General features: G+C 42.3%; 1 protein-coding gene across 1 annotated transcript; it reads left to right on the top strand.

Annotated features, from left to right (window-relative positions):
* Positions 1-28,418: 28,418 nt before the first annotated feature.
* aldh1a3 (aldehyde dehydrogenase 1 family, member A3) lies at positions 28,419-61,474 on the top strand. Its single transcript, XM_083918853.1, has 13 exons — positions 28,419-28,545; positions 28,688-28,792; positions 29,299-29,439; positions 32,228-32,357; positions 38,311-38,372; positions 43,139-43,267; positions 44,552-44,665; positions 47,958-48,060; positions 53,318-53,502; positions 54,458-54,622; positions 57,455-57,612; positions 60,310-60,384; positions 60,484-61,474. Exons 1-13 carry the CDS (start codon positions 28,447-28,449, stop codon positions 60,551-60,553), a joined length of 1,536 nt encoding a protein of 511 aa, XP_083774979.1. The 5' UTR covers positions 28,419-28,446; the 3' UTR covers positions 60,554-61,474.
* The last annotated feature ends 10,615 nt before the right edge of the window (positions 61,475-72,089 follow it).

Genomic DNA, 72,089 nt, shown 5'->3' with positions numbered 1-72,089 from the left:
TGAGCTGAGGAAGATGAAGGTGAAGAAGGCTACGGGTCCAGATGGGATCAGCTCCAGGCTCCTCAAGTCCTGTGCAGACCAGCTGTGCAGGATTGTAGAGTACATCTTTAACATGAGCCTGAAGCTGGGAAAAGTGCCACGACTTTTTATGGAGTAGTCTGCTGGAGCAGCAGCATATCAGCCGCAGACAGGAGGAGACTTGATAAACTTATCAAGAAGGCTGGCTCCATCCTGGGATGCCCTGTGGACTCAGTGCAGGTGGTGGGACAGAGCAGGATACTGGACAAGCTGTCATCGCTGCTGGTGCAGGAGTCCCACCCCCTGCAGGTCACTCTCACAGCAATTCAGTCTTGACCGGTTTGGGAGGAAGAAAAGGAGAGAGAAAGAGAGAAACACAAAGATAGACAAAAGACAGAGAGACTGACACACTTCCAGAGATGCAAGCAGCCAGCGAGTAACAGTAACTATAACAATATCTATAGTAATGTGAACATGACCCACATGTTATGGCAGTCTGCATAGCAGAACAGCAGGAACACGCACATCCAAGGTGACAGAACATGAAAATGAAAATAATTATGACAAAATGATGAGTAGGGGCAATAGCAGCTACGATACAGCAAGACATACCACTGATGGTGTTTTTATGGCTACAAATTTTATAATTTATAATTTATAAAACTAGTGACAGAATAAATGACTAATAGTTATTGAAGTAGCAGGAAGCGTCATGCAGGACCATGGCAGCAGGCACCACCACGATCAGCAGAGACCTGCACACAGGACCAGGGCAGCAGGCACCACCAGCATCAGCAGGGACCAGCACACAGGACCACAGCAGCAGGCACTAACACCATCGGCAGAGACCTGCATACAGGACCACAGGACCACAGCAACAGGCATCACCACCATCAGACGAGACGTGCGCGCAGGACCAGGGCAGCAGGCACCACCACCATCAGCAGGGACCTGATACACAGGACCAAGGCAGCAGGCACTACCACCGTCAGCAGAGACCTACACACAGGACCAGGGCAGCAGGCACCAGCAGAGACTAGCACACAGGACCACGGCAGCAGGCACCACCACCATCAGCAGGGACCTGATAGACAGGACCAAGGCAGCAGGCACTACCACCATCAGCAGTGATCCACAGGACTACGGCAGTAGGCACCAACACGATCAGCAGAGACCTGCGAGATGACAAAGCACGAACAACTCCGGGGAAGAAGTTGAATTAATAACATGCATTGATGAGACATGAATGACATAGAGAGGAGAGAATCTCAGAGTATTAGGAAAGGTAATATTTCCCCTTGCAGACTAGGCTTATAGCAGCATTGTTAAACTGAACAGACGCAGCTTTAAGAATAACAACAGCAACATAGCTGAGAGCTCGTAAGCCCTAGCTGTAAGCTTTATCAAAAAGGAAAGTTTTAAGTTTACTCTTAAATATGGGGACAGTGTCTGCCTCCCGAATAACACTTGGGAGTTGGTTCCACAAGAGAGGAGCTTGGTAGCTGAAGGCTCTGCCTCCCCTTCTATTTTTGGAGACTCTAGGAACGACAAGTAGCCCTGCATTTTCTGAGCGCAGTGATCTAGTTGGGTGATACGGTACTATGAGCTCTTTAAGATATGACGGGGCCAGACCAATAAGAGCTTTATAGGTAAGGAGAAGTATTTTAAATTCTATTCTAGATTTTACAGGTAGCCAGTGCAAAGAAGCTAATACAGGAGAAATATGTTCTCTTCTATTTGTTTTAGTTAGTACACGAGCTGCAGCATTTTGGACCAACTGGAGACTCTTAACAGACTTATTGGAGCAGCCTGATAATAAGGAGTTGCAGTAGTCCAGCCTAGAAGAAACAAATGCATAGACTAGTTTTTCTGCATCTTTCTGAGACATAATGTTCCTAATTTTCACAATATTACGCAGGTGAAAATATGCAGTCCTTGTTGTTAATTTTATGTGAGAATCGAAGGACATATCCTGATCAAAAATAACTCCCAGATTCCTTACTGTGGTGCTGGAGGACAACACAACATCATCCAGAGTAACAATATCTTTAGTTATTGAGTTTCGGAGGCCTTCGGGGCCAAGCACAATGACTTCAGTTTTATCTGAGTTTAACATCAGAAAGTTGCAGGTCATCCAGCTTTTTATTTCCTTAATGCACATTTGAAGTTTATCAACCTGATGGGTTTCATCTGGTTTGATCCATATATAATTGTGTATCATCAGCATAACAATGAAAATTTATGGAGTGCTTCCTTATAATATTTCCTAAGGGAAGCATATATAAGGAGAATAGAATCGGTCCAAGGACAGAGCCCTGTGGGACTCCGTGACTAACTTTAGTGTGCATGGAGGATTTGTCGGCAACATATACAAACTGAGATCTATCTGATAAATATGACTTAAACCAGCTCAGTGGGGTTCCTTTAATGCCGATCAGATGCTCTAGTAGATAGCAAGATGGCGGCGCGCACGGGTGCAGCGGCTCTTAGCTCTCCAACTTGGTGTTTTTGTTTTATTACTTTTTTTGTATGTTCTGTTGGACTTTTGCACTGCAGCCATCACATATAGTCGCCAGAACCTAATCGACCTGGGCCTAAGGCACACTGTGTCTGTAACTGGCGACTATCAGCAAAAACACAACTTCCCGGAGGACATCGTGAGACCACCGGGATCTCCGTGGATGGTTATCCCGCCCAGGAAGCGCAGGAGGCGGCGGAGAGAGAGGAAGCAGAAGCGAGGATGCCGGTCGGGCCCAGATGCTAGGCTACGTAAATAACCGCACAGGCCAGCATTACCAAGCCTCTTCATCTCCAACGCCAGATCCATCACCCATAAAATGGACGAACTGGAGCTACAGCTGGCAACAACCAGTTTTGTGCAAAACTGCAGCGTTATTGTCATCACGGAGACGTGGCTTCACCCGCTGATTCCCGACGCTGCAGTTGAGCTAGCGGACCGCGCGCTACACCGGCAGGACAGAAACGTAGACTCGGGTAAGAGCAGAGGAGGGGGGCTTTGCGTTTATGTACATAACGAGTGGTGCTGTGACAGCAGAATCATTGACACACACTGTTCTCCTGATCTAGAGGTTCTGGCAGTCTCGTGCAGACCTTTTGATCTACCGAGGGAGTTCACTATAGCCATTGTGATAGCTGTTTACATTCCACCGGATGCTAACGTTAGCACGGCCCTCAGCCTCCTGCTTGCTACCATAAACAAACAGCAGTTCGCCCACCCGGATGGGGTCTTTACCGTTGCCGGTGACTTCAATCAAGCGTGTTTAAGGACTGTGCTCCTAAAATTCGTACAATACGTGAATTTTGCCACCAGAGGGGGAAATACTTTGGACCATGTTTACTCCAACATCAAACATGCCTACAGAGCGACACCCCTCCCCCACCTTGCTGGATCTGACCATCTCAGCATGTCCCTCACCCCCACCTACACCACCCTGCTGAGGAATACAAAGCCACTAAAAAAGACAATAAAAACGTGGCCTGAGGGAGCCCTCTCTCAGCTGCAGGACTGTTTCTCAAGGACAGTATGGGATTTATTCTTTAGCCATAACCTCCAGGAGCACACTGACACTGTGCTCTCCTACATCAAAAACTGTGTCGACAACGTCACCGTCGAAAAAAGGGTCAGGGTCTTTCCGAACCAGAAGCCCTGGATGAACAGTGAAGTCCAGTCCCTCCTAAAAAACTGCAACACCGCCTTCAAGTCAGGGGACAGGGCCCTATACAGCGCAGCCAGGTCAGACCTGAAAAGAGGCATCAGGGAGGCCAAGGCGGCTTTTAAGAGGAAGATTGAAGACCACTTCGCTGTGAATGACCCCAGAAAGATGTGGCAGGGAATAAATCACATAACAAACTACAGAAGCAACAACCAGGGGACTGCTAGGACTGACGCCTCGCTGGCAGAGGAGCTCAATCTCTTCTTTGCCCGCTTCGAGAGACACACAGGTCCTCAGCAGCCACACCACTCCCACCTCCCTCCAGCACCGCCACACTGTCATTTCAGGAACATGAAGTGGGACGAGTGCTGAGGACAGTGAACCCCAGGAAGGCGGCCGGCCCCGACGGAGTACCTGGCAAGGTGATCAGAGCGTGCGCTGACCAACTGACTGGAGTTTTCACAAGGATTTTTAACCAGTCCCTGGCACAGGCCACCATACCACCCTGCCTCAAAGCCTCCACAATCATCCCCGTCCCCAAGAAGACAGCAGTGGACAGCCCCAATGACTACAGACCCATTGCACTCACGCCTGTAGTCATGAAGTGCTTTGAAAGAATGGTCTCTCAGCACATCAGGGCCTGTCTGCCTCCCACTCTGGATCCCCATCAGTTTGCCTATAGGGCAAACAGATCCACCGAGGACGCCATCACCACAGCACTCCACACCGCGCTGAGCTACCTGGAGCACAGGGGGAGCTACGTGAGGATGCTCTTCCTGGACTTCAGCTCAGCATTCAACCACATCATTCCAGAGATCCTGTTGCAGAAACTCTCTCACCTGGGCCTATCCACCCCCATCTGCCACTGGATTAAAGACTTCCTGACAAACCGACCACAGTCTGTCAGACTTGGCCCTCACATCTCCACCGCGATCACCCTCAGCACAGGCTATCCTCAGGGATGCGTATTGAGTCCCCTTCTATTCACCCTATACACACACGACTGCTCCCCGACCCATCTCTCAAACACCTTCATCAAGTTCGCAGACGACACCACAGTGATCGGGCTCATCTCAGGGGGAGACGAGTCCGACTACAGGGACGAAGTAAACAGACTGACGACGTGGTGTTCAGTAAACAACCTCCAACTGAACACCACAAAAACAAAAGAACTGGTACTGGACTTCAGGAAGGGCAGAGCGGACCCAGCCCCCCTTTACATCCACGGGGACTGTGTGGAAAGGGTCCACTCCATCAGGTTCCTGGGTGTGCAGATGGCCGATGACCTCTCCTGGACTGCAAACACCACGGTGGTGGTTAAGAAAGCCCAGCAGCGTCTCCACTTCCTGAGGGTGCTCAGGAGAAATAACCTGGAGGAGAAGCTGCTGGTGATGTTCTACAGAGCCGCCATAGAGAGCATCCTGACGTACTGCATCACAGCGTGGTATGCAGGGTGCTCAGCCGCAGACAGGAAGACGCTGCAGAGGGTCATCAACACAGCCCAGAAAATCACCGGGTGCCCTCTGCCCAGCCTGGAGGACATTGCCAGCTCTCGCTACCTCAGCAGAGCTGAAAACATTATTAAGGACTCCTTTCACCCCAGCAACCACCTGTTTGACCTGTTCCCTCAGGCCGACGCTACAGGTCACAAAAATCATGGACAAACCGACTCAGAGATAGCTTCTTTTCTAGAGCTATCACTGCAGTCAATAACAAAAAATAAAACAACGTAACAAACTACCTCAATGTTACAAATATTGATCACATTGATCAGATTAAAATTTAGAATCTAAATAACTTAACAAAGCCACTTCAAACCTAAAAAAGCCACTTTAAAACTCTTGTGCAATAATAACATGTTCCACCCTAAATATACATATTTTATTTTCGTATAGTTTCTGTTCTCCACCCATCTGTTTATACTGTTCCCCATCTGTTTATACTGTTCCCCATCTGTCTATACCGTTCACATTATTATATTGTTTATACTATATTGTGTGTTTATTGCTTATATTATACTTTGCTTATTGTTTTATTATATATTATATTTCTAAAAATGTACCAAGGGGGAGTAGCACTCGAATTTCGTTGTATGCAAATGCAATGACAATAAAGGCTATTCTATTCTATTCTATTCTATTCTCTAGTCTCTGTAGCGGGATGTGATGGTCAATAGTGTCAAAGGCAGCACTAAGATCTAGTAAGACAAGTACAGAGACAAGTCCTTTGTCTGAAGCTATTAGAAGGTCGTTAGTAATTTTACCAGTGCTGTCTCAGTGCTATGATTCGCTCTAAATCCTGACTGGAAGTCCTCAAGTAACTCATTATTATGTAAAAAGTCGCACAGCTGATAATTTCTCGAGGATCTTAGAGAGAAAGGGAAGGTTAGATATAGGTCCATAGTTGGCTAGTATCTCTCGATCAAGACTGGGCTTTTTAAGGAGAGGTTTAATTATAGCTACTTTAAAAGACTGTGGTACATAACCTGCTAATAAAGACATGTTAATCATATCTAATACAGGAGTGTCAACTAAAGGTAACACTTCTTTGAGTAACCTAGTTGGAATAGAGTCTAGGAGACAAGTAGAAGGCTTTGATGCTGAAATAGTAGAGGTTCATTTGTTACGGTCAACTGTAGAAAAGCAGTCCAAGAAAATATCAGGTCGTACAGTTTCTAAGGTTCCTGGGTTTGAGGAAAAATTGGTGCCAAGCGAGTTGATTTTGTCTCGAATAGTTCTAAATTTGTCATTAAAGAAGGTCATGAAGTCGTTACTACTGAGGGTTTTAGGAATACATGGCTCAATAGAGCTGTGGCTCTCTGTCAGCCGGGCTACAGTGCTGAAAAGAAATCTAGGATTGTTCTTATTCTCCTCTATTAAGGATGAGTAATAGGCAGCTCTGGCATTACGGAGGGCCTTCCTATATGTCTTTAGACTTTCATGCCAAGCTAAGCGAGATTCCTCCAATTTAGTAGAGCGCCATTTACTTTCTAATTTTCGCAATATTTGTTTTAGTTCACGGGTTTGTGAGTTATACCACGGAGCTAACTTCCTCTGTTTTATTTTCTTCTTTTTTAACGGAGCAACAGAGTCTGGACACTGGGCAGCTCCTTCAGCAACAGACTGATACACCCTAAGTGTGCGAAGGAGAGGTATCGCAGGTCCTTCCTTCCTGCTGCTTTCAGACTTTACAATCAGCACTGCTCCCAATAGACTCCTCATCCTGCACCCTGCACTGTGCAATATGCAATATGCCTGTACTATGGTCACTTCTGCTTTTGCACTATTTGGTCATATTTACTCATATTTATTCACTCCATATTATATTATTACAAAACAAACAAAACAAGAACAACTGCGCTATATCATGTGAATATGTATATATGTCTATTTCTATTTCTTCCCTTTTTAAATTTAACTTTATTGCTTATTTTGGCTATTTTTTTACCTTATTTTGTAATATTCTGTTGCTGCTGTGACAAAAGAATTTCCCCGTCTGTGGGACATTAAAGGTTTTCTGATTCTAATTCTGATTCTGAATGTGAGTCAAGGCCCTACATTTAATTGGTTCTCTGTGTAAAGTTTTAATAAATTAAAGTTATTAATGTTTAGTAATATTTCTTTATTAATTTTCTTTTTCAAATATTTCATTTGATAGTCACATTATTGATCTAATTAAGCCTTAAGTACCTACACACGTCACCAGACTGATCTGAGAGTGAAATACAATGGAGTTCAGAGATCAGGATGGTTTCACGTTTGAAACTCTCTGCATCTTGATCAATAAATCCAAGGGGCAGCTACAAGTAGTAATAGTAAAATAGCATAAATTACATCTTTAAAGTGTATCTTTAAAATCTGTCAAAGTGTAGCAGAGTATATTCGAGTGTATTTGGTGAGTGCAACCAATAGAACTTTGTATTGTAGTATTTTGATAATTTACATAAACTTTAAGTTTTAATCTAATATAAATATATTAATGTGTAAGTAGCACATTTAAAGTATGCTCAAAGTGCAATTGTTATAGTCATAGAGTATATCTTAATGCCACTGCAAGAACATAAAAGTATTCCTAAAAATACATTTCAGTAGTATGTTGATAGTGTACCTAAGTATACTATATTTGATTATACTTTTTTTTTCACTTGGGAAGGGCCCACCTGGCTTGATTGAGTCTTCGCTGTGAGAAGATACTGCAGGTTCTTGTGATCCAGCCGTTCAGTGAGTGGTTACTCACTCCTTCCAACCAGTAGTGCCGCTCCTTTTAATCCACTTTGATGGCCTACTGTTTTTCATTCCCAGCATCATAGAGAGGAGAGCACACTGGTGAAGTTTGCTGTACTCCTTGGAGCTTTGGTGGGAACCTCAACTATATTGACAGCAGGTATGAGTCCTGTAGGGCAAGTTGCATACAGACCAACCGCGAATGACGCAAATTGAGCGACAACTATACTTTGAAAATCAATGTAAATGGCGCAACGAGACGCGACGCTGATGAAACGTCTAAAGCGTCTGGGGAGTCTAAAGCGACGCAACGTGAATAAAGTTGAAAACATCATTGATGACTTCAAGCCGACGACGTCTCTTCCCTCACGTTACCATTGTTTACATTCAGACCAACGTGGACAAGAGCTACGACACCGCCGCCGTCTTCTGCCCGGACCAAATAACAAAAGAGGAGGCGTGGCTGAAGGTCAGTGAGGAGGTGGGACTCTTGGATAAGTTTTGAAGCTATCTGTGGCTTGTTTTACTACGTTGCTAACTGTGTTTTTGTATGAAATGTTAGCATCAGTTAGCACTTGCTGAGAAATTGTGGCCAGTGTCAGAAGTTCCTGTATGCATTTTCTGTTAAATTATTCAGTAACCTTTCAATGCTTATGTGAAAGCTCAAGAATGAACCTTGGACATCTCGAAATGTTTGTTCCAAAGCCTGGTCCAGTCTAAAAAACTGAATATTGGAAGTCATAAATCTAGTACAAATGTAAAGGTAAAAGTACAAATATGGTAATTTAATAGATTCAATTGTAATTCTTTATACTTTACCCCGTGAAAGCATTTCAATACAACAACAAGCATTGACTTTGTGATTTGATTTGAAAATATTACATCTAGAACAAAAATGTATAACTTTTTTTATGCGAATGTTTCATGTCACTGTTGTGTCAACACTTTTTTAATAAACATTTACACGCTAGCTAGAACATAACACCAGGTGGAAACAGGATCCTTGTCTGTGACGATGATAAACATGATGGAAAATGATTGTAGCATCTGGGAAAGCTCACAACTAGGTCAAGACACATCTTGGAAATGCTCATAGAAGACTAGGTATTGTGATGGAAAAGAGCATGGATTCTCTGATCTTAAAATGATGTGAGGTCTTTGTAAACTGTTTCATAAAATGAAAGAAGCACCTGTATTCTTAATACTCGCAAACTGACTAGACTGTTTTGGTGGATGGACTGCCATGATGGCTCAAAAACAGCTTTTAAATGTTTCTCTAATCCCTATTCAGACAGAGGAAACGGTAGAGAGATGACTGTGGCTCCAGACAGAACACATTGTGTGCACTAATCCAGGATCCACTCATGCTTATCTGGAAAGCAGGGGACAGTAGGCCAGCTATCCTCAATACTGTGGGAGTCTCAGAGCTGCTTGGACTTTCCACACAATAGACCGTACTGATTCGACATGTATCCAAAACAGTTCCACTCGGGCTGTGTACAAGTAACCAACCTCTGAGAATGTCTTTACAACCGGAGAACAGGTGTTATGTGGCACTGCCATTAAAGCATTGCATTTCTCAGGAAATACAGCCCCAATGTGGTTGTGTGTGGGGTGGTTTGCATTAAAGTATGGTGGAATTAGCAAGCTAGTTAGCTATCTTAGCTATCTGTTTTTGTACAAATAGTTTGTACAGCTATCTGTCTGAGTGAAATTCCAGTGTAAAATCATCCCTTGGTCTTTTTCGGTGAATACACTCATCAAATAAGCCATTGAGACATTTTTTTTCATGTAACAACTATTAACGGAGAAATCTGGGAGAGTCGCTAACAGTCAAATGCGGCTAACACTGATTAGCTCGGGGCAGTACGGTGAAGGCATTAAAACGTCTTTTTTACCACTAATACTGCTGAAAATAACAGCAAACCTCTGCAGCAGCAGAAAACAAAGCACCAATGGGCTCCTTCCTTTTGGATTGACTTTAGTAATCGACTTGAATGGACTTTACTACGAGAGGATCTTTTAATAGTAGAAGAAGAAGAAGAATTACTTTATTAATCCTGCAAGGGGAAATTCAATTTTATTTTAATAAACTCTGGGTTCACTAACTACGTTGTTGAGAAACAAGGTATCTCAAATCTTATGGATTCCATCCATCCATCGCAGGTTTAATCTAATGGATTATGACTTTCAAATATACTTTTATTCTTTCCTTCTATTTTTTAAATTAGTAAATTGTGAATTGAATAAGTAACTGTTTATAGTTTGTAGGAGGGGGAGTAAGCAAATTACTCAAAGTATCAATAATTTGACAATGTAATCATCTAACTTCTACTACTATCTGAGCTGCTGCGTGATCAGATATGAGGTTCAATTCAATTAAATTGTATTTATAGTGCCAAATCATAACAAAAGTTATCTCAGGACACTTTATGATTTACATAGACCCAACAATTCCTCTGTAGAGTACGGTGGCAACGAAAACCTTCCCTATAACAGGCAGGAACGTCGAACAGACCCAGCTCTGTGGAGGACGGCCATCTGTCTTGACCGGTTGGGGAGGAAGAAAAGGAGAGAGAAAGAGAGAAAAGACACACAGATGGACAGAGAGAGACAGACAGACACACTGTCACCAGAGATGCAAGCAAGCAAAGCCTAACAGTAACTATAATAATATCTATAGTAATATGAATATGACGTATATGTTAAGACAGTTAATACAACAGAATAGTAGAAACAAGCACAGCTAAGGTGATAGAATATGACAATGATAATAATTATGGTGGCAAACATGATCAATGATGAGTAGTGGCAATAGCAGCTACGATACAGCGAGACATACCACTGGTGGTGTTTTTATGGCTACAAATGTTATAGTTTATTAAACTAGTGATAGTATATATGAGTAACAGTGATAATAGCAGCAGGAAGCGTCATGTAGGACCATGGCAGCATGCACCACCACGATCAGCAGAGACCTGCGAGACGACAAAGCACAAACAACTCCGGGGAAGAAGCTGAATTAGTAACATGCATTGATGAGACATGAATGGTACAGACAGAGAGGAGAGAAGCTGAGAGTATCAGGAAAAGTATTACCCCCCGCCAGACTAGGCCTATAGCAGCATAATTAAGCAGAAGAAAATCTTATCATAAGTCCTAGCTGTAAGCTTTATCGAAAAGGAAAGTTTTACGTTCACTCTTAAATAAGGGGACATTGTCTGCCTCCCGAATAACATTTGGGAGTTTGTTCCACAGGAGAGGAGCTTGGTAGCTGAAGGCTCTGCCTCCCTTTCTACTTTTGGAGACTCTAGGAACGACGAGTAGCCCTGCATTCTCAGAGCGCAGAGATCTAGTCGGGTGATACGGTACTATGAACTCTTTAAGATACGACGGAGCCTGACCAATAAGAGCTTTGTACATAAGGAGAAGGATTTTAAATTCTATTCTACATTTTACAGGTAGCCATCGCAGAGAAGCTAATACAGGAGAAATATGTTCTCTTCTATTTGTTTTAGTTAATACACGAGCTGCAGCATTTTGGACCAACTGGAGACTCTGAACAGACTTATTGGAGCAGCCTGATAATAAAGAGTTGCAATAGTCCAGCCTAGAAGTAACAAATGCATGGACTAGTTTTTCTGCATCTTTCTGAGACACAATGTTCCTAATTTTTGCAATATTACGCAGGTGAAAATATGCAGTCCTTGTCGTTAGTTTTATGTGAGAATCGAAGGACATATCCTGATCAAAAATAACTCCCAGATTCCTTACTGTGGTGCTGGAGGACAACACAACATCATCCAGAGTAACAATGTCTTTAGCTATTGAGTTTCGGAGGCCTACAGGGCCAAGTACAATAACTCTTGTTTTTTCTGAGTTTAACGGCGGCTGTGGCTTGGTGGCAGAGTGGGTCGTCCTCTGTTCGAGAGATTGGTGGTTCGATCCCCATCTCCCCCCGGTCCACATGTCGAAGTGTCCTTGGGCAAGACCCTGAATTGCTCCCCGTGCTGCGCATGGGTGTGTAAATGTGGTGTGAATGGTTAGATCAGATCAGATTAGATGGTATGTAGATGTCCACTGCCATCAGTGTGAATGTCTGTGTGAATGGGTGATTGTGACAGACACTGTGAAGCGCCTTGAGTAGTCAGATGACTAGAAAGGCGCTATATAAGTACAAGTCCATTTACCATCCATTTTACCATTTAACATCAGAAAATTGCAGGTCATCCAGCTTTTTATTTCCTTAATGCACATTTGAAGTTTATCCAACTGATCTGTTTCTTCTGGTTTGATCGACAAATATAATTGTATATCATCAGCATAACAATGAAAATGTATGGAGTGCTTCCTTATAATATTTCCTAAGGGAAGCATATATAAGGTGAATAGAATCGGTCCGAGGACAGAACCCTGTGGGACGCCGTGACTAACTTTAGTGTGCATGGAGGATTTGTCATCAACATGTACAAACTGGGATCTATCTGATAAATATGACTTAAACCAGCTCAGTGCGGTTCCTTTAATGCAGATCAGATGCTCCAGTCTCTGTAGCAGGATGTGATGGTCAATAGTGTCGAAGGCCGCACTAAGATCAGGTAAAACATATACAAAGACAAGTCCTTTGTCTGATGCTATAAGAAGGTCGTTAGTAATTTGCACCAGTGCTGTTTCAGTGCTATGATTCGCTCTAAATCCTGACTGGAAATCCTCATATCTCATTATTATGTAAAAAGTCACGCAACTAATTTCTCGAGGATCTAAGAGAGAAAAGGAAGGTTAGATATAGGTCTTTAGTTGGATAGTACCTCAGGATCAAGACTGGGCTTTTTAAGAAGAGGTTTAATTAGAGGTCTTGTATATATTTGCAGTTCTGTGTAATCTGCATTTCCAAAAAAGTGAGAGTTTCTCCACAGAAGCTGGCCATGACAGTTGATGTGATTGGTCATTACTGAGGCTCCCACACCCCCTTAAAATGAATTTTGTTCATGCAGTAAACAGGCCTCTGATCACCAAAATCTGCAAAATGTTGTTGGTCACACACCTGTGCACCTGAGGTCATGCAATCTCAACAACCTTCTACAGAAAACAAACAACCTAAACAAGTGTTTGACTTGGATCTCCCTCTCCAGTCTTCTTCTTGTATTTCCATTCCTATTCCATTTTTCTCATATTCCAATGTCAGCTCAGTTTAAGTCAGCCTGAGATGACAGGAAAAAAATTCTACATGCATCACATCCCACCGATTTGGTTCCTTTGGTAACTGTTCAATATATAGTTGTTTTAAGGTTTCATGTGCTCCTTGAACAACGTCACATTTTAACTTTTGGATGAGTGTATTGTACAACAACAATTGAGACAACTGCCAGCCACCCAGTTAGGCATTTGTGTTACTGTTAATCTACCAAGCATGTCAGCAGAGTCATTTGTTCATAGGAAGAGAAACTGAGGTAAACTCCTAGTATTTTCCCAGTACCAACCCCCCACAACCCACCACCACCTCCAGCCAAAAGGGGGATGTAAACATTGTTCTGTCATTTAATCCTGTACATTCTTCAGTTCAGAGCAGGGATGTGGGCTGTATGTGCACTGTGATACACTATCTACACCAGACGGCCTTTCATCTCAGCAGCCCAGCGTGGCACTACACACTGGACTGGAAGATAGGTTGTGCACATACAAGAAAAAGATAGTCTTGCTTTAAAAGTGACGACGATGTTCGCCATCATGGTAAAAATAAAGTCCTCTGGGCCAAGAAAAATGCGTAGCCTGAAAGTTGTTTCTACTTAAAGTGAAATTCTGGCGTAAAATCATCCCTGGGTCTTTTTCGGCAAATACACTCATCAAATAAGCCATCAAGACAATTTGTTTTGTGTGACAACTGTTAACGGAGAAATCCCAGCCAAATGTGGCTAACACATTGATTAGCTTGGGGCAGCACAATGAAGGCATTCAAACGTCTTTTTTAACCACTAATACTGCTCAAAATAACACCAAACCGCTGCAGTAGCATGAGAAGAGTCCCTACACAGAAAACAAAGCACCAACAACGTAGTTAGTGAACCCAGAGTTTATTAAATGAGTGTTTTAAAGACTTACCTACTGGCCCCTGTACCAGCTCCTCTCATAGTAAAGTCCATTCAAGTGGATTACCAAAGTCAATCCAAAAGGAAGTAACCCATTGGTGCTCCGTTTCTTTCAGGGATGGTTCGATTCACGGCTCCTCTGATCTGCATGTCGAAGTGTCCTTGGGCAAGACACTGAAACCCGTGCTGTGCATAGGTGTGTGAATGTGGTGTGAATGGTTAGATTAGATTAGATGGTAGGGAGGTGTCCACTGCCACCAGTAGGTGTGTTTCTTTTGTTGACTTTTTCTGTGACTTTTGTCGTCCCAGTTTAAGGGTACTATAGAGTCCAACTCTTTGAAAAATTCTTTAGGGTGAAGTACAGGAATACTTTGAAAAAGATTTATAATTTGTTGAAGACAGATCATTTTTATGGCATTGATTGTACCTGGTAGAGAAATGGGCAGAGATTTCCAAACTGAAATATGTGAGTGTAATTTGAAGAGTTCAGATTGCAGAGGAGTAAAATTAGCACTCTGCAATGAAGAATATGTAGTGCTGTCGATAGATTCAAAAAATAAACTTATTAACTAGTCACCTTTTTTCTTCCTCAGACTGATGTTTGTAATAATGGATATCTATTTTATTTATATTTTTAAATTCAAATACTATTGTTTAATAGCATCCTTTTAACTTCTCTCAGGTGAACTACAGATTTCCAGTGAAACAATCAAGGCCATCAAAGTTCACTGCCAGCTTAGAAAAAGGCATATTTCTTATATGCACTAACAGAAATAATAACAAATCCCAGGCCTATATGTTACAGTGACAGTTGAATTTCAAAAAGATCCACAATACAACATGTAAATATAGCAAAAAGAACAAGAAAATATGTGGGATGCTGTGGGATCAGAATGATAAATCTTTGTCACTCTATAGAACAACAACAATCAGCTTTGTCCTTGTTTACATTCAGCCAGTTACTGAGGCAGACCAGTCTGTTTACATTGTCAAGGGACAAAGCAGTTCTCTTCTTTTGGATGATGTGGCCTGAGAGTGAGAACAACCTCTCACAGGTCACTGTGGTTGCAGGGGTTGACAGGTACCTGCGTGCAGTGCTCGCCAGCCTGGTATGTTTCCTTCTCTCTTTGACCACCACTGTAGAGGACTCCCCTCAATGGCCATTTTGGATTGGACTTTTCCTCTTCATCTGTATCTTCGTTAAAAGAACTCAGCAAGAAAGAAGACATCCTCCTCTTCTTTGGTGACTGTTCCTCTGTTGCCTCTGCAGCTGGTTCTTGTGCAGGACTCTCTCCCATAATCAGGTTGCTTAATGAAGCCCACACATCACTTCTTTCAGTTTTGGGAAGACACTTCAGGTCCTTCAACCTGGGTTAAGTGCTTTGCAATCTTCAGCCATGTGAGGACATGGCTGGCCATCCGTTTAGCTAGGTCTGTGGTAAAGACTCTTGAATCTCACTATGTAGACTGCATCATCGTCTGAGGGCTCCATAAGTCTAAACAAGTGGCACAAGGCTAGCACAGAAAAAGACACTCCCCCTACCTTCCTGTCTGCATGCAAAACATGCACACACACAAACACACACACACTAACACACACAAACATACACGTACACACACACACACAGAAGACAAGGGGGGGGGGGGGGGAGAGAGAGAGAGAGAGAGAGAGAGAGAGAGAGAGAGAGAGAGAGAGAGAGAGAGAGAGAGAGATGATAAAAGAAAAGGAAGAAATGGGCAAAGTCCAAGTCCTCCAGCCTTTTAAAGTTTGGCAAGCTCCTGTGGAGTCAACATGGTAACATTGCCGTTTTGCTGAGCCAGGGTAGTGGTTTGGATTCACTTGACCATCTCTAGGGTGGAATTCTATCTTGTTGAAACATCCTGATTTAGTGATTATTTCTTCTGTCCAAGCATTTGCTGTTCTCTTAATTCCTGAGTGTTAGATTGACTTTGCTTGAAGTGCCCGACAATCTTGCAATATTTAGCATGAACACTTTCAAATCCACGGTCATTATGGGAAACGGTGTCTTTGAAGACTGTGGGCCTTGCAGGGCAGGTGTTCGAATGGAAGTGGTCTCGCGGCTGCAATCATGTTACGAGAACGGTCAATGCCAAGTGTGGTTAACTTTTCCTCGATTTTACATTCTTTTGGAATCTCCAGAAAAGGATCAGCACCTGCCTCAGCATAGTGTCCCACTTCTGTTTTACTCACAGTCAGTGCAAACGATTTCAGGTTCCATTCTTGAAATGGAAATTCTTTATTATTTATCAATGAAGTGTGCTGTGACGCCCAAGAAGTTGTCATTGCTCACGGAAGTCCAATGGTCCCTTATGAGAGTAACGTGCTTTGCTTGTTCAAGCATGTTGATCCTTGGTGTCCTCTCACCTTTATACAGTGTGTATTCTTGACATGATGGTGCCTCTCATGGGTAGATTATAGGGGTTGTCTTCTGATGCAATTGGAATGACTTCTCTCAATCCATTGTCTTACACGATGGTAATTGGGCGTCAGTTTCTAGCCAAAGCATTAGTTGCCTTCTCACTTACAGGTTTTGTTATCTGCCGACTACAACACTTCGAAAATTTGGATTGGTGAAGCCCTGTAGTTTCGGTAGGGTGTTTTGCTTTGAGGTGATATTTCCAAGACAGATTACTTCTGTGGTAATTAATTCAACTTTGAAAACTATGCAGATTACTTTTGTTTTCTCCAGAGATCAGTCGGGTAACGTTTTAAAGTGAAATTTTCCACCTAAAACTCCTTCCTTGTCCGTATCGGTGCAACACACATCGTCACGTTGGTCACCCATCGCAGGAAGTAAACAAATTCTAGCCGTGTTGATTGCATAAAAAAAATTGTTGAATATTTCAAAATTAACGCAAAGATTAACACATTAATTTTGACAGCACTAAGAATATGTTTTGTTAACCTCAATTCCCAAGTAAGTAAACCTCTAAATATGAGGAAGGCTAGTAAGTGACTTTGTAACGTAAAGCAGAAGTGAAATGATGGTAAGGGCTTCTTTAAGTCTGGGTGTCTACATTTTGTTAAAAAGACGTCAGAGGTTGTGGAAGGAGTTATGCCCTGGTATAAAACCGCTTTTGTCTGGGTTGATTAGTATGGCCCCAACACTATAGAGTCTGTGCGCTATTGTTTTGGCAAGCATTTTTTGATCAGTGTTAAGCAGAGTGAACCTATATGACCAAGGCTCTCAGGTTCCTTGTCTTTTTTATGGATCAAAGTGATGACAGATTCTTCAAGTGTAGAGAGGAGGGATTGAATATCAAATATGCATACATCTGTTACAACTCGGAGCTGTGTCACATACAGAAGTACACCGATGACACAGCCATCGTGGGATGTATCAGGGGTGACAGAGAGGAGGTGGGGGACTTTGCTCTCTGGTGCCACACTAACCACCCACAGCTCAACACCTCCAAGACAAAGGAGCTGGTCATTGATTTTGGGAGGTCCAGACCAAGAACACGACCAGTCCTTCTAGAGCATGGGTGTCAAAGTCAAGGCCCGGGGGCCAGATCCAGCCCGTGAATGAATGATCTTGGCCCCCGGGATGATATTTGATTGGTATTAGAACCGGCCCGCACGCCACAGCCGCCTGCTGATGTTTTTCACGCACCAAAACTACATTACCCACAATGCAACGGTAGCCTGCGAACTCACTGCAGCGCCGCAAGTGCCTCATTATTCATCAGCATTCAGGGAAGATGTCAACTTTCAGCCCCCCCCCCCCCCCCAATAACGGCTAAACTGCAGGTGGACGATGAGAACAGGGTGTTTGAAGCTCGGTGTGAGGCAGAGTACATGTTCACAAAGCTGTTTGTCTTTATCTTGATATTAAGGAACATGTGTTATTTTATTTTTTGCTGTTTGCCTGTCAAAAATGTTTTCCTCTAAATAACTAAAGTCATAAGAAAATCTTGCTTTATTCATTTAATGTACAGGAAAAGTTTGTTTTTGTCTGTTGAAAATGTTTTCCTTGAAATAGCTGACAGAGCCAAAAATATTGGATTATTCATTTAATCATTAAATAAAATACGGTACACTGTGTAAGGTCCTGGTTCAATAGGTTATATGCAATCATTTTAATATGTTTTAATAAACATTGAACCAGTCCGGCCCTCGGCTTGTAGCAGATTTGTTTTTTTGGCCCTCTGATGCATTTGACTTTGACATCCCTGTTCTAGAGGGAGCCGAGGTGGAGGCTGTGGACTCAACAAACCATCTGGTAGTCAGACAGTAGGAGGTGGTACTGACTGTGGTCAGCAGCACTGGAGCTCAACAGGGAACTGTTCACCCTGTACACCTCAGACTTTCAGCTCCTCTCTGAATCCTGCCACCTGCAGAAGTTTGCTGACGATTCTGCAATTGTTGGCTGCGTCAGTGAGGGGAAGGAGGAGGAGTACAGGGGCGTTGTGGACTCCTTTGTCGACTGGTGTGCAGCTAATCACCTGATTCTAAACGCCACCAAGATTAAGGAACTAGTGGTGGATTTCCGCAGGAGTAAATCTGCCCCCACACCCATCACCATCAACGGCGTGACTGTGGATGTTGTCCAGGATTACAAATACCTTGGAGTATACCTGGATAACAAACTGGACTGGTCCAAGAACACTGAGGCTGTCTACAAGAAGGGCCAGAGTCGTCTCTATTTCCTGAGGAGGCTCCGGTCATTCAATGTATGTAACACCATGCTGAGGATGTTCTACCAGTCGGTGATAGCCAGTGCCATCTTCTTTGCTGTTGTGTGCTGGGGTAGCAGACTGAGGGCAGCAGACGTCAAGAGAATAAGTAAGATCATCAGGAAGGCTGGCTCACTTATTAAGTTTGTACTTATTTTATTTCAATATGCTGCTAAACTGCACGGTGCGTATTGTTGTATATTGTATATACCTACGTTTAACCACAATGTCCGTTACACTCTGTCACATTTAGTTATTGTTTGATTTATTTTATGTTAGCTTTATTTTGATTTGATTATGTTAGCTTATTGTCACTCTGATCCTTTCCCACCTTTGTATTGAAACAATAATTTCCCTCGGGATAAATAAAGCTTCTTGAATCTTGAATCTTGAATAATTTTAGGTTGGCAGTCCATGTGTGAAACGGCTTTAGGCTTGTTTATGGATTAATGCTTGTCTGTTGACATTGTTTGTCCCAGAGATAGCGCCCCAACAGTGGGGAAGCTAATTTTTCTGGCCCACATCATAAATGTGTTTGTTTATTTATATGTAAATTCTACCCTTCGTTCCTTTTCAAGAAAATGATCTGTAGCCTTGTCGCACCAACTAGGCGTCTTCTCCAGGGTCTTGACCAGTGTCCTCTCAATGGCAGCAGAGCTAGGCTGCTTAAAAGGCCTTGGACTAGCTGGAGCTGCTACGCCAGGCTACTGTGAAGTGTGATCACCTGTGAGTGTGAGTGACAGGGGGAGAAGCTCCACAGCTGCCGCTGCTCGTTGGGGAAAGAAACCGCAGAGTGACAGAACAGAGTCGTCAACAACAACGCTAGTCGTTTTTAACAAAGACAAAGTCGAAACTTGTTTAAGATCACTGATTCGCTCATTTAGCTGTCAATCAAAAAAGGATTCCGCCTCAGACAGCTCATCCAAACATCATGCAGAAGGCGAGCGTCCGGGCCAGCCCACTGTCCCATAGACCCCAAGAGACGCTGAGTGTCCGATGGGAGGGACAAAGCCAAGCATTTATCCAATGATCGTCTAGTTTGGCTGCAGTGGAACAACCCGCTATGCTTCTACACTGAAGTCAGTAGAAGCTGAGCGTCCAATTGTGTAAAGAGCTGTGGAGCTGTGGGGATGAATGGAAAGGGAAGTTTGGCCGGTTACCTGTGATAAGGAGCTGATTCTGAACAAAAGATGAAGGCTTTCTAGCGCGTATTTAGTCAATGAAATGTACACAGAGCAGTGCATATTTCACCACTTTTCTTTTTTTGGTGACATTTAAGGGGAAGCTGAGCTTCCCTTTCAGTCTTAGAGCAATCGCCACTGCATACCAACCATGCAACATAGTGATGAAACTTTACAGGTGTGTAGGTACAAAATAAAGGCAGATGGGTGTGGTCTGATGTGGGATTAGGGGGGTAGGAAGTAGGGAAGGAGCCATTTCCCCACCACCTTTCGCCCTGGCCAGATTTGGTGTCACGGCTATAATTTAGGTGCTCACAATGACCGTGTAATGTAGCCTTATTTTTGGATTTATTGTCTCTAAGGTTACAGCAGAAACAAGGCTGTCTAAATTAATATGGACCTACCTGTAGTTAATAAAACCATTGAAGATAACATCCCTGCATTCTTACCGATGCACCAGAGTAGTCACATTATTCCAACCAACTACAGTCAAGTCTCCACTATAACAGTACCCCCCCCCCCCCCCCCAAACCTGATCTGGACAACACACAGTTCATCATAAGGGTGGTTCCTTCCTATAAAAATCTGATGTCTGTCCAAAGAAATCTCTCCAATGTGAGGATTGCGCTGCAGCTGGTTATCAGTATTACAGTAAAACATATTTCATTTTAACCACCAGTTTCCTAGAAAAAGTATGTCTCTCCTTTACAGGTGTGTAGGTACAAAATAAAGGCCGATGGGTGTGGTCTGATGTGGGATTAGGGGGGTAGGAAGTAGGGAAGGAGCCATTTCCCCACCACCTTTCGCCCTGGCCAGATTTGGTGTCACGGCTATAATTAAAGTGCTCACAATGACCGTGTAATGTAGCCTTATGTTTGGATTTATTGTCTCTAAGGTTACAGCAGAAATAAGGCTGTCTAAATTAATATGGACCTACCTGTAGTTAATAAAACCATTGAAGATAACATCCCTGCATTCTTACCGATGCACCAGAGTAGTCACATTATTCCAACCAACTACAGTCAAGTCTCCACTATAACAGTACCCCCCCCCCCCCCCCCCCCCAAACCTGATCCGGACAACACACAGTTCATCATAAGGGTGGTTCCTTCCTATAAAAATCTGATGTCTGTCCAAAGAAATCTCTCCAATGTGAGGATTGCGCTGCAGCTGGTTATCAGTATTACAGTAAAACATATTTCATTTTAACCACCAGTTTCCTAGAAAAAGTATGTCTCTCCTCCTCAATTGGGCAGTTCAATAAGTGAGATGCCATCAGGTAGGAAAGTTAATCTACTGGCCATTAGAAACAGTGATGAGAGATTCTATATCTAAGCTCCTTTTGTTTAACGCTGTTCTTGAATGAATTTGCAAATTGCTCTGATCTGAAAATACAAAGCACTCTCTCACTACTTATAACTGACTGGATAGGAGCCTGGGCCGATGTGAATTGGTGAGAAACAGCCAGGAGTAAGAATCTCTTCCTGACATCAAAAGACTGCCATCTCACTCCTGTCAGCTTAAGCAGGGAGGGATGACAGAGGGCCGCCAGGCAGACACATATCCTTCTGCAAGCTGAGCCCACAGAGCGCTCCTCGTTGAATGGATGTTGATGCCGAGGCCTGCACCACGCATAAAACCCTGGGTAAATATAGTGCCAAAAAGAAAGCGGAGACAATGTCCACAGTCATCCATCCCAGCAGTCGAGTTTTGGTTCCTGCAGCATATTGTGACTTATTGTATCTAGTCTTTCCCTTTTTACTATGTTCCAACTTTGTTTTGAAGTTGCTGCACAGGAATTTCACTTGGGATAGAGAAATACAGTTTTATCCTTTTAATTATGACCTAATCTTATTGATATTACTATTTTAATATCAGTTCTGTAACTTTCTACTGCACATTCACCAAGGATAGTTGTCATTTTCTTTAGCGGCATACAAACTTAAGATACATGTACTTCCATTTAAAGCAACATTATACTTTTATTCCCTTACATGTCCAGTGAAAACCATCCGGTAATTTGTGCATTGTACACATATTTATTTTGTGTGTATTCCACAGGGGATGTAGTATAAGATGGCAAATGTCCACTTAAGGAGGCAGGTCACGATGGTGGATGTGGCCCAAACAAAGGGCTTTCACCAGGGCAATGAGAATGAGAATACATTGATAATATGTTGCTTTGTGTTGTAGTAGTTCAACAAAACCCCTTTGCCCAGTGGTGATAAAAATCCTTAAGGAAACACTGACATTCAATTTATTGTGGTTTTAGCTGCTAATGTTAACTTTCTTGTTTACTGCAGATAAATTGCTAGCTAGCTGACGTATAAAAATACTGTTCTGCATGATAATGTCAGCTAATTCATCCAGACTCCTGCGGTTGGGCTGGAAGGCTAACAATCTCCAAATGACGGTTAACGTTACAAAGCCTCCAACACCAGATCCATGCAGCGTAGCGTCAGTAAGTTATGGCTAGCTGGCTAACCATAACTTATTTGCTTATGTTAGTTCACCAACCGTAGCCTAAGCTAAGGTTGGCCAGCTGGCTGTGGCTCGGCTGTGTGGAGGAGGTATCAGCCGTTGGTTGCTTTGTTGGCTGATGGAGTGATTTGCAGATTTGTTATTTTAAATGTGGGACAGGTAGAGTTTCCCCCTCACTGGGTTGAGGGTTTCCCTTAATTTGCTGTGCTTCTTGGGGTAGTGGGTGTGAATACTTTAATTTTCGTTGCATGAGTTATCTGCTATGTAATCGAGCCTAACCTGCGTGTCCAGTGTGTGCGACTAACTCTTCTGCTTCCCTGGGGATGATGACTCCCCTTCTCCTCGCTCACTCCCTCCTGTGGCTTTTCCTAACACCCCACTCCTGCACTGGTAACCGTCTAAATGTGTGCTGACATCTTTTATTGGTTTTAAATATATTATGTAACAAAGTAATCAAATTTGAACCTGACCTGACTTTTATACAGGAATTTTTCATTTGAATCAGAATCATAAATATTTTAATAATCAAAGGGGGAAATTATTTTCGTTGCAAACTCCAGCTTTACAAACAACCTATTAACAACAACAACATATTGAACACCAAATCCTGTATCTAAATAAAGACAAAATCATTTTAAAACGGGAAACTCACGTCTCTGCTCCTTTCCTCTCAGAAGAACTTGTGTGTTAAAGTTTGTAATCTCTGGGTGAAATTCCCAAAGTGTCGTTGTCACATTTGCTGTCAGGGACTGACAGTGGCCCCGGTCACATATGCTTGTAATTCATTTTACAGTATTCTATCAAAATACCGTCAGACACAGAGAGAACCTTTAACATTTCCTCAGTACATCGTAAAAAAACACAATCAGTATTTTGTTTGCATATAAATGAAACTACTAAGGTTGGCTGTTCTGTAACCATATTTACCCATTCTTACCACTCTTATTATGCTGTTAACTTTGATCCTGGAGAACTTTGAAGAAAGAAATTATACTTACAATGTAAAACGAAATATTTATTGTCAGTGTTCCCAGTTCTGACCTCAGCTCTTTACTCTTGTTTACTGGCAGCATTGAGGCTTATGTAATTAGGTAGGCTTTCCCCTGCTCCATATTTTGGGACAGTAACAGTGTCCTCACTTGTGCTCTTTTATCTATCCTGTATATTTTTGCAACAAGTGGGGGAGCGTTAAGTTCTCATCAGGGCCTGAAAAGAGCCTTTGTTTGGCTCTGAACACCTGGACAGAGTTATCTCAGTGGTTCAGACTCTCCCTCCTTCCCTCTTTCCTTCTCTTTATCTCCCTCCTTTTTCTATCTGTCCATCTTTTTCAATCTGAATTGTTCTTTCCTTTCCCCTCCCCCCTCTCTCTTTTATGTTCAGTGTGTGTATGTGTGTGTGTGTCCGACTGCAGCAGTGTGACTGAAAGTCCAGACAAAAAAATAGACAGGCATGGGAAATTCTTTAAAGTTAAAGAGAAAGCAGCACAAGGTAAGAATGATATTTATAATTAAGAAAACTTCAAATACTCATAGTCATTAGTCATTTGAATCTTAAAATTACACTATTTTAGTTACATGTCCTGTTCCCACAATATAGTAATTTCTTTCATTGATTCAATCAATTTATTTCCTGAATTAATGGAATAGCTTAATTGTTTCCCTCAAATGAATAACATGTCCACCTTCATTCCTTTCTCTCTTTGTATCGGATGGAGATACACTTTGCTGCTTTAGCTGCTACTTTAATTGTTTGTAAATCCTTTTAAATTCACTCAGTTTAATCCTGAGGCTATTCTTTGTCTTGGGGGGTGTACCAGAGTGTAATATATTGCAATAAAATATTATTAGATTATTTATGTATCCTACAGTATGCATGAATGAGCAAAAAGATGACAGTACAACACTATATGAAACTGCAACCTCATCATCCTTCTTGTACTGTTATATAGGACTGCACTAAAGCTGTAGTTTCTATTTATTTATTTTAGCTATTGAGTGTAAATATGCATTTTGTTCAGTGCAACAGGTTGTAACAGATTGTGCAGGTGTCCAATTCTTTGGTATTCATACACAATATTGTGGAGAATATATACAACCTGTATATTGTTTTTATTATTCTTTTACATTATGAAGGCATGATTTTCTATGTTTTGATATTCTCTTGTATTATTCGGTTATTTTTCACTCCATAAAGCTTACATGGTCATAATGTTTTCACTTTTACACTTCCACTCACTCTACTTTTGACACCATGGAATTCTATGACGTAAATAACTAATCTTCATTTAATCACGCAGTCTCATTGAGATTCGGATCTGTTTTTCAAGAGACACCTTATAACAAAAAACAACCCCAAGAACACAAAGAACAAAAGAGTCACAACATACTATACAACGAGGATCATAGAAAAAAAAATATGATAATAAAGCTTTCAAAAGTCCAAGTGGAATGCACAACTCGGATTGAGGGAGGTTTGTAGTTCATTATTATTTTATATAACATTTGCTATGTGCTGTATCTTGCTGCTGCTGCGCCCCGTTTGCACACACACATCACTTCAGTTTTCACTTATCTGATCTCTTGTTTCATTACATTTTCCTGAATTGATGATTGTAACTGAAATGAATGACAAATGACCCTGACTTTTCTGTGAAATCCCATTCATCCATTCATTCAACCTTTATTTATACTCGAGAGATCATCATCAAACAATATCCCCCTTTGATTATTAAAGTATTTCTGATTCTGATTCTGGGGGGAAGTCCTCATTTACAGTGACATCGAGTTACAAAGACAAGAAAACCACACAGAAAAGGAAGCAGCACCATTGTAAGAACATAGAAAAGGCACTAAAACCCTCCGAAATGGAAAAAAAACAGATCGGGACAATCAGGATTCAAAAGAAATACAACTATGTAGAGCAATTACAAGTAGAAGTTTGGCGGCCCAAATTCAGGTTTGTAAAATGTCTAAAAGACACAAGTGAGTTGATTTGAAGAAAGTGTTTTATTTTCTTTGACGAGTCAGTAGCACTAAAACTAAAAGCACTTTTTCCAGGTTCTGACCCCGCTCCTAAAACATGAAGTAAGCCAGTCAGCAGTGAGTAATCAATAATAATAATAATAATAATAATAATAATAATAATAATAATAATCTGATAATGCCCTCTGAATGACATGGTAGTTCTGTGAGGGGCTTATAGATAAAGAGATACCAGTGAGTTAAATCCTATTTAATCAACAACAAGTTCTCCACAAAGCTAATAATGCTGCAGTTGGCTCTCTGAGTAGTGATTCTAATTATCCTCGAAGCGTGCTGATGAGGGAGACTTGACCTTCATTAGAAGGTGCGCCGTGCCTATTAGCCTGAGCAGCCGAGCCTGGAAGAAGAGGTCACCTGGCTCCGCTTTCCCACGACAGGACACTTTCCTAACGCTCAGTCAGCTGGAGCATGGAATATTCCCTCATGATCACAGAGGGATTACACAACAAGTCCCACCTGGTTACTGTGTTCACATGTTAGGAGATCTACAGAAGCAGAATATGCAAATGTCATTTCATAGGCATACTCACACTACAGTATCATACAATGGACCACATTTCCACCCTTCACATATTGTCACAACTTTAACTTTGCCTTCAATTTCACACCGTGCTGTAGGTTCAGTGTGAGTCTCTTTACTCCTAATTTTGGGCTCAAAATCCAATTCCCCATACAAAAGCATTTAACAGCTTCTTATTATTTTCAATACTCAAAACTAAAAACAGAGTGTGCAGTGGTCATTTACTCAAAAAATGCATCTTACAGGGGTGGCTGGTGGCACAGTGGTTAGAGCAGTCACCCCATGTAAAGAGGTTGAAGGTCCTCGCGTCAGCAGCCGTGGGTTCTACTCCGACCTGCGGCCCTTTGCTGGATGCCCCCCACCCCACCCCATTTCCTGTATGAAAAAAAAAGGATAGAAAAACTGCCAAAAAAATAACCTTTAAGAAGAATGCATCTCTTATGTATTTGAATTAATAGTAGAAAATGCCAGTTATTCCGCAGCAGTACTTTAATACAGCACTCTATTGTGCTATTATGTAATACAGATACACAATCTTTGTATAATTTTATACTGCTATGTTTATGAGCATAAAACAATAAAACACAACGTATCCAACAATGACACAATATATTTTTGGCCACCAAACAAAAGCAAAGGCATGCATTGTGAAGTTATTATCAGCTGTGTCTGGATGCTGACCATCAGGGCTATATTGTTAAAAATATGAAGAAATGTTTGCAGACACATGTGCCTTTGATACAGTGATGTGGAGCTCTCTGATTACACATACAGTTATGGTAGGAATTTACTGTTAGTCAGCTGGGCACTTCACATTAAAGGGGCTGTTCTCGATATTCACAACATTAATATAGCAGCAAACAGCTATTTTGTAAAGATATCATGGAGTTATGGCGTCCTTAACAGAGAAGGAAGTCCCTCTCACTTCGTGTTTGTTGAAATCCGACTCTCTCTGTTGTTAGTTTTGATAGCTGGTCTGGCCACACGTGCAGGTGATTGCCTTATGCATCAGTATCAGCCATTGCAACAGAACCTTTAGTTGGTTTGCATATTGAATCTCCAACCAAAGCAATGTTAAAATATGGTAAAAAAAAACATGAAAAACATTTTTAAGATGTCTAAAATTGGCAGACCAATAGAAACAACTCAACCCCACATACACCATCCTGCTGCCACAAACACTCATTACTGTAGATGTGGATTAATCCGCCACTGAAAATAGTCCCAAACAAATGTACTGTTTCATGCTGTCCTCATTCACTATGTCACACATACAGGACTTTCACCTGGTTGAGTGAGTACTAAGATAAAGCACAAGCTTTTTTCTGAACCTAGCCAAGTTGTTTTGGTGCTTAAATGTAACCGTCACAGACATGTACCGGTCCCATTTCACAGCGTTAAATAGAACAACGTACTTTGTAAGATACAGGATAAATTGTTGAGCATAAGTTTTGGTAAGATATCATATGAACCCACTGATGAGAATATGTTTACTGTTTCCTCCTGTTTGAGTAATGTTTAATGGAAACTACAGTGGCTTTGTTAGATATTCTAATCTAATAATTTACATTCTTGTTTGCTGGCCCCATCTAAAGAATATTTACGGTGGCTGTGTTGGTCTCTCACTTGCTGTTCATTCCTCAAACTGCTTGAGCTATGAACTCATCCCATCCAAGGCAGGTTCCTGCTTATTTGCATGGGTCTGGGCCCATGCTTTGCATTTCATATTGTCTCCCGACTTATCTATCCTGCCAAGCCCCCACCCCCGAACCCCTTTGTGCAGTGTCTCTCTCTCTCATTATGAAGTGTTAGAAAGTTGCTGAAGTGAGAAATGAGCCTGCGAAAGCCCGTTGTCCTAATTAAACTTCGACATAAAGAGTGACAAGAAGCGATGAAGGGGAAACAATAGCAGACTGTCTGAGTGTGAGCCCGGAGCAAGCGAGCAGCTTTGTCCTCAAGAACAAAAGCATTTGTTTGCATGTGTTCAACTCCATTCAACTTCACCAGGCCCAGGTGCAAAAAACAACTTTGTGAGGAACATCCCAACTCATAACACCTTTGCACTGTCGATGAACAGCCTGCAGTTGCTCCAATAGGCAGGCAGCAGCAGATCAAAGCTGTTGTGTGGGGATGTCGATGTTGTGCAACAGAATGATTTCAGTCCCATTGTGCCTGGGCTGAAAGACACAGCCCAATAATTCAGGTGTAAAATGTTACTCTTGACTCTTCCTCACACTCACACACACAGCTTGTTAAAGCGTGCCCATCCGTTAAAACGAAAATAAAAATGATTGGAAATGGTTTCATTCACAAAGCATTAGTAATAAATAGGGTCTGTGTTGCAGGATGTTTCTATGGTGTAGTAAGGACAAGGATCCCATCAGATAAGGGCCCTTCATTTCTGAGCTGAGGGGCGGAGTTGGGCCCTCCTCGACTTCTGTGTGAGGAGGGAGGAACTCCACATTCTTATAAAAAGAGTAGACGGAGCAGACAGACTGGCCCTGGACTGTACTGCTGACCCAGAATGGCACAGAACGGAACAACAGAGAACGGAGTGACTGAAGGAATCCCACCTGTGCCTTTTCCTCAGCCTGTCAAAGTCCAGGAGATCACACACACCAAGGTAAGAGACCAAGTTCACGCTGCAGGGAGGAAGGGAGGAATTAGACTCAATGTGTTTCTAACTTGAATTATGTTTTTTAATGCAAGTGTCAGTTAAGGTACAAACCAAAGCCATTAGCCTTCAAACACTCCATTTTCCATAGATTTTTATCAACAATGAATGGCACACATCCAGCAGTGGGAGGACATTCCCAACCTTCAACCCGGCCACAGGTGTCAAACTGTGTGATGTGGAAGAAGCAGACCAAGTAAGATCCTTTTCGGGCTTTACTTCATGAAATGACAGCCTATAATTAATACAACTGTAGGCTAATGAATTTATCTTAGTGAAGGCCTACATACTGTACCACTAAATAACACCTTAAATGGACAGTGTTAATCTCTGCTTTATTTTTGTCTCTAAATCAATGAACGTCATTGAAGTATCTGTTAGTTTAAGGTTTTTTTGTCAGAAAAATACCCAGAACTTCATTAAAGAACATTTTGGCAAAACCTGTATATCATTTAAGTAGCGTTATATCTATCTATATCTAATAGCTTTGTCATAGTTTTATTTCACTGGACGGTTTTGGTAAACGAAAGTAAAGCGGAATACACGGCTTCCATAGCGCATTTTTTTCAATAATAATTATATAATCAGGAATTGGAAACTGTCCCTGTGACGCTTTCAGAAAAAGTCTTTGTATGGGAAACGTCTGTAGCGGTGGAGCTGGTTTGAAGGAGACCTGTGTGTCCTAACTTGATCCCTCTGCAGGAGGAGGTGGACCGGGCGGTGCAGGCAGCCAAGGCGGCCGAGCAGAGAGGCTCTCCGTGGCGGAGGATGGACGCGTCGAGCCGCGGAAGGCTGCTGCACAAACTGGCCGATCTGATGGAGAGGGACCGGCTCCTGCTGGCGGTGGGCTCATTCCCGGTTACTCTTCTGCATGCTGCACACACTGGACCACAGCAATGTTTCTGTTGACAGTAAACAGTACATTTGACTTTAAACAATACTTTAAATCAGCCTATAGTGCTTTCTGTGGAAGTATGATGGATGTAAACAGTTCAATAATGAGGCTACAGAAGATTTTAAAGATGCACAGTTCTGTCCTGCAGTTAAAGGATCTGAAAATAAATAGCATACTTGAAAACGTCTAAAATTATGGGGAGCAATGGAATCCTTCATTCATTCAGAAAGCTAAATGTGAATTGATTCCAAAAACAATGTACCAATATTATGTGATACATGACAAGTTATTATGAACCGGTCCGTGTCATAGTGGTGGTCCCGCTTCATCAACATACCAGGCTGATACACACTATTTCCAGTGGTGACACATTATAAAGTCAAATTATTCACATTCTGCATTTAAGTATAAGTTATAATACCACACTGCATTACAAGTAACAGTGCTGCATTCAGATTTTCCCTGAAGTAAAAGTACAGCGGCATTACAAGCAAAATAAAATAAATTCTTATGCAGCAAAATGGCCATATATGCATCATATTATTGCGTTATTATTACTGATGCATAAACTGTTGGTAGCTTATTTTACTTTTTAACGATGCAATATCATTCATGGTCTTTTTAAAATCTTTTATTTTCATACTCTTATCTGCCGAGTAACTAACTCCAGCTGTCAGATAAAAGTACAATATTTCCCTCCTACTGAATTAGAAATATGTGTAAATGTGCTGAGTTACTTTTCTCATGTTGCTTTTGGTTCAGATATTATTCATAATAATAGATCTCAATCATAGAATCAAGAGCTGGTCCATAAGCAGCAAACTTATGGGAGAATCCAACAGCTGCAAAAATCCATGTGCGGTCATAATGTTGACTTATTCATATCAGGGACTGACCTTTAATTTGCATGACATCATCACACTGTAACCCCACCCCAGTCTCTTTTGTCTTTTTGTAACGATTGCTGGATGCTACCTTCCCTCTCTTACAGATATCGTTCACTCTGTTTAGCAGCCAGCTTGCATTCAGGCGTAGATCTGTAGATGAAGCCTTACAGATGTGAGTGAGGTAATAATACCAGATTGCATGTGACTACTAATTGCAAACATGCTCTGGAGTGGTAGTGTGCAGGGTAAGGCTAATTACACTAAATTCCCAGCTATGTTTGGGGAAATAAAGACCAGATTCGGACCATTTAAAGGTACAGTGAAGCAGTACAGTGGGTTCAGTATCTGCTCGAGCTGCTCAGCCTCACTTCTTCTCATTTTTCCTTTTAAAATGAAATGAAAGTAACTCCAGTTAACATGGTATAGATGTTGGTACACAATACTGTGAAAATCATGTCTGACACATTCCAAAAGGTCATTTATTATAATGTGTTAGAATAGAATAGAATAGAATTACTGTAATGATCCCAGACTTGGAAATTATTTTGTTAAAGCAGTAGTGGGTCAGCAAATCAGTTGTAAACAAAATTTAAGATGCATAGTCACTGTACCGGTTCATTGCAGTGGACCGCTGTGGCTGATATTCCACTGCACCAGCCCTCCACACATTTCAGCCTCTTACAAGTAGCTGCTTTTGTTAGGCCTTAAATGAAGTAACCGTTATTACAGAATATTTGATTATTGTATCTGGATCTAACATATTGTTAGCCTCGGCTAACACAGGGTATTTGGATGTCCACATACAGGAGGAAGGATTACTCAGGACAAGGAATATAACTTTTATGTTCCTTTACTGTAGAGCATGCCCATACAGTCTGTAGAAAGCTCTAACTCCAGTGCAGACAGACTTTTCAAGTCCACACCATAGCCAGCGAGCGATCACAACAACATCATGTACAACGCTGAACTAGCAAACTAAATCATTTATACTGTATACATTATGCCCTGCATTTACTTTTGCTAAAAACTTTGTCTATGTTTCCAACACAGGCGCCCCACTTTAAGTTTGAACTCGTCTTAAATTAAATGAAGAAAAAAACGATGGCTAGGCCTGGTGGCCAAATAGCTAGTGAATGTTCAAATTTGACCGGCTACTCAATAGATACTCATTGTATTTTTGGATATGCATTAATTTGCATATTTTACCAGTCTTTGCCAACAGGTGCTAATTATGAACCCTGCCCTGTGGGAGGTCAACTGAGGCCATAGGGCTGTTGAACACAGAAATCAAACCATTTATAGCTGGCCAGCTATACATTTATGGGCAACCTACACTGTGCAAGAAGAGGCCTGGAATGTACCAGGGGTTACCAATATTTATTTAAGGATTACAAATGTACCCTTATTTTTGCAGTGTTGTCCACCATTTAATCAGTTATGACATTATTGTATATGCCAAGTCATTGATGAGATCTGCAACACATTATAAGTCCAAGCAGTCAGATGATCAGACCAATTTGAAACAAGATATATCTAGATTGTTTGGAGGTCAAACTGAAATTAATGTGCATGAAAAATACACATGTTCAAATACACTAAGTACAGGAGGTCAAAGTGGAAGTGTGATAGAAGTGTACAACAGAAGGTTTAGGTACCTTTCTTACGATGACATTTCGTTGCAATGACAATAAAATGATTCTGATTCTGATTTTGTTTTCCAATTAAGTTTGACTAAGCAAAAGGTTTGTTTCCAACAATTGTTAAGTCAAACTAAAAAATTAGACACCCCCTAGAGTAGCTCTGACTTTGCCAAGATTTCAGCTGAATGCTAGTTTTCCTTATTCTTTAGACCCTGGAGACCCTGGACACAGGGAAGCCCTTCCTGCAGTCCTTCTTCATTGACCTGGATGGCAGCATAAAAACCCTTCGTTACTATGCAGGTTGGGCCGACAAGATCCATGGCAAGAGTCTCCCTGTAGGTGAGTGTGTGTCATTATTCTAACTGTCAGGAATTTGACAAAAGAAACCATCATGGCCGACACATGTGAGAAATACCTCTGTGGTATCAATAAGGGTTTGACCATTCCAGGGGAGGAAAACTTTTACATGCAGCCACAAAGACAGCAAGACATACAGTACAACAAAGTAACATATAAACCCTTAAGACTTTATATACTGTGTGTAGAAATATGTGTGCAATGTATGAGGTTCTGTCTAATGCTGTTAAGTTTCGGCAACAAAACCACTTGGTTTGTTCGAAACATAATTTCTACAGTTATCAATAAAGATGTGTGCAAAATTTGGCAGAAATGTGAGGCATTATGTGGCCTTTAAAACAGAAACATAAGAATAACTGTTCCGGCACATGCACGTGAGCTGGACAACTGAAAAACACAGCTAAATGCTGCCTCTTGTGTTGACAGGAGCGAGTGTTTCTAGTGCACAACGTAGTTTGTAATGCACTCAAGATAAACTCACATGTCATTTGAGAGCAGGAATTACTCAATTGTGCCCTCAAATGAATGGACCATGCACATAATTGAGTAATCTTTTCTCCTGAGTTCATTCATTCCTGCCACCACAAATTAATCGATTTGTATTTTTTTCAAATGACTGTTAAGTTAATGTAACAGCAGGAACTACATTCAAAGTTGTGTCCAATCCAGTCAGTTAGGGAGGAGCAGGCGCTTAGGTTGCGTTCACACCAAATGCGAATGACGCGAATACAATCGCTTAAAAGTGATGCTAGTGCTAACAGGGATCTGAATGCTTTTAAAAGAACAGAAATGAGCCCTCAGAGGAAGTGCAAGTGGCTCACGATTGTCCTCAGTCGTGGGTGGTATCTCATCCAGCCTCTCAATACTTCCCCCTCTTGTCAGATCCTACTTTGCATCTTCTCTGTCTCTGCAGGACAGCCGATAGACAAAGCACACTTGACATTTCCTCCTGATTAGATCCCAATAGAGTGGTGAGAGAGGGCATGGCAGGACAAAGAGGAAGAGGCTGAGATAGTAATCAGTGAGTTGTAACAGTCTGTGAGGATTAACAATCAGCCAGTCAGCCAATAATCCCCACTTTTACACTGGGGCAGTTTCACTACCAGCCATCAAGATGAGACTGAGTGGTGAACTGAACTGCAGATTAGAATTCAATATACACATGATTTAGTGCTAGAGCTGCTGTAGACTTCAGTCTACTGATGCAGATGAAGCCAACGTAAACTTTGGATGAGTCAGGATAGACAAGGCACTGTTCTGTACTGAAAACTTTAATAATGCTCAGAACTTTCTCTTCCGCTCTAAACGTACTGCCTATTTTCTGTGTATTGCATTTGAAAACCAAACAAATGTACCTGGCATGCCTACTTCAACATTAGAAACAAAGATGGGATGACGATACTTAACGATAATGGACAGGTTTCTCCCTCATAACTTCAAAATAAGAGCTTACAAATGCAGTCAAATGTAACATTGCATTCCCAGTCAGCACCGTTGTAATAATAACTTATTCAGTGGACGGGTTGAGACAATGACAGAAGGAAATGTTGGCAACTGAAACCAAACGTACCTGCATTACCACTAGAGATAAGACAGAAATATTTTCTCTTTCCACTTCATTCATTCCCAGAAGTCAAATTGTTGTCTCACTACTGTAGACATAACAAGTGGTTGCTCGGCTGTTTCATTTTACATTTGACAGAAAATTAAGTTTTCACAAAAGCTTATTAATGATCAGGAATACATGCAGAAGAGTTTAGTCCAGTGCTTATGAACAGAGCAAAGATTCAGGAGTCAGGTGACGTCAAACTACTAATAAATCAATGCCAGAAATACCAACATCATCATCAATAATATTGCTCCAAGTCAAACAGCAAAAAGTAAATCATCATCATTTTATTGTGCAAAGGTTAAATCCGCTGCCATATAATCTGAAGGACTAAGTAACAGTGTATGGGAATGTGCAGTGTATTTAAATAGCAATGAGCTCTGTAATAAATATCATGTACCACATTGAGTTATAGTTGTATATCCTGCTTTGCTCCAAGTAAAAAATGATTTTTGTAAAGACAACTCAACGCACTTGTGATGACATTTACTGTGTTCTTATTCTTATCCATAGCCAATATTGCTGTTTAGTCTGCTTACTAAACCTTATACAGTACAGCTCCATCAGCACAGTGGGGTATTCCTGCCTGGCTATGTCTGTACTGTAGAACCTGAAGTGTCAGTGTTGTAGCAGAGCTACAGTAGGCCTGAGCAGAGGCACCATTTGCCAGCAGGCAAGTCAGGCAATAGCTTGGGGCCCCAGGCCATACTTGAATTACAAGTGTTTTAATGTCTATAGTCATATTTTGAATTATTTTTTCTTACATTTTGCAATTTTTTGTTGGTGTCAGATTTTTTATAACATAATGGTAATGAATGCTGGTTCAAGGGGCACCCTGTGAATTTTTGCCCCGGGCCACAACAGATCGTAGGATCGCCTCTGGGCCTGAGGCTGTCCATCTGAATCCTGTGTTACACACTTACAGCAGCGTGTACAAGGACTTTCCCAACTGACTTGAGTGAATGTAACCTTCAGTAAGCTGTGACTGAACGTGGACTCACTCAGTGACTCAAAGATAAAGGCAGCTGCAGATTCAATTCTTTTGGGAGGAAGAAAAGGAGAGAGAAAGAGAAAAGACGGACAGATGGACAGAGAGAGACAAAGACAGACACAAAGACAGAGACAGACACACTTCCAGTAACTATAATAATATCTATAGTAATGTGAATATGACTTATATGTTATGGCAGTTAATACAGCAGAATAGTAGAAACAAGCACAGCTAAGGTTATAAATTATAATAGTAGCAGGAAGCGTCATGCAGGACCACGGCAGCAGGCACCACCACGATCAGCAGAGACCTGAGAGATGACAAAGCACAAACAACTCCGGGGAAGAAGTTGAATTAGTAACATGCATTGATGAGACATGAATGATACAAACAGAGAGAAGAGAAGCTCGGAGTATCAGGAAAAGGATTATCCCCCGGCAGACTAGGCATATAGCAGCATAATTAAGCAGAACAAAATCAGCTTACAAATAACAACATAGCTAAGGGCTCGTAAGCCCTAGCTGTAAGCTTTATGAAAAAGGAAAGTTTTAAGTTTACTCTTAAATATGGGGACAGTGTCTGTATTCCGAATAACACTTGGGAGTTGGTTCCACAGGAGAGGAGCTTGGTAGCTGAAGGCTGTGCCTCCCATTCTACTTTTGGAGACTCTAGGAACAGATGAGTCCTGCTGTAGGGCAGTCTCCCAGTCTGTGATCAATCCCACAGGAAACTTGAGAAGGTCAGGGAGCAGACTGGGAGGCCAGGTTTGACCAGTTATCTGCCGAGCTCAGATACATGCATGCAGCAAAATGCGCTAGAACTGTTCTTATTTTGAGCACATGGATTCATGACACATACACACCAGTCAGTTTTGTTCTAACCACCTTGCAGTGATCAGAATCAGTCTAAGAGGTGTGTGCTTGTTATCTGCAGCAGCATACTGTCATCTTTTTGTCTTTAAGGAAATGTGTGGCCCCTAAAGCAAAAATATCACAACTGCAGAAATTAAAAGAACGGCGTCCCAGGTGCAAGCCAGAAAAGTCACACTTTTTAAAGTTTTTGCCCAGGAGTAAACCATGATGAAAATTTATTTAAAAAGGGCTGCAATAAACCGGGCTGGTGAATGTTTCCGCTGAGATACAGACTGTGGCTCAGGTGAAAAAATAAATACAACCCCAATTCTAATAAATTAAACATAAATAAAATCAGAATTCAATTTGTAAATCCTTTTCAACCTACATATTCAATTGAATACATTACAAAGACAAGATATTTAATGTTCAAACTGATAAAGATTGTTTGTTTGTTTTTTGCAAATATTCACTCATTTTGAATTTGATGTCTGCAACACGTTCCAAAAAGCTGGGACAGGGCATGTTTACCACTGTGTTACATCACCTAACTTTGAACAACACTCTATAAGTGTTTGGGAACTGAGGACACTAATTGTTGAAGCTTTGTAGGCGGAATTCTTTCCCATTCTTGCTTGATCTTCGACTTCAGTTTCTTAACAGTCCAGGGTTTCTGTTGTCGTATTTTGAGCTTCATAATGCTCCACACATTTTCAATGGGAGACAGGTCTGGACTGCTGCAGGCCAGTCTAGTACCTGCACTCTTTTACTACAAAGCCACGCTGTTGGAACACGTACAGAATGTGTCTTGGCATTGTCTTGCTGAAATAAGCAGGGACGCCCCTGAAAAAGACGTTGCTTGGATGGCAGCAGATGTTTATATAAACCTGTGTGTACCTTTCAGCATTAATGGTGCCTTCACAGATGTGGGAGTTACCCATGATGCCATGCTGGCCTTTGAACTTGCATGCAGCAAAAGGCCGCAGGTCGGAGTCAAACCTGCCGCCACCACCTCGAGGAGCTTCAGCCTCTTTACATGGGGTGACTACTCTAACCACTGTTCCACCAGCCGCCCGTATCTGATGATGAAATCCATCAGCTCACACAGCTGTTCACAGCTGTTCACAAAGTGGTGAACCTCGCTCCATCCTGGCTTGTGAATGACTGAGCCTTTCAGGGATGCTTCTTTTCTACCCAATCATGACACTCACCTGTTTCCAATGAACCTCTTCACCTGTGGAATGATCCAAACAGGTGTTTTTGGAATGTGTTGCAGGCATCAAATTCAAAATCAGTGAATATTTGCAAAAAACAATAAAGTTTATCAGTTTGAACATTAAATCTCTTTGTAATGTATTCAATTGAATATAGGTTAAAAAGGATTTGAAAATCATTGTATTCTGTTTTTATTTACGTTTTACACAATGTCCCAACTTCATTGGAATTGGAGTTGTACAATGAAAATCCAAAACTGTTACATTTCAAAGTGGACATTTTCATATATTCCATTGAAAGCTTAGACTGGGACACTTTCATTTATGACAATAATAAATAAGGATGGAAGGGGCATTATTTTCATAGCTATTGAATACATCTGGCCAATGCATTAGTAGATGGTTGTAATGAAGGCAGGTTTAAATGTAATGCATTTAGTTAAAAGGCATGTGTTTACATTTTCTAAGTCAGTCGGGTATTTATCAATTTGTTTGTACTCATGGTCTGAGGCACTTCGTAATTTGTTAAGAAAAATTTAGTTAAGAAAATATTGATGAATCCTGGATTTGTGCGAAAAATGTTTGTACAAACAGTTTAAACACAGGTTTGTGTGTACACAATGCCTGAGGCCCAGTGATAGTAGTGCGGGGATATTCTAAAAGGATTCATTTAAAAACAGTGTAACAATACAACAGAAATATTGCACTTTGAATTAAAACACATTAAAAAGCACAATGCAACCTAAATGATGTAAGGGAAACGTATGCATGACAGTGTAAAAAGTTTATAAATTATTTTAATGCTGTTTAATCATTTAAATGATTTATTTTGTTGTTTCAAAGAATCCACTTACAACATTTCTGCTTCCTTTATGAAAGTATTTTGTTACAAGTTAAGTCGTTTGTCCATACACTGCAGAATGATACGTAAAGGTACTTACTGATTGGACACCTCTATGGGCATGACCAGATTACTGTTGCCTAAAAAATAATGATGTATCAACGCTGAAGTCCTGGTTACAATAAACACTTGATTATAGTTCAGGGACGAAGATGGTCATGTTAATAAACAAAGTAAGAGAACAGGAGTCAGGCAAGTTAAAGCCTGGTGTTCTTCTCTAGGTTCTGTATACATGACCTCCGTTTACCTTAAACCATAACAAAAAATAATAATAACTATTGGCAGGACCTTAATTATACACCACCCAGAGTACAGTGGCGCAAACTGATTATACTGTTTCTTCCTCTTTCTTTCTTTTTTTTTTTACAGATGAAAGCTTCATGTGTTTAACCAAACACGAGCCTGTTGGCGTCTGTGGAGCTATCATTCCAGTAAGTCAAGAGGGGATCTGGTTTGAGTTTATGAGCAATACCATATAATAGGAATTCTTATTACCGTTCACATTACTTTTGCTTGATGTGAAAATGAAACACACACACACACACACACACACTGTAAATAAAATAAAACAACACGTAACATTGTTGTTTATACTGTTACAGCATGCGTGTGTGTGTGCGAGTGTGTGAGGAGATCCAGTAAAAAGGTACTTCAGGATGTCTGACCATTCTGCTGTTATACAGTCTGTTCTTAATAAGCATTTACAAAATCAGAACATTGCACAATATCTCATTTATAAGAGAGATATGAGTCCAACACTGCTGTGATGCCAACTTTTGACGGGCCTATGAGCTACGGTATAGTGCTTTGGCTTACTGAATATCTGGATAATAATCATCATACATGTGTTGTAAGTACGGCGTCAGAGTTAAAGGTTTGCTCTGACGGTTGGGTAAAAATGTATGTCACAAAATATGGACATCAATTTCATGTTACAATAATCCAGGCCCTTAGGAGCACAGTCTTGGTCACATGAAACACAGCCCAGATTGACCTTTTGCCATACACATCCAATCCCAAAGAAACAGCTCTAAGTATGAAGAAAATGTCCTGATCATGACATGATACTCTTTGAAATCCTTTTGAACCATTAAATTGAAAAAGCTGCAGCACAAATGGAGAATTATTTTTGCTGTATGCCCTGCTGAGCAGCTATGGAGTTATTTTACTATCTTTATTCAAGAGTGTGGTCTTTCAGTTTTAGCACAAATTTTACTGATTTCACGTTCAGATTTGTCACTTTGCTTCAAACTCTACCCTCACACTCAAATAGCCCCTCCTTGTGCTCAAATAGAGCTTGCATCTTATCTCAAATAAGATTGCTCTTCTGAGCCCAGTCCCCACTGCCTCACCTAAAAATGCATGGGAAAAGGATTTGGGGGTAGACATTACTGATGACCAGTGGAGGGACATTCTGAAACTGGTCCACTCATCCTTGATTTGTGCCAGGCACGGCCTATTACAGTGGAAGGTGCTTCATAGAGCCCATTTCACCAACGCTAAATTGGCTATATGTACCTTAGACACAGTGATGCTTGTAACCGCTGTAAGCTGTCCCCAGCTGACCACGCACATATATTCTGGACTCATCCTAAGCTTGCTGAATTTTGGTCTGATATATTTCAAACCCTCCAACAGGCTCTTAACACAAATTTGGAACCAAATTCCCTTACTGCTCTTTTTGGGCTCCCTTCGTCTAAAAATCTGCCCATTACTACACAACGTGTCGTTGCCATCCATCCTGCCATCTGTCTGTTCATCCCATTCTTGTGAAGTGAAGGTCAACTTCACTGTGACATCATAATGTTTCATAATTCAGGTACAGAAGGAGCGATATTTGGTCAGATACTGAACTTATGACAATAATCTTGAAACAATGGGGCAATGATGAAAGATGTGTGAAGCATCCATGTTTCACCAAAAAATACACATATTATCTCCACTACATCCATATATATTTATATATATATATATATATATATATATATATATATATATAAGTAATATCATATATTAGTCTGGACATCTTCAACTTGGTGGTGACTCAGTGGAGGCAGCTGTTCACGTCTTGTTTCCTATCACCAGTGTTTCGATTTGAACCAAGTAGTTTTATTTGCCTAAACCAAACCAAACTTTAACCATAGAAGTGGAAGATTCAAAAAGGGAGGCAATGAGAAACAATTCCTCTGTCATCCTAGTTTCCCCTTGGTCCACTTTTGAGCTGAGCCAGGCTAAACTAGATTCAGACCTATTTTTATACTGGACCATGGATTTATGAGGACTAGATACAGTACAGTAATACAGCTCGGAGCATATGCTTATTGCTTTTTTTTGCTCCTTTAATGCATCAGACCCTTTAAACGTTACAGCAGTGAATGGCTCTATCATTTACACTGCTAATATGTCTTGCTTAGAAACTATATTCAGCTTTAATTGGAACCAGTGAAGACTGAACTGAACTTCCCAGAAAGGCCCTGATCATAAATGTGTAGTTCTAGTGAGGCGGCAGCACTCAATTTAAAAACACTGTCTGGATGTGAGGATGAAATGTAACTCTGGTAAGAAACCTTATCTTCCTCTTTGCTCTCCCTAAACAAGACCCCCTCTCTGCTAATCCCTTCAGGGCCATTCTTACAGGAACACACAGCTCCAGTCCTGTGCTGCTTGGATTTACTTTCACACACTGAATATATGTTTTTTTCCCCTTCTTAATAACTTCATCAGATTCAGGGTGGGGCAGTGTTTGGTGTTTCACTGTATTGTGTTGCACTTTGTGATAGAGACACACACACACACACACACACACACACACACACACACACACACACACACACACACACACACACACACACACACACACAACGTCGACATCATGACAGAATACAGCCATTCCATTTTAATCTTTGAGCATAGGCCTATAACCTCTAATGTTGCTTTGGCAACAAAGGAACAAAACTGCTGTTATTTGACATGGGAGATTATATCATAAAAGTGAAATTTATACTGAAGGACGTTGTGTAATTACTGAAAGTACTGCTGGCACACGCACACAGCATGAGTCATTGTGAGAGGAAAACAGGAAACCTTTCTCCCCACTTGTGATCCCAAGATCCCTTAATGGCTTGAGTGTTTCCAAAGTGTTGTTAAAGTTAACAATGCCTAAACAATAAACATGCAGCACTCACATGTATTGCTGTCTAATTTGGGTTTGAGTGGCCAATTGTTTGTCCATTGGTTTCAAACATGGAAATGAGCAACTGGAAAATAAAGGACCTTTTTTCTGAATTTGTTTACTTTGAATGATCTGCGCTCCTAAAGATTTAGAGCTCCTTTTATTATCTTGTATTCTCTCTAGACCAACATCCAAGTGATTAAGTGGTTTTTGTGGGAAAACCAACATACTCATGTTGTGTGTGTTGTTAGGATTATTAGCCCCTGTTAGTGCCTCTCATAGTTATTTCCATTGGAGACTTGCAATTCTAACTACAAGTGAGTGACAGAAAAAAGCTACTGTTTACATCAAAAACTTTAATGTATCATTAAAAAAATTTTTTTTTGCCTTTTTCATCCTCTTGGTACACAAAATATGCAGTATGATTTAGCTGTTTTACAAGACTGAAAAAGCAGGCAGAAAAGGACAACTGCTTATTGTTTAAGGTATTTCTCATAGCCTGGCTCAATAAAGCAGGCAACCGCCCTAGGGCCCAATGCATCAAGGGGCCCTTAAGGAGCAGGTTCTCTTTTTCAGCAATTTTGTTGGTTTGTGGTGATACAATTAAGCTTTGCAGTTACATGGGACACTGTTGCATGGGCCCCAGCAGATAGATTTTAGCCACAAGCATTCACAGAGGTTAATGCTCACCACTTTGTTTGTTGCAGTATTGTCTGAAACACCAGAGAGAGTAAAAAAAAGAAAATCTGTGAATAAACAGTAGTCTGCTGGCAACGCTCAGAAAAACCAACATACTAACATTGCATTTGTACAATTGTGTAGTTTACTGTGATTACTAACAGTACTGTCTCTTACCTCCAAAATGAAATCGATGTCCGCCTGTCGATGTTTGGACAGCCATCCTCCTCATCATCACAGCTTTGACAAAGTGATCTCATGTTAGTCCACACCTTCTAGCAAAGTGCCTCTTCTTTTCCCAGTGTGGTGTCTCTCTCTGTTACCCCCTCTTTAAGGCCCTTTGACTCCCTGTAATCTCTACAATGAATCCTTCAGATGTTTCTACCTTGGATGTTTAAAGAAAGCTAGGTTCAGCATTTGAGGCGGAGCCCCGTTCATTCCTATGAAAGTTGGCCAGTGGCGCACGAATGCAAAAAGTTCAACTACAGCATCTAAAAAAATAATGATGATCCGCACTAATTCAGCATTGTGTGGCCCATAGAGCGGGCACGCTTCCCCCAGCCAAACTGGATAGTTCTGGTTTTACTGCTTTAGCTAACTTGAAGGGGGATTAAATGATTTAATTGTGGGACTGTTCTGGACTTTCCAAATGTTATCAGGATGAATAGATCAGTTATAGTTGCAATTCAACTGTTTGGCCACTATGTCAAATTGGCTGGTTTGTACAGGTGAAGCTGCTCGGCCTCAGTTGCTCATGGTTGCTAGGCTCGTTGCCTGGGCAATTGAATGAAAGAAAGTTCCAAATATATATGTTATATGGAGACCTCTCAAACATTTGAAAATATGGCTCTGCCACTGGAGGAATTGAGTTCAATAATGCCCCAGCTGCTTGTAGCAGATTAGTATAATGTTTATAACCTAGCCTGAGAACCAGACGAATCTGCAGAGCTCATGTTTCATTTGCTCTGGCAGGTACCGCTGGCCACGCTCCCATTCAGACAGATTTACAGATTGGTTGTAGGTCTATCTAATTGCGTCCAGAGGCATTTTGGTCTGCACTGTTGATAAAATCAAAAATGAACTGCGAGGTTCCAGATTAAGACACATTTGCAATGCCAGGCTGTGTATAACAAGTATAATAGTGAAAAGCAACATAAATTACTTTAGAAATAACTTTTTATCATGACAGAGGGGTGAATTCTGTTTTTACTAATTTGTTTTTCGTGTGATTTAATCTAACTTGTGTAGTTTCTGCAATTTCCCAGCTTGGGCTCAATAAAGTATTTCTATTCTATTCTATTTACATTGAAAGCTATCAGTTAACTTATGTTATTTTGTCTATGCTAGTGGAACTTTCCTCTGCTGATGTTCATGTGGAAGATGGCGCCTGCCCTGAGCTGTGGAAACACTGTGATCATCAAGCCAGCAGAGCAGACCCCCCTCACAGCCCTCTATGTTGGATCGCTCATCAAAGAGGTCGGATGTTAGGCTGAGAGAGGTTTTTAAACTTCTGACGCTCCTGTTCAGACAGACACTCTCTGGACCTGAACATTTCCTTGTTTTTGCAATCAGACTCGAATTCAGTAGGTTTTCACATACAAGGAATTTGCTATGGTATTCTGTTGCATAGACAAGAAACATACATATAGAATAGAAAACATTACCATAAATACTATTAAAATATATTTACAATGTACCAGTTTATGAAAGGTTAAAGGAATGTGCAAATATATATTCTAGGGAGTCGGCAAAGGTTAAAATTATTAAGAAATAAAAGAATATGCCATGTACAGAAATAAAAGTCCCAAAGATGTGCATAATGTAACACGTTTAGACTGAGTGGCCTCTGGTTCCGAAACAGATCATTCCCCATAGAGCCCCATGTTAAAATGTCAAACTTTACAGCAGAGAGGCACATGTTTATAGCCCTGTTTTGGTCTCCATAGATAATTTCCCTACTCATGATAACAATATGTATTCAATTAAAAAAATGTAAATGTAGGTTCGATAAACCATATTTTATTTTCAATATTCTTATTTTCAATGCATTCATTAGTTGCTGTAAACTTTCAACAATGCAGTCATGTTCACAATTATGTTTGTTCACTGAGTGGGAACTGAGCAGTTTCAATATCGAATGACAGATGAAAATCAAGCAAATGGATTTGTGCTAAAACACAAAACAGCTGAAAACGCAGAAAATGAAAACAATCCTCAGTGAAGTACAAACATGTTTCTCATTAAATTATAAGTGCAACATATCAAAAAGATGCCGTTTAGTGTAGCTGAAATACAATTCCTTCTTAGTGTTATTGCATGATGACAGCAGACTGGTTTGCTATGAATTAAGTAATGGATTCTAAACATCTGGCATGTAGCATTAAAGTTTCTTTTCAGTTGTTTAGTAAATCAGACACTGATGGTGCATTTCCATTAGCTGCATAGAATTCAAAATAGTCACAAAATTCAAATTACATTTTTGAGATAGAATTATGGAATACACCGCAAAACATCTACCATGACATCAAAAGTTTGTCATTTATTTTCATAAACATTAGAGATTTATTTAGCCAGGATTTTCAGAGATTGTTTACAACACCGTTAACAGTAAAACATTTTGATGCGGTGTGGGCTCAATTTTAGATAAATCAAAATCTGCCTGGATCGTTTGCAATGCAGTGTTGCAATTTTGGTGTTGCAATTTTGGTGTCAATTGATCAGAAATTGTGCAGTAATATGCTCTGTGGTTTTTCATTTCAGGCGGGTTTTCCTCCTGGAGTTGTGAACATCGTTCCAGGGTTTGGTCCCACAGCAGGAGCAGCCATCGCCAGCCACATGGACATCGACAAAGTGGCCTTCACTGGCTCTACAAAGGTGCATGAGTATATGACGCACTTCTGTTGCATAATCATAGTTTAGACCAACTAATGATAGATACTCACAAACTTTGGTTTGTATATTGAATCCAGCCGCCATCTCAGTACAGAAAGTACTGCCCTTGGAACAGAGAATTTATTTATTGGAACTATAGAACATGAACTGAATTTAGTCCCTGAGTTTCTTAAAAGGTTCCTGGTCTTCGGCAAAGTTCCAGCTGTAAAAAAAACCAGATAGATTGTGACAAATATTCATTTATGGAGCTGTAATTTGTTCATTATTAGAACATTTCAATTTGATCAACTATCATCAGACAACTGCCAACACAAAAATGCATATAAAGTATAGTATATAATACACTGCAAAGATGCAGTTCTTGAACAAAAAATTTAATTTTTAAAAATAAAATTCTGTTTCAATTCTTAAATATTTTCATCTCATCTCATTCATCTCACTCTCAACCACTCATCCGGGGTCGGGTCGCGGGGTCTTCCCCGAGGCCTCCTCCCAGCTGGACGTGCCTGGAACACCTACCTAGGAAGGTGCCCAGGGGGCATCCTTACTAGATGCCCGAACCACCTCAAGTGGCTCCTTTCAACGCAAAGGAGCATCTACTCTACTCCGAGTTCCTCACGAATGCTGAACTTCTCACCCTATCTCTAAGGGAGACTCCATCCACCCTCCTGAGAAAACCCATTTGGGTGCTTGTACCCGCGACCTCGTTCTTTCTGTCATGACCATAGGTGAGGGTAGGAACGAAGATTGACCAGTAGATCGAGAGCTTTGCCTTCTGGCTCAGCTCTCTTTTCGTCACAACGGTGCGGTACAGCGACTGCAACACCGCCCCCGCTGCTCCGATTCTCCGGCCAAACTCGCGCTCCATCCTCCCCTCACTCGTGAACATGATCCCAAGGTACTTGAACTCCTTCACTGGGGGTAAGGACTCATTCCCTACCCGGAGTAAGCAATCCACCGGTTTCCTGCTGAGAGCCATGGCCTCAGATTTAGAGGTGCTGATCCTCATCCCAGCCGTTTCACACTCGGCTGCGAAACGCTCCAGTGAGTGCTGAAGGTCACTGACCGACGATGCCATCGGGACCACATCATCTGCAAAAAACAGAGACGAGATCCTCAGCCCACCGAACTGCAACCCCTCCCCACCACGACTATCCTGTCCATGAAAATCACAAACAGGATTGGTGACAAAGCGCACCCCTGGCAGAGGCCAACCCCTACCGGGAACGAATCTGACTTACTGCCAAGAATCCGGACACAGCTCTCGCTTTGGGTGTACAGAGATTGGATGGCCCACAGAAGTGACCCCCTCACCCCATACTCCCGTAGCACCTCCCACAGTATCTCCGGAGAGACCCGGTCATATGCCTTCTCCAGATCCACAAAGCACATGTAGACGGGATGGGCATACTCCCAGGCCCCCTCCAAGATCCTTGCGAGAGTGAAGAGCTGGTCCGTTGTTCCACGTCCAGGATGGAATCCGCATTGTTCCTCTTCAATCTGAGGTTCGACTATAGGACGAACCCTCCTTTCCAGCACCTTGGAGTAGACTTTACCAGGGAGGCTGAGTAGTGTGATACCCCTGTAATTGGCACAATCCCTCTGGTCCCTCTTTTTAAATAGGGGAACCACCACCCCAGTCTGCCACCCCCTTGGCACTGTCCCAGACTTCCACGTAATGTTGAAGAGACGTGTCAACCAAGACAGCCCCTCCAAACCCAAAGTTTTCAGCATTTCTGGAAGAATCTCATCAATCCCTGGGGCTTTGCCAGTGTGGAGTTTTTAGACTTCCTCAGTGATTTCCGCCAGAGATATTGACAATGATTCCCCATCAGCCTCCAGCTCTGCCTCTACAGAAGAGGGCGTGTTGGTCGGATTAAGGAGTTCCTCAAAGTGCTCCTTCCACCGCCTGATTACCTCATCAGCTGAGGTCACCAGCGTCCTGTCCTTACTGTAAACAGCTTGGACGGTTCCCCGTTTCCCCCTCCTGAGATGTCGAATGGTTTTCCAGAAGCACCTTGGTGCCGCCCGAAAGTCCTTCTCCAAACTCCTCTCACACCTGCTGCTTTGCCTCTGACACAGCAGAGGCTGCAGCCCTTCTGGTCCCTTGGTACCTTGCAACTGAGTCTTCTGGGATAACATATCCCGGAAGGCCTCTTTCTTCAGTCGGACAGCTTCCCTGACCACCGGTGTCCGCCACGGTGTTCGAGGGTCACCGCCCCTTGAGGCACCAAAGACCTTGAGGCCACAGCTCACCGCTGCAGCTTCAGCAATGGAAGCTTTGAACATTGCCCACTCCGGTTCAATGCCCCCAACCTCCACAGGGATGCCAGAAAAGCTCCGCCGGAGCAGTGAGTTGAAAATCTCTCCAATAGGGGCATCCTCCAGACGTTCCCGGTTCACCCGCACTACTTGTTTGGGTTTACCTGGTCTGTCCAGAATCTTCCCCCATCCTCTGAACCAACTCATCACCAGATGGTGATCAGTTGATAGCTCTGCCCCTCTGTTCACTCGAGTGTCCGAAACATAAGGCCTCAGATCAGATGATACGATCACAAAATCGATCATCGACCTTTGGCCTAGGGTGCTCTGGTACCACGTACACTTATCAGCATCCTTATGTTAGAACATGGTGTTAGTTATAGACAACCCGTGACTAGCACAGAAGTCTAATAACAGCCGACCGCTCGGATTTAGATCAGGGAGGCCTTTCCTCCCAATCACGCCTCTCCAGCATTGCCCACGTGGGTGTTGAAGTCTCCCAGCAGAACTACACTGCTACCCGTGCAGCAGCGCACCCGACTCCAGCGGTTCCTCCTGCGAGTGGTGGGCCCACAGGATGGAGTGGAGGGAGGTGCCACGTCACTTTTTCGGGCAGTGCTGGTCCGGGCTCCATGGCAAACCTGGCCACGAGGTGCTCGCCGGCGAGCCCTCCTTCTGGACCTGGCTCCAGACGGGGGCCCCGGGCTTCCTCCGGGCAGGGTCTCTCTTCCTCTTCCTAGTTTGTGTCTTTGTGAACCATTCTTAGTCCGGCCCCTCGCCTGAGACCAGTCTGCCATGGGAGACCCTACCAGGAGCACTAGGCTCCAGACAACACAGCCCTCAGGTTTACAGGGACACACAAACCTCTTTTCAATTATTTTATTAGCATGAACAGTGCAGCCCTCACACTCACATTTGAAAAGTGTTTTCTGTTACTATGTCTATGTTAGGAGTTCTTTTTTTCAGCGTTACCCATGATGCATTTAAATTCTGTATACCATCATGTGTGCAGGTCGGCCAGGTGATCAAAGAAGCGTCAGCCAAAAGTAATCTGAAGAGAGTGACTCTGGAGCTGGGAGGGAAGAACCCCTGCATTGTGTTTGCTGACTGTGACTGTAAGTAAACATGATCTATGTCACACTCTCTCATTTAGAGTAATGAAATGCAGCATCAAGATGTTGTCCATACATCCATTTTCATTCAATAGGCTAGGGAAGATCCCTCTTCCCAGCAATGTTTTCCGGTCTTTCTGGGGGACGTCCCCGTTCCCAGGTTAGATGAGATAATCACTGCAGCTTGTTCTGGGTCTCTAGACATACTTGGAAAACAGTGGCAGTCTTTCAAGGAGGGGAAGCTGTGTTTGTTTATTTATATGTCAATTCTACCCTCTAACCGTTCCTTTTCAAGAAAATGATCTGTGGCCTGGTCATACCAACTAGGTGTCTTTTCCAGGGACTTGACCAGTGTCCTCTCAATGGCAGCAGAGCTAGCTCCGCATCTGCCACTGCTTGTTGGGGGACAGAACAGAGTCACTAAACACAACACTAGTCGTTTTTAACAAAGACAAAGTCTCTGGGGATCGGTAAAAGTCTCTGGATCAGGTCATAACAACGGAATGAAAAACTTGGAAAACGCTCCGGTGAATGTTTATTCTTCCAGATCGCTGATTTGCTCATTTAGCTGTCAATCAAAAAAGGATTCCACCTCAGACAGCTCATCCAATCATCATGCAGAAGCTGAGCGTCCGGGCAAGCCCACTCTCCCATAGACTCCCAGAGACGCTGAGCTTCTGATGGGCGGGACAAAGCTCAGCATTTATCCAATGAGCGTCTAGTTTGGCTGCAGTGGAACAACCCGCTCTACGCTTTCCCATTGTAGCTGATTCTAAACAAAAGATGAAGGCTTTCTAGTGCGTATTTCGTCAATCGTCAAGGTACACACAGCAGTACATATTTCACCACTTTTTTTGGGTGACATTTTAGGCGAAGCTGAGCTTCCCTTGCAGTCTTAGAGCAATTGCAACTGTTGGAAAATCTGATAGGAGGCACCCAGGAGGCATCCTTATAAGATACCCAAACCACCTTAACTCGCTCCTTAGTAGAGAAGCAGCTCTACTCTGAGCTCCCTCTGGATGAGTTACTCACCTTATCTCTTATGACTGTGCCAGACCAGAATCATGAGCAGTATGTGGTGGCTTCCTTTGCTGAAAAGCTCGCAGGTACGTGTCCACACACCAGCAACAGTTGCTGCTGTGGTGCTGCCTGCCTTTCTACATTGAGTTACCTATGATAATGGCCCTAAATATTGAATGTTTCATTTAATTTAATTGTTAACATAAAATAAATATAAATTATGTTTAGATTCTGTCCACGGAAACAGAAACCGAAAGTGTTAAGTACAAATATCTACATTTTGTTTATATCTGTGACATTGTTATGGTTGCTAAGCCAACCTAGGCTCGTACTACCATGGACAAAGCTACTAAAGGCTAGCCTAGTAGATAACATTATTCACTGATCTCCTTTCCCTGCATGTTGTGTTTAACTTGAGACCGAAGCTTGCCGAAGTGTGACCCCCTACATCTGAGAGGGGTTGTGCTGTGTTCAGGAATCACCCAGCCACTCCTCTTCCACGCTCCGGAATTGCCTGCTCGCTCCAGTGTCTTTCACTGGGTCTGCCAGCCTGCTCTTGAGTGTAGTTGTTTTTACAAATAGTTGTGGTGTGTGGGAAAGACACAAACAGTCTCAGTCTTCTGTCTTTTTTCTCAGTCTCCTCCTGCAGTGTTCTTCTTCAGTGTCTTTTTCCCCCAGTGTATTGCTGCAGCTTGCTGGGCTTTATTGATTCCGACCCCCTGCAGCCTGTTTGGCTTGATTGAGTCAAACACCACACCCCTCATGTGTGCACATGTCAGTCTCACCCTGGCATAAAGCTAAAACCACACCTACTCCCTAACAGACATTACTGAACCATAACAGACATATTGAACATGCTGTATATACACATCGAAACTGTAGTCAAAGTACAGTTATGATGCCAATATGACAGTCAAAATACCATTCACTGTCTCTTTTTGCTGTGAGCCAGTTGCGTGTCGTGGTAAAAATAGGTGAGACCTTTATTCTCTAGATGTTCTGCAACTGACATGCAGCCTAGAACCCTATTAATTGGAGCACAACTGCTGGTCCCTTTTTTCAAAAATGGGAACCCCCACCCGGTCTCCCACTCCACAGGCACTGTCTCCAAACTTCACACGGCTCCGAGGTGTGTTAGCCATGACAGCCCTAACGAAGTCCAGATCCTTCAGCATTCCTCAGCAATGTCTGCCAGGGATATGGATGAGTTCTTCCATGGAGAACATGTTGGCCAGAATCAGGAGTTCCTCAGAGTGCTCCTTCCACTATTCAATAGTATTCCCAGTCCGCAGTTCTCCCCTTCTGAACGTAACATAAGCAACCGCAGCAGCCACAGCCCCTCTGGCCAACCAGTTCATGTCTGTTGCTTCAGGAGAATGCTGGGCCAACAAAGCCCAAAAGGCCTCCTTCTTCAGCTTGTTGGTAGTTCTTAGGTTGTCACCACAATGAATAATGATGACCATCCAACCACAATTCCTAACAGTTGGATGCCATGTCCCCAACCTCCCCCTGTATTCATGATCAGACCAGGCAAGCTGTTCTTCCCCATCACCCCCTCCAGGTTTCCCCATTGTTGCTCATGTAATGGTTGAAATCCCCTAGGAGGACTATAGAGTCCCCAGTCAGTATCCTTTCCAGGACACCACCCAGAGATCCAAAGAAGACTGGCTACTCCAAGCTGCTTTTGTGCATAAGCACAATCATCCGTTCATCTTAGCAACTCACAGTAGCATAGAGACGACCCTCTTGTTCCAGGGGAAAACTCACTCAGCCAGGGGCTTGTGAGTATCCCCACACCCGGCCGTCACCTCTCACCCCGGGTAACTTCAGAAAAGGTGAGACTCCATCCCTATTCCAGGGGTTTGGTTCCAGAACCAGTGCTATGTGTGGCACTGAACCAATAAATATCTAGTTAATACCGCACCAGCTTCAGTTCCTTCCCCGCCAGAGGGTTGACATTCCACATCCCAGTAGCCAGTCGACGATGGAAGGGGTCAGCAGACACCGGTTCACAATGCACCCAGCTACAATGCCTATCCCTGCGAGCGGAAGTCCAGGTAAGCCTCGCTCCCAGGTCTGGCTCAAGAAGCGAGCCCCAGTTTCCCTTTTCTGGGTAAGGTGCTGCAGCTACATTTTTTGCAGATTAATTTAGGGTTTGTGAATCGCACTTAGACTTTGCTGTCTTTGGAAGATCCTACCAAGACATACTGCCCCCGACAATACAGTTCTCAGGGTCACAGGATTACACAAACAAGAAGTTCTAGAATATAATTTAAAATCCTTCTCCTTACCTACAAATCTCTTATTGGTACCGCTCCATTGTACCTTAAAGAGCTCATAGTACTGTATTCCCCGACTGGATCCCTGCGCTCTGAGACTGCAGGGCTACTTGTCATTCCTAGAGTCTCCAAAAGTAGAATGGGAGGCAGAGCCTTCAGCTACCAAGCTCCTCTCCTGTGGAACCAACTCCCAAGTGCTGTTGAGGAGGCAGACATCATCCACATATTTAAAACTGTATAACACTATTCCTGATCCTCTGAGCTCCTCTCCTCTTTGTTTGTTTCATTCATGTCTCATCAATGCATGTTAATAATTCAACTTCTTCCCTGGAGGTGTTTGTGCTTTGTCGTGGCTACTACTATAACTATTAGTCAGTAATATATCTCACTGTATCACAGCTGTTATTACCACTACTAGTCATTGATCATATTTACTACCGTAACTATTATCATAGTCATATTCTATCACCTTAGCTGTACTTGTTTCTACTATTCTACTATATTAACTGCCATAACATATAAGTCATATTCACATTACTTTAGATATTATTATAGTTACTGTTACTTTTGTGGTTGCTTGCATCTCTGGGACTGTCTCTCTGTCTGTCTTTGTCTCTCTCTGTCCATCTGTCCGTCTTTTCTCTTTCTCTTCCCTTTTCTTCCTCTCCAACCGGTGCAGGCAAGATGTCCGTCCTCCACAGAGCTGGGTCTGTTCGATGTTCCTGCCTGTTATAGGGAAGGTTTTGGTTGCCACTGTACTCTACAGGGAAATTGTTGGGTCTCTGTAAATCATTAATAAGTCATAGAGTGTGTTCGTTACCTACTCTGTAAAGTGTCCTGAGATAACCTTTGTTATTTGGCACTGTAAGTAAAATTGCATTGAATTGTATTTTGGCTAATCCAGCATGCATTTGAGTCCCAGTATGACCTGATGTATGGTTTCTTCATACCTTTACTTCCCCAGGTGTTTCACTACAATAGTTTACTATTCAGAAATATTGAAATATGAGGCCTGTGTAGTCTCATCTTTCATCAGTACAACGTAGCTTTTGTGCCTTTGCTGTCATCTCACAACTCTAAGTTGAATATTTCACTGCGTGTCACACTATTAAAAAAGAATCCTGTAGCTCAGGGGGCTGCAGAGAACGCTGAAAGGCTTCAATTGCTGTGCTGCTGGAAGTGATGGCATTACAGAGCATAAGGAGAGGACACTGGCAGAGGAAACTAGCTAGTACAATACAGCCACTACTGTACCTTTCATGTGTAATGAGATAATCTTACTATATTTTGCCTGATCATATCCTTTAAACAGACCCCGCTAAAAAAGGAAAACGCAAATAACAATTACTTTCCATCCGTTGGTTCAATCTTGTGTTTTTGTGTCTACTGTTTTTCTAAACCAATCAGCTAGAATCATCCTACATTTACATGTTAGGCTGCCAGGACTGTTTTTCTCATTGAAAGTACAGTATCTGTGAAACATTCACTCCCACTCTGCACATGACAACTCAAATATTGTCAAAGCCAGGCTGTGGCTATCACTGAAGACACTGAGGTTATGTCTATGTGTTTTTTTCTGGGAGATTGAGAGTATTAGTAGCCTGTTTCCAGACCTCTGAACCACTCCCACATGTCATAGTTTTTCAGAATTTTTAGCAGTTGTGCTTATTGACCCTGGCTGAAAAACAAAATGATGCAAGCTAATCAGAGCTTTAAAGGTGGGACTAAAAATGGTGATGTCATCCTCCTTTTCCAGAAGGAGAAAAACAGCATGATACTGTAAATATTAGCTACAAAATCTAGCATTTCTAAAATCTTGGCTGGTTAACTTATAGTGATAGGCTTTAAGGTCAATGCAGTAGAGACCGTGTCTAAAATAATTGTTTAAATGTTAAAGTGGTTCTTGTTTATTGCTTTTGTTTCATGTGTGTGTGTGTGTTTGTGTGCGTGTGCGTGTACAGTGCAGCTGGCTGTGGAGGAAACCCAAAAAGGAGCTTTATATAACCAGGGTCAGTGCTGCACGGCTGCATCACGTGTCTTTGTGGAAGAAAGTATTTATGAGGAGTTTGTGCGTCGCAGCATAGAAAATGTCAAGAAGATTGTCATAGGAGACCCGCTGAACCCCCAGACATCACACGGACCACAGGTAGGAACTGACAATAAATATAGAGCAAACACCTCTAACAGTTGATTTGAGTGGACACTTAGAGGCAGCAAAACAAGCCGAAGACTTGATATTGACATTATGTTACCTTTTTGATTAAGGTGAAAAATTCATTTGGTTAACTTCCCCACCTCTGTCTTAGACCCATTTTCATTCAGATATCTTGAGCTCAGAGGTCAAGGGTCCCCTTTGATAATGGACATGACATGTTTTTTCCTTGCCAACATTTAGTGTACATGGTTAGGTTTAATAATCAAACTACATGGTTAGGTTTAGATAATAAAACTACTTGGTCAGGTTTAAATAACAAAACTACATGGTTAGGTTTAATAATCAAACTACATGGTTAGGTTTAATAATCAAACTACATGGTTAGGTTTAATAATAAAACTACATGGTTAGGTTTAAATAATCAAACTACAGGTTAGGTTTAAATAACAAAACTACATGGTTAGGTTTAATAACAAAACTACATGGTTAGGTTTAAATAACAAAACTACATGGTTAGGTTTAAATAATCAAACTACATGGTTAGGTTAAAATAATCAAACTACCGTACATGGTTAGGTTTAAATAACAAAACTACAGGGTTAGGTTTAAATAATCAAACTACATGGTTAGGTTAAAATAATCAAACTACATGGTTAGGTTTTTATAATCAAAATGATTAAGTTAAGTTATTAAATGAAATATTTCTGAGTGTGACCCTCTCTTCTTTACAATGATATATACATTTTGGATAACACGCCAGATGTTCAGAGGGCAGTGGCAACCCTACAAACAGAGCTGAGCTTGGCTTAACACCCTGGTCCGATTTGTGCTGGAGAAACAGAAATGAAACTGATATTAATTCTACGGTGTTATTTGACTCTGATGAGAAGTGAGTTTTAAACCGTCCCCTTCCTTTGTTTACTTGCCCACCTGATGCTGCCTCCAGATTGACCGACAGCAGTTTGACAAGATAATGGATCTGATAGAGAGTGGGAAAGAGGAGGGAGCCAGGCTGGAGTATGGAGGAGCAGCTTTGGGCGAGAAGAGCCTCTTCATTCAGCCTACCATCTTCTCTGGGGTCAAAGACCACATGCGCATCGCCAAGGAAGAGGTATAACTTGTTTCAATACATTAAAAAATAATCTCACACAGTAAGGGGAATAGTGACACCCTGTGGGACAGTGCTTTAATTACACCATCACAGCGCAGAGAGGCAGGCTGCACAGTCAACACTGGTGAGGGGCTGGACACACGGGAACAGTCTAAGCTTGCGCAGTTTTTATTCCAGAAGGCCTGTTTCTACCAATAAAATGAATTAAAAAATGACTAACACAAGTCATCAAATTCTGTGACAGAAATGGATGTCCATAGTCCTCATTTTAAAATAAATTATTTGTACAGTGTTTCAACTAGGTCATCGGGTCAAGAAGAAAAAGAAGAAGAAAAACACATTACAAACCTATGCTTTTACCGTAACTTAGATGACCATAAATCCCAAATCTAAACTGTATTAAAGGACAATTGCAGTCGTTATTGTATTTGCAAGCCTGCTCCATTTTTTCGCCATATACAATCTTTTTGTGCTTCAACATTTTTGGAGGGTTAAATGAGTGAGTGTGAAGCACTTGCTGTACACTTGAATCTGTTGTAAGATGATTTTATCAGTATTTAATCCCACTCCTAATGGGAACAATGATGCTGGGCCCTGGACTGAAGAATTATTGTCAGGTCGTGAACATCTCATAGTGGAGATTCAGTAGAGATAACAGGGAGATGGAATTACCTGCGAGGCATTGCTGCCGGTTGCACCTCCTCCGGTGCCCACGGGTCAGCTGTAGGGTCATCAGCCAGGAACCACCAATCACCAATGTTTCGCTCCTTTAATCCTGGAACGTCTCCTGGTGGCACAGCAGTGACAGGGACTGCCACCCCCTGCAGCTGATAGGTGTTCCCCCCCTGCGGCTGTTGTTGGGGTTAGTTGTTTGTTCCCCAGAACTTGTCCTTCCTCCTTAACCAGAGCCATAAGCTTCTTTTCTCAGCCTCCTCTGCCAGCTCTTTGGTTGCCTTCCTCAGGCTCCCTCCCTCAGCATCAAACTTCCCCTGGATAGATGGTATTCCAGCCAGCCATCCGGCACTCAGCAGCCAACTCTGAGTACTTGGCCTTTTTTCGTACGTAGGCGGCCTCGATCCCCTCCTCCGCTGGTACCCTGAGCTCAATGAGGAGCAGGGATTTTGCCTTAGAGGACCACGCCACTATGTGTGGGTGGAGCGATGTAGCAGTGATCTCGACCGGGAAGCGAAGCTGCCTGTCGAGGTCGACTCATGTTCCACTCCTGGTTAGGGGAGAATGGCCTAAGTGTTTCTTTTGACCTGGTTTCTCTATTCCCCCCACCTTCTGTGACAAAGCCAATGAAGCTGTGGTTCTCAGAAGGTGGTCTGCTGCTGCCCTGATCCCAAATCTAAACTGTATTAAAGGACAATTGCAGTCGTTATTGTATTTGCAAGCGAGCTCAATTTTTTCACCATATACAGTCTTTTTGTGCTTCCACATTTTTGGAGGGTTAAATGAGTGAGTGTGAAGCACTTTGTGCTGTATACTTGAATCTGTTGTAAGATGATTTTATCAGTATTTAATCCCACTCCTAATGGGAACAATGATGCTTAGTCCTGGACTGAAGAATTAATGTCAGGTCGTGAACATCTCATAGTGGAGATTACATCACAGAGGAGATGTCAGTTATCTCTGACCTCAGTCTGCTCTTGTTTAGTGTCCTAATAAAAAATGTTTGTTCACTCACGTATTTATGGACAGTAGAGCCAAGTAAAATCAGCATACCATTGGAGTTTTTGAAGAACTCTAAACTTGAGGACATGGGGAGCTGCAGGTGGTAACTTCAGAAAGTATCATCACATTGCATTTCAATAACCTCCAACTGCATGTCCTTCTGTACTCCTTTCAGATCAACAAGAGCAAGGGTTTGAGAAAAGGTGCAGGTGCTTTTTGAGGCAGGGATTTCTTGATAGTGCTGGTTAAAGTCAGCTATCAGTGATGTGAGTACAGTCACATATTTCCCTATTTTCACCGAAATCTTGTCATTTGGCTATCAAAGGTTGACACTTGAGAACAAATGATTCCACGCGTGCATACATTTGCTACACAAGCGCATCTTTTCTTCCTCCCTTCTGCCAACTACACAGGGTTGTATAGTTCAACAAGGCTGTGACCTTTTCAAATCTCAGCTTATAGAACCACTCCAAAACTGTCCCACGACAAAGGCTATGGAAGGAGGCATGGACACCAAACAAAGATGGCTGTACTTTCGGGGTATGACACATGCACAGAGGAACTGGAGCTGCGCTGTTGGAGGGTTCCAGCAGATGGCTCTAGAATTAAATTGATGTTTTCTGCTCAGGTGCGCTTGGGCCGTTTCTTCTTAGCCTCTTTCTGCTAGTCTTGCCCACGACTGAGTGGTAGATTACGTCTACCATGAGAAACATCAGGGTTTTTTTTGTTTTACATTTTGTTCATGCTACACGCTCCAATGGACTTTGTTTTTAGTTTGTACCAGCAAGGCTCCACCTCAGCACCCTGAGAGAGATCTTTGGACTCACTCAATCACACACTTAATCACACCAGTACCACCAGTTCATCTCCCATTTTCACTTAGTCAACTTGAGTAGAAAAATCCTTCTAACCAGTCCAGTCTTATTGTTTCTCTTTCCAGCAAATGAAAGATTTTAATTTTACATTGTGACTCACTTTGCTTTTTTTTATTAGATAGGACATACAGGAAATGGGGTGAGAGAGGGGGATACATGCAGCAAAGGGGATCTTCAGCCTCTTTACATGGGGCGACTGCTCTAACCACTGTGCCACCAGACGCTTTCTCTGTCACTTCTCTGTACTCTGGACAGATCTTTACTAATATTTTTCCTTTCTCAGATCTTTGGTCCAGTGCAGTGTATATTCCGCTTTAAAAGCCAACAGGAGGCCATAGAGAGAGCAAACAGCTCCCAGTATGGCTTGGTGTCAGCAGTCTTCACAACAAGTATGGACAGAGCTCTGTCTGTGTCTGCAGCCCTGGAGACTGGCACTGTCTGGTAAGTCCCTTTTCACAGTCCTGACAACAGAGGGAATGTTTTGACATTTTATTTCCCTGTTTATTTTCCATTAAAAAAAGCATGTACATTTTATTTCAGCAACATTATGGCATGAACTGATTAAGTCCATGGAGGTGCTCCTGCACCTGCTGCAGATCATTATACAAGATTTGCAACATTTTTCAATGTTGGTTTATTTCCGTGTACGTCTTTTAGATGTAGGTGTAGTTTAGGCAGGCAGTAGGTGGTAAAGTCGGCATTGACCTCACTTTCAGGGGGGATGTCCTCGATGTTTTTTTGACCCCTGTATCACGCTTTGGCACTATTCCTTTTGTTTGGTTTGTTTATCTATATGGTTATTATGCATGGCGGGCTATATATATTATTGTTATCAGAACAACAAGAAGAGTGTGATGAGTTCAGTGCCAGAACGCAAAAGCCAACAGCAAGAAGAGAAGCAAGAGCAAAGCGCATCAGCCTCCGAAGCCTCTGTAGCATTAAGTATAAGACTAAGCTCCTTTAATATTAGTCAAAAATCCTCATTGTTTGAAATTTCGTTTGGAGATTTCCACCTCACCTGTCAGTAGACAGAGTCCAATATACAAACTTGATCCCATTTTGGAGGATGAACTTTTGAGAGTTGGAGGAAGATTGAGCAAAGGAGTGATGCTAGAGGGAGACAAACATTTTTTTCTATCCAACGATCAGCACGTTTCCATGCTCATTCCAAATGATGTAAATCAACATCCTGGTCCTGTTGGAAGGAGTCACGCACTGTCCAATGTGAGGAAGAGGGTTTTGGATCACTTAAGCCAATTCAGCGGTTAGGAAGATCATTGTTGAATGGAGCTTTTTTAGACGCTACAATGGAAGAGCAGTTGAACAAAAGATGGCAGGTGTTTCAAATAAGAGAATCCTTACCCATCTACCACTGTTTACCAACGCTGGAGTAGATTACTCCCAGTTGAAGGAAGGAGGGACAGAGATATGGAGTTATATTCACCTGTATGGTGAGTAGGAACGTTCATCTGGAGGTAGCAGTGTTGCTGGAACGGACACATGCATCAATGCTTTGCAGCTTTTTATTAGCAGAAGACAGGTTGCACATTTAAGGTTAGATAATGGCACCAACGTCATTGGGGAAGAAAGACAACTCAAGAAAAGAGTTCTGTCACAGGTTGGAATTCATTGTAGTTTTAGGGTCTGTCCACACGGAGACGCGTTTTCTGCACAACTTCAGTATTGTGTTGGCCGACCATCCACATGCAGCTGGCGTTATTGGAGCCTGAAAACGGTATCTTTTGAAACCGAGTCCCAGAGTGGGAAGATTTGAAAATGCCCCCGCGTGGCATCGTGGTCTCAACAGTGAAACCTTATACTTTGATAAAGGATGGCGTCATCGCCCCACCTCTGACCTCTAACCCCGCAGCGTCACATAACAACAGTGCTGCTGCGTGAGAAGAGAGATGGACCCATAGGCTGTTTACTGAACTGCATGGGAGTGAATTAGGCTGACCAGATATTTCTCCCTTTTCCCTGATGCTCTGAATAAGGAGCTAAATTGGTCGCTAGTAGCTTTTTATAAATAAAGTTGCTAAGAAGGTGCACACCTGTGAGTGCTTTGGGACGGGGAAGGGGCTCACAGCAGCACCCTCTGCTCGTTGAGGACATTAACTGCAGAGTGATTGGTGCATCAATAGAGTCCAATAGAGCACCAAAGTCTCCACTAACAGCAGAAACAGTGGACACATTTCTCTCTAGGATGGAGGAGGATATGGGAAGTCTCCAGATTTGGAGAGAAACTCTCCGGTGTTTGTATTCTCCACAGCGTCTCCCCGTCTCTTCTTCTCTGTTGTTTGTGTATTTCTGTGGCAGTTAGAACGCCACATCCAGACCTGGCATGTGTACTACAGCATTTTTAGCCCTTTTCACTGCTTTCGTGTGGATGCAGATATTTCTTGGACAGAAAACTTTTTAAGAACGACGGGGGGAAAAAAAGGAAGTTTTCGATCTTGTGGGATCCTTAACCCACCAGCAGGTTCACACCATGGTGACATGTGGTAACGGATGATCCGCCCGGTGATGAGAGTTCTCAGCTTTGTTCTGGGGTAACAGATGTTGGACGATGATGGATTTCATACAGTGCTCTGTGAATAGGAGGCCATTTTTAATAATCAGGGATTCTAAATACAGATGAGGATTTGATATTTTAGCATAATCTTGACCAAATCAACCAGATTTCATGCAAATACACTTGAGAATATCTCTGCTATTTCTCAGTCATATAACACACTGCTTACTGCACGGATATTGAGGCCACACCCTCTACGTGCACAATGCACTTTCTGAGGGACTTTTTTTGGAGGGGGTGATTTAATTTTTGAATAGGTGGGGTAGGAGGGGGATCACATTCATGTTTTTGTTGTTCAATGAAAGAATTGATTGTTCCATAAAATAATTAAAACTTTATAAAGTTCTACTTAAAAAAGTTAATTCCCACAAATTCCCATGGAAAGTTTCCAATTTGAATCCCTCAATCCCCCATCTTAACTTCCCATGATAAATTTCCGGAAATTTACTAGACATTTTCTGGAAATGTTCTGCTCCTTTGCAACTCTAGTTCCAAGATAGGGCCATATAAAGTTTACTCTACAAATGAATAAAATCAAACCATTGCCCCCCCTCTCTCTCTCTCAGGGTAAACTGCTATAACGCCCTTCATGCCCAGACTCCCTTTGGAGGGTTTAAGATGTCAGGCAACGGACGAGAGCTGTAAGACCCATTACTGCCTCTTCCTTAGTCATATTCTTCAGTTGTTCACTGTGTACATTATTCCCTAACCTGCCTCATGTGTTGTCTCTGTCCTGTCAGTGGAGAGTATGCTCTGGCTGAGTACTCAGAAGTGAAAGCAGTGACGATCAAACTGAGTGAAACCCTGTGAGAAGAGCTCTCTGAGATGACCAGCACTCTGCACTGCCCATCACATCACATTTCTCTCTGACCCACACTCTTCCTGCTTTGTCTTCAGTCATGCTGATGACCTGGAGATTAGAGTTAGGCCAATACATCAGTTAGTCTATACAGTATATCAGAGCCGGGAGGAGTCAGGGTTTGTGCACCTTTGATATGCTGTAGGTGAGCCGAGGCTCAACAGCTTCATTAATTTCAGAAAACAAAATGGCTAATGGTCGATTTTTAGAAGTTTGTATTTTTCTAATAATTTTCGAATAATATATTCAGAAGTTCCCAGACATATGTATGTAATTTGATACCACAGTGCTGCAGGGATGACATATTTTTGTTAGCTTCCCGCGACAAAAAGTCAATAGGACTTTTCCATTCAACTTTGGATTATTGCAGAACATAAACTCTGTGGTGGAAAACAATTTTTTGAATCATAAATGCAATCACCAGAAGTAAAGAGCTAATATTAGGCTACGGACAAACTACACCACCCACTAGCTTCCAACTGTTTCTGCTTGTAAAGCATGATGATTTCTGTAGTCTCATTTAGCAACCTGTAGCAAAGACACGTACATCTCCAAAATTCATGAGTGGGGTAGTTACTGAATTATGTATTTTATGTTGTGGATAAAAAACGTTAAAATCTCCAAGAACACATGAAACCAAAAACGGATTCAAAATCCCATTGACTTTGAGACAAGGGAACCTTAAGTGCAAACATGCTAGCTCACTTCCAGGTTTTGGGACTCATTCCTGCAGCACTCTGTTGAGGGGAAAATAGAGACAGTGTTCAGTTGGGACATTCCAGTAACTGGTTTAACCCATAGAGCACAGTCGGTCAGCTGAACATAAACAAAATGTATCTTCAGCCAAGCATACATTTCAACATATCTGATGAATTAAGCTTCCAATAATTAATTAGTAATGAATGAATATTTACTTGGGTTTCAACAAGGCAGTGCTTTTAATGAAATTATCACTGTACCTAAAATTAGTACCAAATACCAGAGGTCTTTCTAAGAAAATACCAAAGCTTAAAAAAAAATAATCACAAAAGTACTGACATAAAAATAAAAACCCAATGTTATTTTAGAAACTGGACATTTTTTCAAGCTTTCAGCCACATCTGGTGGCCTTCTTCACCAGAGGGAGTTTGCTCAATTGTCATGAAGATGGTTTACTTGTCACCACATGACCTTAATGCTGTGAGCGGTTTTGGTCTGATGTTCACAGAAAGCTGATGTTGTCTGTTCCTATTTCATTCCATCTCTTGTCCCTGCTCTCTCTCCCTCTCTCTGATGTATTTTTCCTTTTTTACTGGTTCTTTTCAGTAGAGTACAAAGATTGTGAATGTGCTACGCCCCTTCTCTTTTACCTTCTTACTGGTTTACGTTTTTTGACTTGGCATTAAGTGACTTAGGGTGCACTCACACTGTCCATCCGTACAGTGTCCCGTGCTTTAGGGTACCTGTTTTACAAAAGCACACCTCTCCCAAATGTGGACGGCAAGCGTACCGCGACTAGGCCCGGTAGGGTTGCACTCACACTGGTCAAACGAACTAGACTTTAGGCTTGAAACGTGCTTGGGCACGGTATGTATGGACAGTGTGAGTGCGCCCCTTAGATACTAATAAGGCTTTCTCATCAGGGACCTGGGCCCAGATCAAACTACACTTGACGCCAAAGTCCAGTTTTTGTTGATTAGTGTGAACACTGTGCCTTGATCCAGTCTATCGACTCCACTTGAAAAGGTGGTTTTGTGTATGTACTCTAGTACAGTTCACACCAGGTGTGAAAACTAACTTTACCAAAACACAGAAGTAGCCCGCCATTTAACGGGACTACAAGGAGTTTTGAACCAGTTATGAAACAGTCTCATTTTAATACTGCACAGCCCACCACAGACATATCAAGATCCTTTGAACAAAGACGGGTGACTATCTTCATTCCATATAGACCCAATCACAATATTTGTTTACAATAACTTTCAGGCACAGCACTGAAAACAGGTGAGGAACTACTCGATATACTCTCATCTCATTCATCTAAAATGCATGTTTGATGCTTTCATATTTCATAACAACAACACTTTAAGTAACAGACACATATTTACCTCAAGGCTATGGAATGAGGCTAGGACACCAAACAGGGATGGCGGCACTTCGGGGGTATGACGCATGCGCAGTGGAACTGGAGCTGCGCTGTTGGAGGGTTCCAGCAAATGGCCCTACAATGGTGATGGTTTCTGCTCAGGTGCTGTTTGAGTGCGCTTGGGCGGTTTCTTCTTCTCTTTCTATAATAATGTGCCCCCTATTGAGCCTCATGGCAATTGCAGACCAGATTGTACTGCACATGTCATACCGACAATGCACCGCCATTTTTGTTTGGTGACATAGCTATTTTCTACTAGTCCTGATTTACCACAGACTAAAAAATTACACCACCATGACCAGGGATGAGATGTCGCTGTCCATAACACTAGATTTGGTAGATGGAAGATGCTAGAAAAACAACACAGAACGTAAAATAAGCAGAAGCGTCTGAGATGTCGGACCACCTTGTTTGACTATATCGTTGCACTTTACAGTTACGGCTGAAAATGATAACAGACATCAATGAGTCTTCAGATTTTTCATATCTCTGCAACTAAATCAACCTCCAGCTGTCTACCCGAAAGTGACTGTTGTTGTTAGCATGACGTCACAGTGACTGAAATCCCATATATGACAACTGAACCATCTGCATGACAACTGAGGAAACAGCATTCCACTGATGAAGCCAATGATGTGGCTGAATGTTTCGAAAAGTCTTTTTTTTTTTTGTCAAACTACTCTTTCTGTGGTCAATAAGATAAGACTGTCTGGGACGTCCCTCAACTGAACAGCGTTCTAAAAATACTCCAGGAGATGCACAAACATAGGGATTAATCAGCAATGACAGGATTTTTTTTATATGACTGCCAGTCAAGTATCATCAAATCTCCCTACATGGAACAAGGTGTGAAGGCCAGAGAAAGAAATACTGTTTATTTTTGTAATTGTTGAGTAGCTGGAAGCGCTGATTCTAACCTGGTGTCTAATATGAATGTCCTCTCTGCTGAGGAGAATGTGCCTTCCCTTCCAAATGTTGGAAGGACTGTTTCCTGTCCCAGATAAAGTAATATTCACCTTGCCAGTAACATTTTAGTACTGTAACAGCAACAATGTTATCATTGAATGGATAGTGTCACCGTTAACTTCTTTTTTCATTTTTTTTAACCAACATGTATGTTTCTGTGTTTGTTTATTATCACACATGGAAAACAAGTCTGTCTGCATTTTTCTCACATTAGTTTTGTATTTAAATAGAAAAACTGAATAAAGAAAACCAAATGCACTTTGTGTGTCATTCTAAGAATCTTATGTATAGGAATGTGTCTTTTACACAAAGTCTGGTAAATAAATGCTTTTTCAATGCGGCACTTCGCCAATGCTCAGTGAGTTTCAGCACTTAAAGCAATTCTTCCCTCTCTGGCATTTTGACACTTTTCTTTTGTAATCTTAAAAGGCTCCTAATAAGCGTATGGCATATGGGTCTTGAGGAGTTGTAGCATTTATTCACTAACAAATAAACTGTTCACACACTGCACTGAACTTGGTTAACCAAGTCCAGTTGCTTTTGACTGAAATTGCTTTGGGTATAACAATGAGCTGGACAAATGAGAACATTCACAGGCTTATACTACAGCTGTAACTTCATATTTAAAGTCACATTCACTCTTTGTCTCCGTCTGTCTCTCCACTGCACACTCACCAACGTGATGCATGGAGCTGGAGTGTGTGCTACTGCTATAACACATTCTAGTTAAAAAGAAGGGGGGCAGCACCTGAAAAAGACAGGAGAGAGAGCAGACATGAACGCAAAACATGACAGCAAGGAACAGTTAGCAAAAGAAAATAAATACATAATGCAAACTTAACCATCCGTCCATCCATCCATCCACAATGATCACAACAAACTATTATTTGTTATATTAAGCATTTATCATTCATATCTAAGTATATATTTGTTACGTTTTGTTTTACAAAGTTAGGATAGCAATGATTAAGTGAAGCCTGATGTTGTCTTACACGTAAAATAATGATCACAGTCACTTCTGTAGCAATTTAAGTATAGGACCAGAGTCTAGGTTCAGGTGAGTGGTTGGTCCTAGTGTTAAGAATAACAGACCACAGACCAGTGAGGGAATTTTAACTGCCGGCTTTTTATATGTAGAGAACGTCAGAAGAACAATTGGTACCTTTTATTATTATTCAATCTCCCCTCAACCATTCAGAATGAAACCAGAAGCTCAGGAGAATAAGGTTATTTATCCCTGTTTATGTTATTTGGATTGAATCCAGCCTATTTGAACTGAGATAAAAGTTTGTACCTAGGTTTCTTATGTTGGCTGTTGAGTTCCTGGTATCTATTTTGAGCTTATTCAGTCTAAGTTCTCATTTCATCTAAATTAGGCCTATTTATGAGTTTAGTTCTATGTTTCTATTTTCTCTTTGGTTTGCTTAACCAGCTCTGTTAAAGCTTCAACTCATTTTATACAACCCATCCCTGTAATAGCAATTCAGCACACAATAAGGAAAAATGAATAAACAACATAAAACACAGTTCAAGAAAACTTATCAAAATACAACTCAATCAAATTTCACAGATTGGTAAAACCAATAACTCAGATCTCCTCTGTTTGGTATATATGTGGTCTTTTGTTTAAGTCCTTTATCAGTTCAAGTGAAATCCACTTTGTACTGCTGCAAAACCAGTCAATCAGTCTTGTCCTACCGCGATCCCAGTGTTGATATTAGTGTCTGAGTTTTGCAGATTAGGTGATCATCCACTCCAACTCCCTCTCTCCTATGGGTCGCTCGCTATCTTCTTTCCACAGCTCCAGGTGTATTCCCACACCAGCCATCCCGACTAAAAAACCTGGCAGAATGCAGAATTTTAGCTTCCAATAAATCATGAAATCAAATGAAAATAAAGTACTAGTACTAAAATACAGATTAACTATCAACTTGAGTCAAACTCAAATTGACCCGTTTTAAAGTTTGAAGATCTAGGAAAAATAGTTAAAAGTATTTAAGTATGCTCTCCTTAATTTGTGTAATCAACATATAATATGAAAAGGGTTCATGTTCATCTCACATATTTGCAAACACCCCATAATGTTGACACACACACACACACACACACACACACACACACACACACACACACACACACACACACACACACACACACACACACACACACACACACACACACACACACACACACACACACACACACACACACACACACACACACACACACACACACACACACACACACACAAACCATTTATGTTCTCGCGGGAAAACTCCACCAACATTTACTGGACACTTAACAGGGGAGGGGAAAAACATATAAAAGCTTCTCTGCATGGGAGTCCTACCAACATTACACTCTGTCAGGCAAACCTTTACAAAATGAGCAGCAGAAGCAGGAGGATGACTCTGGAAGTAATCATTGATCATGACAGTGAAATAGAGGAGGATGTGTCTGAGAAGACTGTCTCAAGCTGAATTTGGATTTTCTAATGATTCTGATTTTGAACCAGATGAGGGAATTGCTATTCCTAATCCTCCAAGCATGACATTCATGTCAAAAAATGGTGCAATACAGTGGTCTTCATCCCCAAATGTGCGTCAGGCAAAACTGTCTGCAGAATACATGATAAAGACAGTTCCAGGGCACACTAGCATGGCAGTGACTCGTGTGACTGACATCAAGTCAGCTTTTGAGCTGGTCATGCCAGATTCAGTACAGAAAATAATTCTGGAAATGACCAATCTAGAAGTGAGGCGTGTTTTGGGGGAGAAGTGGAAGGAGCTGTCAAAACACATTTCTATGCGTATTTGGGGCTCCTCATCCTGGCTGGGGTCTATAAGTCAAAGGATGAATCGACAGCCAGTCTGTGGGATGCAGAGATAGGCAGGGCTACATTTCAAACCACAATGTCTCTGGAGACTTTTCACATTTTCTCCAGAGTAATCCGATTTGATAATCAAGAGACAAGGGCTGGTAGACGGGAGAGAGACAAGCTGGCAGCTATGAGGACAGTGTGGGACAAGTGGGTAAAGCAACTACCACTACCCTATAACCCAGGCCCTAATATCACAGTGGATGAAAGGCTGGTGGCATTCTATCAAACCAGCTAAATGTGGGAAAAAAACCTGGAAAGACTGGCAAAGCTGTCTTGGAGGAGCCCCAGATAAGAATCAGGGCAACTTCTGAAGAGAAAGCTCACAATGATCGGAACTGTCCGAAAGAACAGGACTGAACTCCCTGCTGAGCTGCTGGTAATCAAGAACAGGGCCCCCCAATCTTCAATGTTTGCCTTCACAGACACGACAGCCCTGGAGTCTTACTGCCCCAAAAAGGGAAAAAATGTTGTGCTCATGAGCAGTCTGCACAAAAATGCTGAAATCAGCACAAGAGAGGACCAGAAACCAGGCATGATCCTTGATTACAATGCCACCAAAGGGGGGTTAGACAATTTAGATAAAGTAACAGGGTCCTACAGCACCAAACAAATGACTGCACACTGGCCATTGGTCAACCTTTATTTGATCAGTGGAGCGGCTTACAATGCATTTGTCATTTGGACTGAGATCTTTCCTGACTGGAATGTCCCAAAGCTGTACAACATCCAACGGAGGCAGCACCTGCCAAGGACCCCAGCCGCTGCAACGGTGAGGGAGATCCAGGAGAGGACTGCATCAAGTACACCAGTGCGTGAGGTAAGTAAGTGTGTGTGTGTGCACAAGTGTATGAGAGTGCGTTGTGTGTGTCTTAGGATCAGAAAAAAGACACCATAGTAAAGTAATCATGGTCCTCTTGTTTATAGGTTGCTGCTGAGGGAAAGAGAAAGAGGAAGAGGTGCCAGGTCTGCAGGCCATCTGACTAGGGCTGGGTATTGTTAAGAATCTCACGATTCCATTCCATTTTGATTCGTTGAGTCACGATTCGATTCGATATTGCTTGAAATTCCTCAATATCAATTCAGTATCACGTAGAAATACACACGTAAGAGTACCAGAGCATTTTTTCAAATAATTTATTTTGTTTCATGCCTTATGAACAGCTGTGGTATAACTCATAGCATGATAAAACAGGACACTGCCTAAACACTGAACTACAGTGCATGTAAATTTACATTGTGCGTTTCTTTCTTTGTAAACTAACTCATAACATTTTGAGTCATAACACATCAGCTCAATAATACTCGTACATGCATGTATTTAACACTGAACTAAAATGCATGTAACTTAAATTATGTATTTCATATACTCATAGGATTTTGGTCAAAAAAACAAACTGAAAAAATAACATCAGCACAACAATACCAGTTTAAGGTGTACAAAAGCAAACAAATAAAACATGACAGTGCTGTATTACATGTAATGTAAAGTAACGTAGGCCTATGTAAACTTTCTTTCTTCTGATCTCACATAACACATAAAAACCAGGTGCTTTCTGGTTACATACTAGATGTGCACATGTAGATTGTTGTTTAAGAAAATCAGCTGGTCTACATGTTCTGGATTAAGTGCACTTCGCTTGGCTGTGACAATATCACCAGCTGTGGAAAAGATTCTCTGAGCAGGTACACTAGTTCCTGGGATAAATAGGTATCGCTTTGCTTGGCATGACAAAAGGGGGAATTCCCCCTCATGTTCTCTCCACCAGTTGAGTGGATTGGTGGAGAGTGGCAGTGGCTTTACCTCTTTATACCTCATCACCTCATCTAAAGCTTTGTCACTTGTGGTTCTGGACACTGCTAATGGAGCATATGTGTTCCCCAGGGGATCAGATCAGAATCAGAATCAGGTTTATTGCTAAGTATGTTGGACATACAGAGAATTTGACTCCGGCTTATACTTTTCTCACAGTTTCCAAACATTTAACAGGACAAACCTAACCATAACAACAACAATAACATTTACATAACAATAGCAGAACAATAACAGAACAACACAGAACAATAATTTAAGATAAAAAATAGAGGTAATATTAAAAATAGGTTAACAAGTAAATATGAGAAATTTAAAATTTAAAGATAAAATAATTGTGCAAAGTAAAGTGACCAGGCTGTTATAAATATCTTTGTTATATTATTTACAATGATATACAAAAGGTGCATTAGGTGCATGTGTCTTGTATGTCTGGCATGTGTGTGTGATGTGTCGGGTGGGGTCAATTGTTCAGCAGTGTGACGGCCTGGGGGTAGAAACTGTTTTTATGTCTGGCTGTTTTTGTGTACAGAGTTCTGTAACGCCTGCCAGAGGGGAGAAGTTCAAAGAGGTGATGTGCAGGGTGTGAAGGGTCTGCAGAGATGTGAACTGCCCTTTTCCTGACTCTGGATGAGTGCAGGTCCTGGATAGTGGGCAGTTTGACACCAATGATTCTCTCTGCAGTCCTGATTGTCCGTGTCAGTCTGTTCTTGTCCTGTTTGGTGGCCGATCCAAACCAAACAATGATGGAGGTGCAGAGAACAGACTGAACTATTGCCGTGTAGAACTGGATCAGCAGTTCTTGTGGCAGGTTGAACTTCCTCAGCTGACGAAGGAAGTACATCCTCTGCTGGGCCTTTTTGACGATGGAGTCCACGTTGTGGCTCCACTTCAGGTCCTGGGAGAGGATGGATCCCAGGAACCTGAAGGTTTCCACAGCAGACACGGTGTTGTTGAGGATGGTGATGGGGGGCAGTGTAGGGGGGCGGCTCCTGAAGTCCACTGTCATCTCCACAGTTTTGAGCGTGTTTAGCTCCAGATGGTTCTGACCGCACCAGAGGGCCAGCTGTCCCACCTCCCGTCTGTAAGCAGACTTGTCACCGTCCCGGATGAGACCGATGACGGTTGTGTCGTCTGCAAACTTCAGGAGTTTGACAGATGGGTCACTCGAGGTGCAGTCATTTGTATAAAGGGAGAAGAGCAATGGAGAGAGCACACACCCCTGGGGAGCGCCTGTGCTGATGGCTCGGGTGCTGGATGTGATCCGCCCCAGCCTCACCTGCTGTCTCCTGTCAGTCAAAAAGTTAGTAATCCACTGACGGGTGGAGGCTGGGACGGTGAGCTGGGAGAGTTTGTAGTGGAGGATGTCCGGGATGATTGTGTTGAAAGCCGAGCTAAAGTCTACAAACAGGATCCTTGCATAAGCCCCCGGGGTGTCAAGGTGTTGCAGGATGTGGTACAGTCCCATGTTGACTGCATCATCCGCTGACCTGTTTGCCCGATATGCAAACTGCAGGGGGTCCAGCAGGGGTCCTGTGATGTCTTTCAAGTGGCTCAACACCAGTCTCTCAAAGGACTTCATGACCACAGATGTCAGGGCCACAGGCCTGTAGTCATTTAGTCCTGTGATTGCTGGTTTCTTGGGGACCGGGATTATTGTGGAGCGTTTGAAGCAGGAGGGGACTTCACACAGCTCCAGGGATCTGTTGAAGATCTGGGTGAAGATGGGGGTCAGCTGGTCAGCACAGACCTTCAGACAGGAGGGTGACACACCGTCTGGGCCTGGAGCTTTCTTGGTCTTTAGTTTCTTGAAGAGCTGACACACATCCTCTTCACAGATCCTGAGTGACGGTGGGGGGGAAGGGAGGGGTGATGAGGGTTGTGTGATGGTGGAGTGGGTGATGGGTGTGAAAGCTGGCGTCTCAAACCTGCAGTAGAAGACATTCAGGTCGTCAGCCAGTTGACGGTTCACTGCAGTGTGGGGGGATGGTCTCCTGTAGTTGGTTATGTCCTGTAGACCTCTCCACACTGACGCAGGGTCGTTAGCTGAGAAACTGCTCTTCAGCTTCTCAGTGTAGCACCTTTTTGCCACCTTGATCTCCTTTGTCAGTGTGTTCCTGGCCGTGTTGTAGAGGACTCTGTCCCCACTTCTGTAGGCCCTTGGCCTGGCGAAGCGTCCTGAGTTTTGCAGTGAACCAGGGTTTATTGTTGTTGTATGTGCAGAAGGTTTTGGTCGGCACACTGATGTCCTCACAAAAGCTGGTGTAGCTTGTCACAGTGTCAGTCAGTTCGTCCAGATCTGTAGCAGCAGCCTCAAAAACACTCCAATCAGTGCAGTCAAAGCAGGCCTGTAACTCCAGCTTTGACTCTGTGGTCCATCTCTTCACAGTCCTCACTACAGGCTTGGCAGATTTGAGTTTCTGCCTGTAGTTTGGAACAAGATGGACCATACAGTGATCAGAGAGCCCCAAAGCTGCACGGGGAACAGAGCGATAGGAGTCCTTTAAAACAGTGTAGCAATGGTCCAGAGTGTTTTTGTCCCTGGTGGGACACTTAACCTGTTGTCTGTATCTAGGTAGTTCACGGCTGAGGTTTGCTCTGTTAAAGTCCCCCAGCACAATGAGCAGGGAGTCTGGATGCTTCCTCTCCTCGTCCGTTATCTGGTCAGCCAGGTGTTGCAGGGCCTCAGTGACACAGGCCTGAGGTGGGATGTACACACCAACCAGAATGAACGAGGAGAACTCCCGCGGTGAATAAAACGGTCTACAGTTTATGAAAAATGTCTCCAAATGGGGGCTGCATGATTTCTTCAACACTGTGACATCTGTACACCAACCTTCGTTAATATAGAAGCAGATTCCGCCTCCTCTGCTCTTCCCCGAGAGCTCCGTTACCCGGTCCGCTCGTAACAGCTGGAAGTCCGGTAGATGTAATCCTGAGTCTGGGGTGAGTTCACTGAGCCAAGTTTCAGTGAAACACAGGGCGGCAGATCTGCAGAAGTCCGAATTCCTTCTGTTGAGGAGCAGCAGTTCGTCTATCTTGTTGTTAAGGGAGCGGACGTTCGCCAGGTGAATCGACGGGAGCGCTGTTCGGAATCCCCGCTGTCGGAGCTTAACGAGCGCGCCGGCCCGTTTGCCCCGTCTGTGTCGCCTGAACATCCCGTAGACTGCCGCTGCTCCTCCGACTAGAAGTTCCGAAAAGTATCCAGAATCGGTGAGAAATGTTGGAAAATTGTGTCCGGTAGACTGTCCATACTGTAAAAGTTCCTCCCGAGTGTACCGGATCACGGAAGGACAACTTAAAAAGCAAAAAAAAAACCAAACAAACAAGGAACTGCGGAGCTAAGCGCCGAGGCAGCCGTCCGTGGCGCCATCTTGGATATTAATGCAAGATAAAGCACAAGAGTCCCTTGCTTTCTTTGATGGGGGTCAAGAGTCATCAACTGGCTCTACCTGCTGCTCCAACACTTCACCTGCCTCACTGTCTGCTGCGTTTATTGGCCCACCCTGTTGTGAAAGTAAATAAATCACATTAAAGTACAGAAAAGCTTTGTATTTCAATAGTTGCAAAGTAAAATTATCAATAAAATAAAATCTGCCAGCGATTAAATAATTCAAGACCTCACTGCATAAGACAATAAAACAAAAATATGTGTACACAGTTGCACACACCATTCAATATAAATTTGCACTTACAGAGTCCTTC

The sequence above is a fragment of the Echiichthys vipera genome (assembly GCF_963691815.1).
Source record: "Echiichthys vipera genome assembly, chromosome: 1".
NCBI classification, from domain to species: Eukaryota; Metazoa; Chordata; class Actinopteri; order Perciformes; family Trachinidae; genus Echiichthys; species Echiichthys vipera.
The sequence above is the reverse complement of the archived record's forward strand: the minus strand, read 5'-3'. Positions and strand labels throughout refer to the sequence as shown.

What these genes read in the sequence shown, in the direction of transcription:
- aldh1a3 (XM_083918853.1), top strand. Translation starts at nt 28,447, where the DNA reads ATGGCACAGAACGGAACAACAGAGAACGGAGTGACTGAAGGAATCCCA. An exon ending in GGGACCGGCTCCTGCTGGCG is followed by an intron (nt 29,440 to 32,227) that starts GTGGGCTCATTC and finishes CTTATTCTTTAG; the next exon opens with ACCCTGGAGACCCTGGACAC. An exon ending in CTGGAGACTGGCACTGTCTG is followed by an intron (nt 57,613 to 60,309) that starts GTAAGTCCCTTT and finishes TCTCTCTCTCAG; the next exon opens with GGTAAACTGCTATAACGCCC.